This window comes from Silene latifolia, chromosome 3 (genome assembly GCF_048544455.1).
Source record: "Silene latifolia isolate original U9 population chromosome 3, ASM4854445v1, whole genome shotgun sequence".
NCBI classification, from domain to species: Eukaryota; Viridiplantae; Streptophyta; class Magnoliopsida; order Caryophyllales; family Caryophyllaceae; genus Silene; species Silene latifolia.
Window position 1 is genome coordinate 144,132,854 of NC_133528.1, and position 51,538 is coordinate 144,184,391.

The 51,538-nt window shown below is 37.2% G+C and overlaps 3 protein-coding genes, 2 non-coding genes and 1 pseudogene across 5 annotated transcripts; all 6 read right to left on the minus strand.

Moving 5' to 3' along the window:
• Positions 1 to 15,133: 15,133 nt before the first annotated feature.
• On the minus strand, positions 15,134 to 17,051 carry LOC141648261 (acetylserotonin O-methyltransferase-like). The gene is made up of 2 exons (XM_074456793.1): positions 16,152 to 17,051; positions 15,134 to 15,641 (listed from the first exon to the last, which is right to left on the minus strand). Exons 1-2 carry the CDS (start codon positions 16,947 to 16,949, stop codon positions 15,345 to 15,347), a joined length of 1,095 nt encoding a protein of 364 aa, XP_074312894.1. The 5' UTR covers positions 16,950 to 17,051; the 3' UTR covers positions 15,134 to 15,344.
• Positions 17,052 to 23,358: 6,307 nt separating this feature from the next.
• Positions 23,359 to 32,956, minus strand: LOC141649867 (uncharacterized). The gene is made up of 3 exons (XM_074458539.1): positions 32,639 to 32,956; positions 32,399 to 32,509; positions 23,359 to 23,973 (listed from the first exon to the last, which is right to left on the minus strand). Exons 1-3 carry the CDS (start codon positions 32,954 to 32,956, stop codon positions 23,359 to 23,361), a joined length of 1,044 nt encoding a protein of 347 aa, XP_074314640.1.
• Positions 32,957 to 38,272: 5,316 nt separating this feature from the next.
• LOC141649868 (uncharacterized) lies at positions 38,273 to 41,523 on the minus strand. The gene is made up of 3 exons (XM_074458540.1): positions 40,716 to 41,523; positions 39,251 to 40,324; positions 38,273 to 39,198 (listed from the first exon to the last, which is right to left on the minus strand). Exons 1-3 carry the CDS (start codon positions 41,521 to 41,523, stop codon positions 38,273 to 38,275), a joined length of 2,808 nt encoding a protein of 935 aa, XP_074314641.1.
• Positions 41,524 to 44,015: 2,492 nt separating this feature from the next.
• Positions 44,016 to 44,090, minus strand: LOC141650462 (U6 spliceosomal RNA; annotated as a pseudogene).
• A 411-nt stretch (positions 44,091 to 44,501) lies between these two features.
• Positions 44,502 to 44,606, minus strand: LOC141650460 (U6 spliceosomal RNA). The gene has a single exon (XR_012546492.1). It is a non-coding gene; the product is annotated as a U6 spliceosomal RNA (small nuclear RNA).
• Positions 44,607 to 44,856: 250 nt separating this feature from the next.
• Positions 44,857 to 44,973, minus strand: LOC141650447 (U5 spliceosomal RNA). Its single transcript, XR_012546479.1, has one exon. It is a non-coding gene; the product is annotated as a U5 spliceosomal RNA (small nuclear RNA).
• Between the last annotated feature and the right edge of the window lie 6,565 nt (positions 44,974 to 51,538).

Consider the following 51,538-nt stretch of genomic DNA (forward strand, 5'->3'; position numbering starts at 1 on the left):
GTGGGTTTGCCGAAGAGTCAACAAGGTAACAATATGATTTGGGTGATAGTGGATCGTCGACCAAGTCACTCACTTTGTTCCAATGAAAGATACATGGACTAAGGCACAACTGGCTATGGCCTATCGAAAGAACGTGCTTAAGTTACATGGAGTCCCTAAGGACATAGTGTCTGACAGAGATGCGAGGTTTATATCAAGGTTTTGGAAGGAGTTGCAGGAATCGTTGGGAACATCTTTGAAGATGAGTACTGACATTTCATCCCGCGCTGACAGGCAGATCGAGAGAACAATCAAGACTCTTGAGGATATGTTGCGAGCTTGTGTGATGGATTTTGGTGGTAGCTGGGAGCAGAGGTTGGACTTGATAGAGTTTTCTTACAACAACAGCTATCACACCAGTATTGGTATGGCACCGTTTGAGGCTTTGTATGGGAGGAGATGTAGGAGTCCGATCTGTTGGGACGATAGTGCTGAGGCAGTGGTTTTAGGACCAGAGATGGTACATGAGATGGTGGAACAGATTAAGATGATCAGGGAACGGATGAGAGCAGCCCAGGATCGACAGAAGAGTTATGCAGATCTACATCGTCGGGACATAGAGTTTCAGGTTGGGGACAAGGTTCTTCTGAAAGTGTCTCCTATGCGTGGGGTTATGAGGTTTGGGAAGAAAGGCAAGCTAAGTCAGAAGTTTATAGGGCCTTATGAGATCTTAGAGCGAGTTGGGGAAGTGGCTTATCGTTTGGCTTTACCGGCTGCATTGGAGAGAGTGCATAATGTGTTTCATGTATCGCAGCTGCGGAAGTATGTGAGTGACCCGTCACATGTGTTGGAGGCAGAGAACTTAGAGCTTGATGAGTCTTTATCATATCTTGAGGTACCTAAGCAGATCCTAGACCGAAAGGTTAGAAAGACTAGGGGTGGTGAGACAGTTTTGCTTAAGATCCTTTGGTCTAACCACGAGACTGAGGAAGCTACATGGGAGGCAGAGGATATAATGAAAGAGCGTTACCCTTTCCTTTTTGATCAGGTATGTATGGTTACGGGGACGTAACCTTGTTTCTTTTAGGGGGGTAGGAGATGATCGCGAGAGTTTTTAAGAGTTCTATATACACCTTTTTATATGTTGTGTCGGTATGATTGTCGGGATAGGTTGGGGTTAGTATCATGTTTTACGTCGTGTTTTGTTTGACCTTCGAGTCGGGAGGCTTATGGGAGTACCTTTGTTTAGTGGTGGTTTGAACTTCGGGGACGAAGTTCCTTTTAAGGAGGGAAGACTGTAATACTCCGTATTTATATGTCTTGGGGGTACTCTATCGAGTAGCCCTTACTCTGTCGAGTATGGGCAAGTTGCGGAATAAAATAGTTTCGACTGTTGGGCACTCGATCGAGTAGTGGGGCACTCGATCGAGTAAGGTACTCGATCGAGTACCTTGGGTACTCGATCGAGTGTCCCGTTTTACGGGGAGTTTTCGCGGGTTTTGTTAATTATGCGATTAGGGTATTTAAAAATAATCGTCGTTGTTTTAATTCACTTTTACCAAAACCTAAAACCTGTTTAAGAGAGAAAGCGATCGATCATCTTCCTAATCGCATCCTTAACAATTCCGGAGTTCAGACGGTCGGTTCGTATCGTAGTTCGTGTCGTTGGATTCCTTGCGTCGAGGGTAAGCTTTTAATATAATTTATATAATGTTTTGCTAGGTTTGGTCAAACCCTAATTTGGGATTTGGAGGTTTTATGAATAGTAAGTAATTGGTGGTCTTTATGTGTTATATGTTAGGAGGAGAATTCGTAGAGGAGGCGTTTTGAGACAGCTGTAGATACCGTCTGCGTGTTGTGCTTTCGGGTAGGATTTCTACTCGGTATTAGTCCCATAATGGGATATTGGTGATGTCTTTGTAGTTAGTTGTTTGATATGATGATTGTGATTGTGATTGTGATTGTGGTTGTGTTTGTTGTTGGTTCTCGAGATGCGTTCTCGGCTGAGTGGGGTCACTTGCGGGAGCGATCTCACGCCCTAGTTTCGCCCTTCGTGGAACCCGCCACGAAAGGGGATGTGCACATTAATGGACAGGGTTATCGCTCGTACGATGAGCGGGGCTTAGGTGGGAACGGCTGCGGTCCCCCATCGGGCGTGGTCGGGTCCGGTGGACGGTCAAGTATTGAGATGATGGGAGTTGGTGGTGTGTGTGTGTGTGTGTGATTCAAATTGTCTATTTGTCTTATTGTTGTTATCTATATTGATTGTGTGATTAGTCGACCCGGTGTTGTTTTGTAAAAACTGCGGTGATCCATTCGGGGATGGTGAGCAGATATTGAACAGGTATAGAGATGATCTTTGGGATAGCTGGGATGGCCACGACATGACGATAGAGTCTTCCATTTGTAGTTTAGTATTTATTTACATTTCGATTGAGAAAGATAGTTTGGAATAATGTATTGTACTTTCAGTTTGGTTTCGAGGATTGTACTTATTCATTAAATTACTTATAATAAATGTTGTTTCTGTTTTGTCTATTTGATTATCATACCTCGGGCAACCGAGATGGTGATGTCTTCATACCTGAGTGGTCCTGGTAAGGCACTCGGAGTATGGGGGTGTTACACCCAACCCCTATCCCAAACCCTTCAAAGGGAAATGTCATTATTGTCGCACTGTTTACCATGTCACCAGTGATTAACCTCACTTCAAAAGGGACTATCCTAATGTCGTCTTCCCTCCACCCCTGGCCAAGCACAATCATTCTTATGCCCATACTGTGACCGTCTGAACCGCTCCCACCTCCTCCTATTTAATTGATAGCGGTGCCTCTCACCACATTACAAGCGATCTTAGCACTTTATCCCTCCATGCCTCGTATGACGGCCCCGACAATCTTGTGATTGGTGATGGTACGTCACCCCCCATAACCTATCTTGGTTCATTCTCTCATCACTCTCTCATTTTTAATAATGTCTTAGTTGTCCCTAATATTTCTCGTAAATTGCTTTCCGTTTCAAAAATTTGTAAAGATAATTGTGCTATTACCTTATTCTCGCCCACTTCCTTTTATTTTAAGGAAATATCGACGGGGAAAATTTTTCTTCAACGGAAATTCCATTAAGGAACCTATGAATGACGACCTATTTCTCCACCTCACGCCTACATCGTCACCTCGACCTCCGGCTTGTGGCATCACCGTCTTGGCCACCCTTCCAATGCCATCCTCAAATTATTAAATAGCAATTTTCATTTACGTATTTCCAATTTCACATACTATAATACTTGTCTCATGAATAAAAGTCACAAGCTTCCTTTTTCCGTCTCAACCCTCACCTCTAATGCTCCACTCGATCTCATTTTCTCTGATGTTTGGATAGCATCCGTCGTATCTCATGGCTCGTTCAAATATTAAATCATTTTTGTGGATCATTTTACCATTATTTTTGGTTATATCTGAGTAAAAATAAATCTGACACTCTCCCCACCTTTAATCGATTTAAAGCTATCGTCGAAATTATTTTAACAAACTCATTTGACAAATTTACTCGGACAATAATGGCGAATAGAAAAAATTAAATCCTACTCTCCTTGACGATGGCATCACCCATATACACCCGAGCATAATGGGTTTGCGAAGCGGCGCCATCGACACATTGTTGAGATAACTGAGCTCGCTCTTCTCACCTAAGATAATATACCCACCACCTTCTGGCCTTACGCTTTGCCACCGCTGCCTATCTAATTAATCGTCTCCCAACACCGACTCTCCAAAATCAATCTTTCTATGAAAAACTGCTCCACCAATCCCCTAACTATAAAAAAACTTCACTCATTTGGATGTCTTTGCTTTACGTGACTTCGGCCCAATAACATGTCATAAGCTCGAAACCAAATCCAAACCTTATATTTTTGAAGGGTATTCCATAATTCAAAGTGCTTATCAATGTTATGACCCATCAATCCGTAAGCTCAATGTCTCTCGACTCTCGCCATGTACGATTCGTTAAAATTGACTTCTCTTATGCCACCCTCACCAACTCCACGCTCCCTTCCACTCCTTGGCCTGATCGATGGTGCACCTTCACCATCCCGCTCCTTGACCCTTCTCTGCCAATGACCACTCACCCACCACCATCCTCCCGCGCTAAATCCCTTCCTCACACCCTCCACGCCACCCACCGAATCCTCTGTCACCCCTGAGTCGCCTGCTTCTACCACTCCCACTTCGTCATCTCCCCATTGAACCCCGACCCCACGACCACCACCCTCTCCTCCATCACCACCAAACTGTGTTGCCACACGCCTATCCTAAAATGTAATCAAACCGACCCAAAGTACGTTAAAACTACCATATCGCTTCTTACCTATACCACACCAACCACGACTAAACAAGCTCTCATCAATGCTCGTTGGCGTGCGGCAATGATTGATGAACACCAAGCTTCTATCTGCAACTAAACCTGGACACTTGTACCTCTTAGCCAAGCCCAAAACATTATTGGATGCAAATTGGTCTACCGAATAAAATACAATCCTGACAGAAGTCTCAAACAACATAAGGCTCGTCTTATCGCAAAGGGTTTTCACCAATGAGCGGGCATCAACTACTCGGAAACGTTTAGTCTAGTTATCAAACCTATGACAATTCGTCTCATCCTTACTTTTGCGGTCACTAATGATTGGCACCTTCAATTCACCAAATTGACGTCAACAATGCCTTCCTTCAAGGTCGTCTCACTGATACCGTGTTTATGATTCAACAACCTAGCTTTATTGATATTGACAAACCCGATTATGTGTGCAGGCTCAAAAAAGTGCTTTATGGCCTCAAGCAAGCCCCAAGAGCCTGGTATAACGAACTCATATCCTATTTACTTGTGTTTGGTTTCCAAAACTCGCTCTCGGTTCTCTCTCTTTTCCTCTTAAACACGACCCATACATAACTCATTGTGTTTGTTTACGTTGACGATATCACCGTCACCGGCCAAAACCCCACACATTACTATCTTTATCTCTCAAATATCCACCAAATCCTCGCTTAAAGACCTTGGTCCTCTATCTTGCTTCCGTGGAATAAAGGTCACGCCCACAAAAACGGACTACACTTAAATCAAGCCAAATACCTTTCCGATCTTCTAAATTTCAAACTCCCCCGCCGAGAGAACCCACTCAACCAGTTGACAACGAAAATGACTATTGCGCCATCATCGGTACTCTCTAATACTTGTCTCTCACAAGACCCAACATAGCCTTTTCCGCCAACAAACTCGCTTAATACCTTACCCATCCCACGACCTCTCATTGGGCTGCCCTAAAACGTCTTCTTCGGTACCTTCGAGGCACACTTCACTTGGGTATTCAGCTCACCAAACCGTCACCTCTCTGCCTTCACGTATTTTGTGATCCTCTCTCGAACTTTGACTGAGGCCGAATTTCGAGCAATTGCTGATACGACATCGGAAGTCCTATGGTTAATGTCCATCCTCCAGGAACTTGGCATTCATGTCACTCACCCGCCCTCCATTTATTACAACAACCTAAGTGCTACACAGTATACTCTGCGAATCCCGTCTTTCATTCTCACATGAAGCATCTTGCCCTCTCCTTTCATTTTGTCAAAGACCAAGTCCGCCATGGTACGATACGCATTCAACATATTAATGAAAGCGACCAACTTGCTGATACACTCACAAAGCCTCTCCATAAGCCGTGGTTCTTTGACTTGTCTTCCAAGATTGGACTCCATCAACCACCGTCCATCTTAAGCGGGAATGTAGAAGATATGCATTTAAAGGTGGCAATCAACCCCCAAAATAAAGAAATTGATCAGCATGATTTGCTTATTATTAGCATATGTATAATCTTGTTAATTATTACTTAATTTGCTGCTATAAATGTTGATGCAAGTTCATTGTTCATATATATACAAAATCAATATTATTTATACCCTTAAAAAAAATCATATTATTTATACTATCCAAGTTTGTCTCTCTTTAAGGTTTGTTTTTCAAGAACTAAAATCAAAGCAACTGCTGAAAAATAATCGAGTAATGAAAAATAATCAGCATTTATGGTGCCAAACTGTCTTCTTATTAACTTCCCAAGTAAATATAGCAATGTATTATATAGGAAGATGGTAGAGTTACACCAGGTGTATGAGGCCCTCATACACCACCAATAATGACGCGCCACTTGTCCAATTCAAAGAATCTTTTTTAATCTAATTAATCCCTTGATTCCTTCATTAATTGCCCCCCCTAATTAATGTTCTCGGTTTTGCCACATATTTTATTAATTAAAAAAAACTTCTCTCCTAATTTATATTTAAGTCTTATTTATTACTAATACCTTTTATTATTTTTAGTATTTATGTATACAGTATATACCTTTAATATTTCGTATATTTATGTATACCTCTAATATACGTATACAGATCTCTGTATACGCTACGGTTAATTGATATGTATTGTATCAATTTCTTTATACGGTATGATTACTCCTTATATGTATGTTTATGTATTTACGTTAATTTTTTTTTTTTAATTTTTTTTTTCAATTAATATTTTTTCATATAATACCTTTTCTTTTGTCTTATATTATTTTAAATTATACCTAAATTTCGTTGTAATTTATTTTTTTGCGTAATGTTTTGTTTTATACACACTGTTTTTAATATTTAATTTCTTGAAATTAATTTTTTTTTTAAAAAATTTAAAATTAAATTTATTTTATGATTAATTTTCATTGTACTTTTTTTTTTGCTTATGTGGGTATGAGTAAGTTATGTCTTTTTTTATACACATTATTTTAAAATTTTAATTAAATTGATAAATATTTTATTTGCTAATATCCATGACCGGAAGTTAAAAAGACCTTATATATATATATATATAGGACTGGACATATGACAGTATAAGTTAGTGGGTGCAGTGGTTTCCTTACTTAGTTCATGCTTTCCTTACTAAGTGTCTCGTGTTCGAATCCTCTTGTGGGTTTTTCTTTTTGTTTTTGGCATAATTTTGCACAAGTTAACCGTATGCTATTCTAATACTCAATACTGTGAAAATGAATTAAGGAAAATAGTCATTGATTTTGATTGATCATACATTATTTGTTTAAAGAAGTCAAATGATATACAAAAAAAAATCATACTTCCTATTTACAACCTATGACTATAATTTGTATATTGAGAATATTGAGAATTTGAATATTGTGACCTAAATTGCGATTGGGAGAACGTCGGAGTATTTTGTGACGGTGTAAAACGTGGAGTATTTTGTGTACCACTAAAGCCACTCATAAAGGATGAAGCATCATCGTTTGGAACATGTCGGGTTGGGTTCGTATTTGGGGGGAGCGTAGTGGTTGTCGGATCCTCATCATTTGTCTTTCTCCTTCTCTTTGTCTCTTTGACAATACGTCTTCTGCCATTCCCTCGCTTGTCGGGGGGGTCTCTAATGTCACCTTCTTGTTGAGGTGTGTTTATGATAGTCTCCCTAGGTCGTAGTCTCCTACGACCCCACATTTTTGAGGAAACTCCACCTGCCGCAAATGAATCTATAGATCGTATCCAAAGATGAGCCTCTAACTCTTTGATTAGTTCATCGGTTCTCGCTATTATAAATGGTGAGAAGACCCTTCACTTTGCATAGCCAACCTCTTAATGTAATCATTTTTTACCGTTATCTCAAGAGACCTTTTAACACGTTCTGACTCATCCGGGTTGTAGTACCCAACCCGAATATTTTCGTATCCTCTAACCAAATCCTTGCGCCAGCGTTCGATTATGTATTTGTCTGGGATAGCTTTTACGTCCAACACATCAAGACACTTCATGATATGGCGACATAAGATCCCTCTAAATTCAAACATCTTACAACCACATTTATACTCACCAGTGATTGTGTCAATACTCACTTCAAAACTTCTCATGGAAGAGAATGACTCCCTTGAAAAAGTTATTGCTAAATTTTTTTCAAATTAATTTAGTATGTATGTATGTATGTTTGGATGTTGTACCCAAATCCACATTTTTTCCTCCTATTTGGGTATTCATCTCGGTTTGTTAGTTTTTTTATTTGTAAAATATTTAAATTATTATATAAAATGTGGACTTCTAGTATTTTCCATTTATGTACTTTATTCAATTCCATCTCTTTTACTTGTTTAGTTGAACAGTTAAAATTGATTTGACAAAACACAACACAAAAAGAATAATGAACTGAACAATTGGGAGATTTGACATAATACCAACCAAAAAAAGTAATAAAAAATGAACAATTCAAATTTGATTTGACATAACACAACTTGAAATGACTATTGTAACTTGAAATGACTATTGTTGTTGCGTGTGTAAGAAAATCCGGCGGCATGCATAAAGTCTTCAATTCTGAGAAACGATTTGACTTCCAAATCAAATCAAGTCACAACTTTTAATAAAAAAAAAAAAAAAAAAAAAAAGATTTTAAAACCCTAACTACTACCTTTTCCCATTATAAAAGGCAAAACACATTCATCTCAAAATTATCTTTCAGTACACAAACCCTAATCTTTTTTTATCCATACTCCTCCATTATCAATCAAGGTATTTGTTCTTTTATCTTCAATTATTGTTTGGGTTTTTTGTTTTTGTCAGAATTGATTTTATTGAATAAATCCCAAACCCAAATCGATTTTTTTAACTATCTATTTAGCGATTGTGCGGTTGTTGCTTCTTAATTTAATTTAATTGTTTCAGATGGATAGACAGTTTGTTGCTTTCTTATTTCAATACACAATGGATCGCAGAAACGTTCTCACTCTACTGCGAGAGATTGACGTTCGATTGGAAACCCTAATCACGGAGCGTCTCATGTACGAGACATGGCCATAACAAGAGGGATGCATGACGTACAAGCAAATATGGATAATATGATAAGCATATTAAGGGCAAATCGCGAACCAGCGCTAATAGAAATTAGCAAAATTGAAAGGGAGATTGTTCAACTTGAATCTCTTGGATTTTAATTAATTTTAGTTAATATTTCGTATTTTGTAAGGATTATTGTTAGTATGGTTTGTATTATATTTTATGAATCTATGAAGATCCTTTTTATTTACCCAGATGCAAGTGTCTTTAGTTGCAAAATTAACAATGAAATTTATACAAAAAAAAAAGAGAATTAAACGACAAAATGTAAACGAAAATAGATTATTATTAACATAAACTTTAAAAAAAAAAGTACAATATTAAGCCTAGTCCTTATTAATCAAGGACTTTAAAATGTTAATATCATCCTCTAATTCTTTCCTAAGTTTGCAACATTTTTCATGTGTACCCAACACGGATTTGACGAAATCATCCGCTTCCTTCTCCATTTCCTTCATGCCTTTTGCATAACAATCGCTGCGAATTTTAATCGCCCCGACCACCATCTTCATCACTCTGAACTCCTGTTCATGGAGCATGGCAACCTGTTCTTCTAAACCGATTCTGATTCAATAGCAATATTGTGAAGTCCTTCCATTTGAAATTTCTGAGGTTTTAGAGAGAAGATAAAGAGAGATAAAGTGAATGAGTAAGGAAAGGTTAGGTAGAAATGGATACTTCTTTTAACTCACCCGTATTTATAACAAGGATGGTGACCTTTGGTTCATGAATTAAATTAAATAAATTAAATTAGATTAAATTAAGTGGTTCATGAATAAATTCAATTAAACTATGAATAATACGCCTCAGTTGGAAACCCTAATCACCAGAGCGTCTCATGTACGAGACGGATCCTTTGGTTTGTATTATATTTTATAAAACTATGAAGATCCTTTTTTATTACCCACATGCATGTCTCTTGATTTGCAAAATTAACAATCAAATTTATACTAAAAAAACAAATAGTAGAGAATTAAACGACAAAATGTAAGAACGAAAATAGATTATTATTATTAAGATAAACTTAAAAAAGGTACAATATTAAGCCTAATCCTTATTAAGTAAGGATCGTAAAATCTTAATATCATCTTCAAATTCTTCCCTAAGTTTGCAACATTTTTCATAAGTACCCAACACGGATTTGATGAAACCATCCGTTTCCTTCTCCATTTCCTTTATGCCATTTGCATAACAATCGTTGCGAATTTTAATCGCCCCGACCACCATCTTCATCGCCCTCAACTCCTGTTCACGGAGACAGGAAACTTGTTCTTCCAAAAAACTCATAGATCCAATCATAAGATCGTTAAGGCCTGCAATTTCGATTGCCATTTCAAAAATCGAGTTTTTAGAGAGAAAATAAAGAGAGATAAAGTGAATGAGTAAGAAAAGGTTAGGGAGAAAGGTGATTCTTCTTTTAACTCCCCTCGTATTTATAACAAGGATGGTGACCTTTGGTGAACCATAACATGAATAAATTAAATTAAATTAAACTAAATAAAATTAAATTAATAAAATGTGGTGGTTCATTAATAAATGCAATGAAAATTAAAGAAACACATCGGAATACTAAAAGACAAAATTTTCTAAGATTATAATTACAATATTAAGGAAAATAAAGATTACAATATTAAGGAAAACTAAATTAATAAAAACTAAAACTAAAACTAAATTAAAGGTTACAATATTAAGGAAAAAAATAAAACTAATTTCTAAGATAAAGAAGGCAAAATAGCCTCGGCCCGATCTCCCTCTCCAAGTCCTTCCTGAAATCGTATGTCCTCTGATAGTCACGTAAGAAGGATTGTATGAGGGACTCGAGTGATTTGTCGAAATCTTTGATACCTCTTTCATGCCAACGGTTGCGGCGTTCCATAAGGGATTTCATCCTCGAAACATGCTCCAACTCCGTCACACGAAGCTCATCCACCAAAGCTTGTTTACCTCTGATTGATCTATTAACAACATCAACGGCCGCGTTTTCCATCTTCACGTATACAAATATAAGGATTAAATTAGAATTAAGAATATTAAAGGTATTATTGAGAGAAGAGAGAGAGAAGTTGAACAAATAGAGAAAGAGATGAAAATAAGTACTATTGAGAGAAGTTAGAGAGAGACTTTGATTATGTTTTAGTTGATATGATAACAAAAAAAATGCTTATAAAGGTTGTAATATTTACCAATCCGTGGCTTTATTTGTGATTGGTCACTTATAGGATCAACGGCCACGATTTAATGTGGAATATCATCAAATATTTTAATTACAACTGAACGGTCACGATTAACTATTAAGTACCATCACTTTTTAAGTTGTTTTAACACTAGATTGTCCTTTTCCCGCCAAAATATTCGTACAATCCTATTGATCATACGTTGCAACGATTAGTCGATAGCAACGTACGATCTCATCTTAAGTCTTAGAAACTTGTTAAAATTAGTCCTACACTGTTGATCGGAATAATTAACTAATTATAGCAACATACGATTGATAACAACTTAACTTAGGTCTTACGTCCCGAGACATAGGTATCTACACCCGTATTGATCGTACATTGCGATGATTAGTCAATAGCAACACACGATTGATAACAACTTAACTTAGGTCTTACGTCCCGAGACATAGGTATCTACACCCGTATTGATCGTACATTGCTATGATTAGTCAATAGCAACATACGATTGATAACAACTTAACTTAAGTCTTACGTCCCGAGACATAGGTATCTACACCCGTATTGATCGTACATTGATATAATTAGTCAATAGCAATGTACGATGTATAACATCTTAAACCACAAGACATAGGTATCTAAACTCGTATTGATTGTATATTGCTATGATTAGTCAATAGCAACGTTCGATCGATAACATCTTCAACCATAATACATAGGACCATAATACATTGGTATCTAAACTCGTATTGATCGTATATTGCTATGATTACTCAATAGCAATGCACGATCGATAACATCTTAAACCATAAGACATAGGTATCTTAATCAAGTCTTGCGTTCTAATCATATATAAACTCATATTGATCAAACGTTAAGTCTTAACCTTAGGTCTTAAATTTACGTCTTAACCTTACGTATTACACATACGATCGTACATATGGCTAAAAACCCTAAAACCACAAATAAACCCTATAAACCCAAAACTCCTAAAAAACCTAGAAACCCTAAACCCCAAATAAACCCTAAACCCCAAATAAACCCTAAACCCCAAATAAACCCTAAACCCCATATAAACCCTAAACCCCAAATAAACCCTAAAATTTTATTTTAACCAAACCATGATGGACTAAAATTTGGATGATTATCAACGCGACAAGCTATGTAGAACATTTGTATTATATTTCTATTTTAATATTTTCACTTAATAAACAAAATAAATTAAGTAACAGTAAAACCATTCATTTCTTAACTGTTGTTTTTTAAACACAACAAAAATAAAAACTTATATTTTAATATCAATTTAACTGTTGTTTTTTATTTCATAACAAATAAAAACTTATATTTTAATATCAATTTAACGATTGTTTTAATATTTTAATATTTTAAAACTTGTTTTTTATATTCATTTATTATATTAATATGTTACTTTATTAATGTAACTGTATATTTATATTATGTTTTCAATAATAAAATTTATATTTTAATATTTTAACTTAATAAAACTAAGATTTAAAAATATGTTTCGGCATTAATATGTTACTTTAGTCTACGAATTACATAAAATATTTACTTTCAATTATTTAAAAACATGTAAATAAATTAAGATATATATTATTTACTATTATTTTTAATAATATAATTGGTCATTAATAATTTTAATCTACTTGCCTTTTCGAAATCTGTAAAATAAATTAAGATGCATAGGGAAGACAAACGTTAATAATTCAATTTTATGGAGAATAGTAAGAGTTACACTATTTTTTTTTTTTTTAATTCCATTTTATCGAGTATGATAACAGTCGCCCTTTTTGGTTTATATTTTTTAATTTTAATTTATAAGGACACTTAAATTAAAAGAAAGGTAATATGAAAAGAAAATTACTTTCATTAATATTAAAAGCGACGTACAAAGGGGGAAAAAAACAACAAACAGAATTTTAAAACTAAACCTAATGACTACAACCAACACAAGAATCAAATCTAAGTTTCTTAGAATTGAGCCTTCTTGGACGAGTCCTCCCGAACCTCTTCTTGGACATCTTTGAAGGGAGGATGTCGGGGGTTTTTGTGCATGGCGAGTTCCCCATAGCTTTACCGGAGTTCTTCGGCTTAGGAGGGGTTGCTATAACATCAATCACCTCCACTACTTCGTCCTCCTCTACCTCCTCCACCCTAACAATGGAGGAATCAACTTTAGGGGTAGCTAACATCTCTATCCCATCGTCAATTTTCTTCCAATACATTTTGTCGAGTTCAAATTTACCCCAATTAAGCATATTAAATTCCTCCTCAAATAAATCGACAAGGAAAGTATTTCCATGGTAACCTGGACTAGCTCTCGTTAAAGCATTTTGGACATTTGTAGGACCAACTTGTTTGATTATTTCTCTCATGAACAATCTCGTGCACACAATGTCTCTTGCATGGGCTTTCCTCTCTTCCGACATTTTTGTTATTTCACTTTAGGATAGTTAAATTAATTTAGTAGGGAAGATGTAGTTTGGATGAATTAAAATTTGGAGGGAATGACTATATTTATAATACAATATTTCCCTCCAAAAAAAAACAATCAATGCATGGTTTACCGCCAAATGCAAGTTAGGTGGGGAAAACCCTAACGACCTTTCATCTTCTTAATCATTACAAAATAAAAATAACAACTTATAGATTATCAGCAAATAATTCGTGTAGCACAGTTGGTAAGATACATTATTTTCTAACCAGACGTCTAAGGTTCGAACCTTGTTGCGGTATGTTTTTTATTAACAAGTTTTTTTTGTGTACTTTATGTAAAAAAAAGTATTTAAATAAAAATAGTTGTACCATAAATAATTATGTCAAACAAATTTATATTATTAACATTTTTTTAAGAATTTTTTATTAAATAATTATGTCCAATAGTTTTTTTTAAAGAAAATTAAAAAATAAATTTTTAATTTTTTTTTTATTTAACTCACTAATTTCATACTTAATATTTTGAAATTAAACAAAGAAAATTTAATGTAAAAACAGTGCCTTATAAAATGCAAAAACAATTTATCAATAATAATAATAAAAAAAATAAAACCTTGAAATACAGAACGCAAATATATTCAATAATAAATTAAAACGAAAAATACATATAAAAAATAATCAGCGAAAATAATTATACAAAATATATTGTATAAATATAACGTATTAATATCGTATATGCAAAACGTACAAATATAACGTATTAATTAATGTATCCGCCTCAGTATAAATATACGGTATACAAATGCATACATAAATATTGAAATACACAAAAATATTAATAATAAATAACAGTTAAATATAAATTAGGAGAGAAGTTTTTTTTAATTAATAAAATATATGGCAAAACCGAGGACATTAATTAGGGAGGGTAATTAATGAAGGAATCAAGGGATTAATTAGATAAAATCAGATTCTTTGAGTTGGACAAGTGGCGCGTTTTCATTGGTGGTGTATGAGAGCCCTCATACACCTGGTGTAACTCTACCCTTTTCGTATTATATACAATACATTTCATCGATATTGGCTAAGCTTTTACGTCTATACACAAACACTGAAAATTCATAATAGAAATTTGGTGCTTATTTTAAGACTAAGGGCTAACTTGAAATGGTGATAATTATTACTAGAGTAATTACTAATAAAAGGCAAAAGAATAGTTTGCTTTTGTGCTACATGCATGATCGCAGGGATTGAAACTGCTATTTAAAATGAGACCTTAGTATCTTTGTTATCTCTTCTCGGTGTGGTACTATACTTCACTGATCTCCAGCTAAAATCTTACGTTGGCTAGCAAAGATATCAACACCATGTATTGAGATACTTCAAACTGAGTATTATACTTCCTCCATTCCAATGAATTCTATATATTTGCTTTTGAACACTATTCATAAGCGTGGAGAATTTTCGATACAACTTCTAATATATAGTATAAAAGATAGTCATGTGAGATTTTGTTTAAATTGTCTTACCAAGTACATTCTAAATATCAAATTTTTATAATTTTCTATTAATACGTAACTAAAGATATGAGCAAAAGAAAACGAGCATTGATATACGTGTATAAATTAAATGTATAGAATTCAAAGGAATGGAGGAAGTACATTATTACAACAACATTAATAGCTGTTTAATTTACATACGGCAAACCCATATGATACACGGAGTAATACACACAAAAACGTACGTGTATGAGACTGTTATATACATACAACAGTCTCACACAAGATTAACTATGTGATACATGAAACTAATCAAAGAAAACTTAAGGAAAAGCTTCAATGACAGATTGAACAGCATGAATACGCGTAACGTTAATACGACTAAACCCGGCCTCCATGATCACATAATTCCATTCTTTTAAAGTCCTTTCTTTGCCATTAGTAGTGTGAGCCATCATCACCATGTCTAGCATCATCCTTGCACTTTCCAACTTATCATTTGTCTCCTCTTCTAGCACTCCTTCCAATATTATCACCTTCCCTTTGTCTTTTGGTATGGCTTCTTTGCAATTCTTCAAGATTTTAATGCACTCTTCATCCCCCCAATCATGCAAAACCCACTATATGGTACATAGATTTTGATCATTAGTTAATATAAGTGAAGTAAAATTTGGCACTCAATATTACATATATAAATATTTTTGCCCCGAAACAACGAAAAATCCACCTCTTGTATCTAAAACCGGCTACAACGACTCAGTTGTAAGTGTCGGACACGATGCAGTGTCAGAGCAGAGCATCAGACAATTTAATGAAGTGTCCTAGTGTTGTGTCATGTCATGTTTGACAGGTACACAGCCAAAGTGAGTTTCAGAGTAACATAGTTTAAAACAATGCTGATTCTTGTTTCAGATGGGTATTTTGGTCTGAAATAAGAAGAGTGGGTTTTGAGACCACTTTACAGCCAAAAGTGGTTACATTTGGCTGTAAAGTGGTCTCAAAACCTCGTCTTACTGTTTCAGACCAAAATGGCTCGTCTTAAGGAGACTTGCTCCTAAAACAACGAGTCTTACTTAGGCTCTAAGCAAGATTTTGATAAGAAATTAGCTAAATGTTGAAAAAGAACTCACCTTAATAATAGCAACATCGGCTTTAGGAACAAGTTTAAACATGTCACCTGAAACATGTTCCACACCTTGACAAGCTACTAAATTAGCATCAATAACATGAGGAAGATCAAAGTTGATGCCTTTAATCCAAGAAAATCCCTTAACAAGCATAGACAAAGTAGTACCATCCCCACCACCAACATCAACCACAGAGCAAACACCCTTAAACAAATCCGGACATTCCTCAATAACTCGGGGTATTACAATCCTAGCATCACAAGCCATGGCATCATTGATGAGCCTACTATGTTCAAGATTCTCGGCCGAAAAGCTCCAAACATCCTCCCCATGGACAGCATCAAATGCCGAACCATTCTCCTGTAGGACGCGCTTGCTCAACGCTAGCCAAGGTGCCAACATTGTTGGACTAGTTTCTAGCAACAAGAGTGGAACCATACTATTCTTGCCATTACTTAATAAACGTCTAGAAAGCGGAGTTTGTGAGTAAAATAAGTTGTTTTGGCTAGTTTTTTTCTGGTTGAATATATTTTTGTGAACTAAGTACCTCATAATACGATAAAGATGAGGAGTCGAACATGAAAGAGACGAGGATAGTTCAGATAATGAGATTGAACCTCCATTTTTTTCAATTAAATCGGGTATGCCAAGGTCGATAGCACATTTTATAAGTGCCATATCGGTGAAACCAAAGACATAATCCCATATTTTTGAAGCTGCTTTTGCATCTTCCTCATCTATTACCTCTTTACTATGATCTCCATTATTTTGTGTTGGCAGATTCATCATTGTTTCTTCCATTGAAGTGTGTGTTTGTAGGAGTAAGTAGTGCAAGTATTACAAGTTTAGTGTATATGAGATGAGATTTGGTCCTAGGGCCTTATATAATTGAAATTTTGAATATTTTATTCTGTTTGATTGTTCCCTCCGTTCATTATTACGTGTCTTGTATAGTTGTATACCAATTTCGTCAATCCTATAGTATTTATCTAATATAAAGTCATTATGCAATCACCGAAGCTCTTGGTGGGATTTGAATGATCTTGTTTATAAAGTAAAACTCTAACCATTCAGCCAATTGAAGATTAATGCTACTAATAAATACCAAAATTGAATTATTTTTAAAATTTGAGGGTGTGGCACTTAACACTTGCCCTCCCTTTCCACCCCCAAATCCGGCCCTGACCAAATATTTGAATAGCTACATACAACATACCTATATAAATGGGTGTAATTCTATAATATTTGTTAATATGTTAATTAAAGTGTTTAGTGTTAAGTATTTCTAGAAAACTGTTACGAGTAACTAATAATGTAAAATTCTAATCCTATTCAGGGGCGGAGCCAGGATTCCGAGTTTGGGGTAGCAATTTTTTTTTTACATATAATCGTCCTAAAATTTGGAAACCGCGAATATTACCATAACATATACGTATCTAAATTACGTACTCACGATTAACCACCACCAATTTAACGGATGCTACATAATAACTCACTATTAATGTTGATTTTTGGTTTTAAGCTCAAACACGGTGGTTCACCAAATTATTTCTATTTTATATTTAAGCAAACATTATATTTCTGTGTAACTCAAACTGATTTACGCCTATATTTTCACATTCATTTTATAACTATAAAAGTTAACTATATAAATCTCTAATATTTAAATTTATATGATTGTTTGGCATTTAGAAAAGAATAAGGAAAGAAACCTGTTTAAAAATATAAAACTGAGTGGAACACTAAAACAAAAAAAAAAGGGGAAACTATGGAGGGAGGGGATTCGAACCCTGGTTGCAGGGTAACTTCATTACTACTCCTACCAGTTACCACTGAATCACAAACACTCATGTGTGTATTACTTGCGCTTAATACTATACTAACTATAGTAACTTTCCAGTTTTATTTGGGGTTGCAGAAATCTTCCTTCTTGGCTATTTTTTTGGGGTTTGGGGTAGCGAGTGCTACCCCATGCTATTTAATAGCTCCGCCCCTGATCCTATTTATATTATACTAGTTTAATGGCTTCTGTAAATTGACACAAAAAAAAAGAAAAAAAATGTAAGTGTATAGGACAAAGAAAACTACTCAATTAATAAGACATATTATAAGTAAGCTTGTTAATCAAAGGGTTAACTTTTTCTATAAAGTTGTCAATTGCTCCATAGTCCATACAAAAAGAGATAATAGTATTTAGTACAAATTAAATGTATAATTGTTTTTTTTTTTTTTTTAGGAATTAATATTTTTAATTTGTGGCTCCTTTTAGTTGACACCAAAAAATAAAGCAATTAAATACGTTTTGCGAAAAATTACTTAATATTATTAATACAATGTCCTCCCTCTAATCCCTTCATTTTTGTTGGCTTCTTAAAAATTGTAATAACTATTGTACAAAACTGCTTTACAATGTGGTTGGCTACTTTAACAATACGAAAATAATTACTAAAGTAAAAGTGTTATTTCCAATAATATAGTTTAGATAAATATTAAGACCGCATAAGTTGAAAAGTCATAAAAAAAATGAGAAAAAGGAACATACATTGGATGTTCTACCTCAGACCTAATTTGTTTTTGAGTTTATGCATATATTTTTATGAGCTTATTAAAGTTTATATTTTATATTTTAATTTTTTTGTCAAAACCCGAATTTAATTGAGGTTATATGTAATGTTTTTGAGTTATAATGTAGTTTTTTGAGTTTAATGTTTAAGATTTAAGTGGATATCTCAGAAATTTTATAGTAAAACTCATAATTTGAAAATAAAACTCAAAAACTTTATTATAATGCTCAAAAATTATACAATTGATAGTACATCGAAAGTATAATCGGCACTGTAAATAAAATAGGCTTATACGAGTACTACATGGAGTACATTCTAATACTCCTCATATTCACTATATTCTTCCCCTTTACTTTTTGCACAAGAAATAAGAAAGTGAATTTGGACCACACAAACACACTACCCCACATGCCATTGAATTTGGATCACACAAATCAACCTAAAAAAGGAAACAGGGAAGTAAATCCGAATAACCGAATAAGAAAATAGGGAAGAAAACCCTGAATAGAAGGGAGTATATTATTGCTAATAATTTCATACAAAAATAATTAGTGAAGATCCCGGCTTAAAAGATACTCCTCATTAGGATGCGGACTACAAGGCCGAGAATCACGGGTATTCGAGTAATGACCAAATCTGACAAGGAGTAGGAACTGCTCTGTTAAAACGTGAAACTTGTTGTTTTGACAGCCCAATCAAATTGATTAAAACTTAAAAGCATACGTAGATGACACAACATGTGCACTTCTTTACTGTGCAAGTTGCTACGCATTTAAGTACAACAATGCACCATAAATGAGAAATACATTCAAATAGTACACAATTTCTAATTATAGACGGGAGATATTCGTCTATAGTTATAGACGGATAAAATATTCACTCATTTTAAGTATAAGACAAACAACAAGTTGGATGATGGGCTCAAAAATATCACTACTTTAATCATATTTGATCCAGTTTCACTTTAAACGAATATATTCATCTATAATATGACTAATTCCAAATAATAGTCTCCAAATAGAAATAATCCAAGTTGGGTTTGGTAGCTTTTGATTTGACACTGCACATTTGTTGTATTGTTTGAAACGATATTATTGTGGGGTTATAAACAGATATCCCAATTTTATTGTCTTGAGCTTTATTTCATGTTAGTGGAGAAATGTAAAATCATGTGTTTGGCCTTTGTGTACGTAGAATATGTTTGGCCTTTATGTATATCACTCACAAATCTATAAAATATACTTAAAAGATAACCAAAATGACAAATTTAAATATGACATGACAAATTTTAATGTGACATAAATTATAAATTTATTATTACATGACATTAATTTAATTCACTCGTTAATAAATAAATATAATTAAATGAAAAGGTAAGATTGAAGGGTTCAATTCACATGAAATTTTGAAGAAGACGGGAAAAAATAGTCTAAGACACGATGATTCCATACTAACAAAAATGTAATCACAAATACTTGTGTAAGGCGATTTTACACAAAATTATCGTAAAACAGGATCCCTTAGTGACCACTATTGGCCACTAAAACATAATTAATGGATCCGTTTTACAACAATTAGTCGCATAAAACCGCCTCACACATGACTAACTCAAATGCAATAAAGAAATAAGACCCCAAAATAGCAAATCTAGTTGCAAATTTGGAGAAAAATCGAAATAGCAGATCTAATGAAATCACTGATGTGAGTCATGACATTGGGAAAAAAAGAAATCATAAACAAAATCCCAATGCACTTAGTTCAAAGTAATAAAAATTTCTTCGTGAAAGAGGATTATGTTTAAGCATAATCCACACACTCTCTTAATGTAAATGCAATAAGAAGATCAATTCTTAGAAAATGTAGCAATCAATATTTCATATTGCTCTAGAAAGCTCTCAGACCATCCCCAAGCAAAAGGTCGACTTAATCGGGTCAATCAGAATTTTACTCTTAACCACTCCTTATTAACTTGACTCATGTTCACCCTCCCAAGCAGAAGGTCACGACCTGGGTCAATTAATCCAATCATTTTCCACTCTCCAACATTTCTAATCATTTTCTACACTCTACCCCACTAAAACCTCTCTCTTACTTTTTTCAATTATTATTTACTAACTAATTATACACAAGTTTTTATTGTAATTTTAAAAAAAGAAAAGTACTCCAATATATTAAACATTAATTTAATGACGTACACTTCGGAAAAAAATTATTAAATAACAAAGTTAAAATTTAATAATCGAAAAGCTGATTTCATTGACAATAAAAAAACGCATGGCTGAAATCAATCCAACGGCTATATTTCTAATCGAATGGCTGAAATCAGTCCAACGGCTATATTTCTAATCAAATGGTTAAAAGTATTAGTTGACGGGTTTATAGAAATATAAGTTGACGGGTTTATAGAAATATAAGTTGACGGGTTTATAATGCAACGACAACTCGAAACTAATACGAAATAATTATTACTTCATTTTCTCGAAAAATAATGCAACGACCTCATTTTCTCGAAATATCCGAAACAAATAATGCAACGACCTAGACCTACTTCATTTTCTTATTCACATTGTTTGTATCGTTCACATCGCCGTCCTCATTCATCATAAATCGCCTCTTTCATTCATCATAAATCAATCTGATGATCCTAGATCATAATCATAAACCTAGATCGAATCATCAACCACATCATAATCCGATCATGATGGCACGGAGCTTCAATCTCATATCCTCATCATCTCATATCCTGATCATAATCATAAACCTAGAATCGTATATCCTCATCATAATCCGATCATAATCTTTTCTCGAATATTTTCTGGGTTGCAGGAAAGTCCGAAGGGGAGGGGAGGAGCTTCAATCTTTTCTGGGTTGCAGGTACATTCTAGTTTAATTATTGTTAAATTCTTATTTTCTGATTATTTGTCCGATCATTTTGAGGATCTGATTATTTTGTGATTATTTTGAGGATCTGGTTATTTTCTGATTATTTAGTTCATTTAGATCTGATTATATGTACTTAAATTTTAATTTAGACATATTAGATCTGAAATTAAGATTATTAAAAAAAAGTATGTCAAAATACATCAAAATTGAGTTTATTTTGTACATAATTAAAAAATATAGCCCTTTTTAAAATACTTGTATTTTTTTCTTGTTTTAATTTAGTTTATAATCATAATTTAATTTTGTTATTAATTCATTCTTTCCTTTTCTCATTTTGACGGAAATGACAGGAAGTAAGGGATGCTTTGGCAGAGGATAAAGCTGGCATTTTCTTGCAATTGTACTTTTTGGTGTGTCCAACCAACCAGAAAATGACACCTATTGGGTCACAAATGAGGTCAATTTGAGCAAACAAGGGTCACAAATTGACCTTCACTCACCATTTCAACTCTTGGGTCACCCTAATCTTTTGCTTAAATATAGATTAGGGTGACCTTTCACCAATTGAGCCCCCCAATTGACCTTGCTTGGGGGTGGTCTCAGAAAAGGAAGAAAAACCCCAAAAATAAAAGATGGGTGTTGATTTCCTTTCCTGGCTTTCTTCACCATTTAGTTTTTCTTTTCTTTCTTTAGAAATCTCTTCAGTCATTTTGTCGATTTTTATCTTCTATAAGATTTGACTATTTAACCAAAAACAAGAATATGAAAGAACAAATCTAATCAAAACCAAACAAGAAGGCAATCAATAAACTGAAAAAAAATTCATGCTAAAAATCATAAAAAGAAAAGATCTAGAAAATACAAAGTTGAACTAAATAAAGTTCGGATTTTTCAAAAACCTTTTAAGAGATGAAGGTTATCATATCAAATCTTCCAAACATTCACCTAATTTTGCTATAATCAAAATCAATACAAGATCCGGAGTAGTATTAAAACTCGAAAAATTTCTGTATAACTTCTTGAATTAAACCTTCCATTCTTAAGATTAAATGCCTAAAAAAACTTTCCGAGGCTTAAATGGAGAGTAATTAAAATCAAATCTTATGAAAGGTAAAACTCAAGAAGAAATTTCTAATGAAAAGATGACGAAAAAAGCGGGCTGGGCCGAGTCGGGCCATGAAAGGTAAAACTCAAGAAGAATTTTCTAATGAAAAGATGACGAAATTTTCTTGTGGGCTTTTGTAATGTAGACTTTCTTTGTGAGAGCTTCTCTTTGCCCTCCTTTTTCTTGGTATTATCATGATCTTTGGACTTTGGTATATAGAAACTCTTTTACTTTCTTTTACCGCTTTCATCCGTGAGGATGTTATAGGTTAATCTCGATTAACCTAATTTCTTTACCTTATCAAAAAAAAAATAATAAAAAAATTCACATGAAATTTTAAAACTCCGGAGAGACGGTCTCTCAATAGCGTTATTGAGAGACATCTCACATGATGGGGCGAGGGACCCATTGAATTTCTTTTTCCTCTATTATGTCTTCCACTAAATTAGTGGAAGACGGTCTCTCATGAGACCTACTGATTGAAAAGATAACATGGAATTATAATTAAATCTATAAATAATAATAAATCTATGCAATATATTATATATAAAAGGCTAGATAAACCATTAAAATTATTCCATAAGATATTTTCTGAATCCATTAATTTTTATTGATTATTTTTTTTTTTATTTTTTTTGAGGTAAACACCCAAAAGGGCTTAATTCAATAACGAAATATCAAAGAGAACAGCATTGTTAACGATCGGCGGCAAGTCACCATCCCAGACCGTTTTACCTACAAAACTAGAATTAAAATGAGCAAGCGCATGTGCCACACAATTATTAGTTCGACTAGTATGTGACCATCGCAACGAATTAAACAAATTACTAAGAGCTAGAATATCATCTAATACCGCCGAAAGAATACTCCTCCCATGTCGCATCCTTTGTAGATCTTCGATAACCTGCAAGCAATCACTCTCCACCACCACATCTCGATGTCCTCTCCGTGCAGCTTCTTGAACTCCGTCGAGGATTGCAACAGGTTCGGCAATGGCTGAGTCCCAAGTGTGTGCACGATTGATAGCCATCCCCCACAAGGCCGCCCCATATTCAGCTCTGCAAATTGCTCCCGTACCCACACCAAACCCGTCCTGCACTCCCGCATCCACATTAACCTTCACCACTCCCCTCGATGGAGCCATCCATCCTTCAGCCCGATCATCAACTCTCCCACGTCCTCCACTCCTGTTTTTTTTACCACCCAAGTCCATCCAACCACTCTCCTCTGCAAGAACATCATGCACCCTACGTACCACCTTAGCCGGGTCAATCTCCACCCCATCAAAAACCACCCAATTCCTATTGTAATACTACGTATTTATGAGTCTCCGGGTACTCTATCGAGTAGGCCTTACTCTGTCGAGTAAGGGCGAGTTGAAGATTAAAATAGTTTCTGACCTGTTTGGTACTCGATCGAGTAACATGGGTACTCGATCGAGTAAGGGGGCACTCGATCGAGTACCATAGCTACTCGATCGAGTAGCCGGTTTACGGAGGATGATTTCTCGGGTTTTGTTAATAATGTGATTAAGTATATAATAATTTCCGTCATTGTTCTTAAACACTTTTAAAACCTAAATTACTGTCAAGAGAGAAAACAAAGTACGGCATTCGCTTTAATCGCATTATTGGCAAATCCCGGAGCTTGGAAGGTCGGATTTCACCTTTCCTTATACCGTTGTGATCCTTGCGTCGAGGGTAAGACCTATATACCGTTTTTATAGCATTTCTTTAAAGTTGGTTAAACCCTAATTTGGGATTTGGGGGTTTTGTTGTTTGTATGATTGGTAGTGATTATGTGTTTGTATATTAGGAGGAGGTTTCGTAGAGGAAGCGTTTTGATATCAGCTGTGAGATCGTCTGATTGTTGTGCTTTCCAGGTAGGGTTTCCCTACTCAGTAGTATTTACATAATGTGTGGTGATTGTGCCGTAGTTAGTGATTGTTGACTGATTCAGACGGTTGTTGATATTGTATTGTGATTGTGATTGTTGTCTCTGGTTCTCGAGATGCGTTCCCGGCTGAGTGGAGTCACTTGCGGGAGTGGCTTCACGCCCTAGTTTCGCCCTTCGTGGAACCCGCCACGGAAGGGGATGTGCACATTAATGGGACAGGGTTATCGCTCGGTATGATGAGCGAGGATTTGGTGGGTACGGCTGCGGTCCCCCACTGGCAGGGCTGGTCTAGTGGACAGTCGGTGATGGAGATTGATTGGAGTGGGTGATTGTGTATGACTGTTTGAGCTATCTTGATTACTATATCGTTGGTTGTATATAATTGTGTGAATAGTACTGACCCTGGTTTATTGTTTTAAAACCTGCGGTGATCCATTCGGGGATGGTGAGCAGATATTGAGCAGGTATGAGTTGAGTACTGGGATAGCTGGGATGTGCCACGATTTGATGATAGAAGTCTTCCGCTGTAGCTTAGTAGTTTTCATAAACATTTCGATTAGATCGAAGAGACGTTGGTTTGAGAACATGTATACGTATTTTGGTTTGGTTTTTGGATTGTAACCTTTCACTAAAGTATTTCTATTTAAACATTGTTTCATTATTGTTTATTTGATTATCATTGCCTCGGGTAACCGAGATGGTAACATCCTTATACCTGGGTGGTCCTGGTAAGGCACTTGGAGTATGGGGGTGTTACAAAATGGTATCAGAGTGACGATCCTGAAACCTGTAACCAATGAACCTAATGAATATAGGGAGTCAATTAAAATGAACCTGGGGTAAAGGTTGTAGGAGCTAATGCAAAGGTTTGGGAGACGTCCTAAAGTCGCGAACTCGCCCTATAATTTTGAACCGGTCACATGGGGGTGTATGTCAAGTCGTATGTGTTGTTTGTTTGCTTGTGTGTGGATGTGATGAAGTGTGTTGTAATTGTTGGATGGTTGGAGAAGAAGGTTGAGAATATGAATGAAAGATTGATGAGACATATAGAACTGTTGTTGGAATAAGGAGCATGTTGGATGTTTACTATGTGGCGTTTGATAACATGATATAGTTGTTTCGTTAATCATATGAAGAATTGAGTAGCATAATATGCTTAACTATGATATAATGTTGTGTTTATAAAGTTGTTTTACATGTTGGGATATGTCATAACATGCGGGTAGCATATTCGAGTTAGCATGACTCGATCGAGTGGCTCTGACTTGATCGAGTGGGTATTTGACGATTTTGCAACCAAAATCGAGTTTTTGGGCACTCGATCGAGTACCTCGGGCACTCGATCTAGTAGGGGGTCACTCGATCGAGTAGCTTGGCTACTCGGTCGAGTATGTTAGAGATCAGAAGGTCTGTTTGGGGTCTGATGTCGAGGCACTCGATCGAGTATAGTGGGCACTCGATCGAGTAGCCTCTTACTCGATCGAGTAGATTTGGGCACTCGATCGAGTGTGTTCTGGGCAGGCCGCTTTCGTGTTTTGAGGTTTTAGTGTGTATGTTTATATCTACCCTTTCTTATATAGTTTCAAGATGCCGCCCAAGAGAAACGCTTACTATGCGAGAGTTGAGACCATGAACATAGATGATGTTGTTAAGATGTTGGAGCACCAAGATGCTCTCACTGAGGCTTTAAAGAAAGTGAATAAGGATAAGGATAAGGAGGTTGATCACTCTAAGATCAGTCTCTATATAGCGAGGTTTAACCCAAAAGAGTACACGGGAACCGGGGAACCAAACCTTCTTGACAACTGGCATCGTGAGATGGAGAATATACTAGACCTGGTTCACTGTCCTGATGAGATGAGAGTAGAACAAGCTGCGTTCTACCTGAGAGAAGCAGTTGGCAAGTGGTGGGATACGGTGAAGGTGAGTGCTAAGGAGATGTATGCGAACCAGGGCTTACCTGCTATACCTTGGGAAGAGTTTCGGAGGGCTATGAGGAAAGAGTTTGTACCGGAGCATGTGAGGAGTAAGCTGGGGGAGGAGTTTGATGGGTTTAAGATGACATCTGATATGTCAGTTGCTGAGTACTACAAACAATTTAATGAGAAGTCTAGGTATGCTGAGGATATGGGTTTGAGTGAGGAGAATCTGGCGCTGAGGTTTGAGAGGGGGTTGACCCCTAAGATTATGGATAAGCTACCTGTAGGAGTCCTTACCGATGTTAAGAAAGCTTATGAGAGGGCTGGGAGAGCTGAGAGGTTGGTGGAGATGGCTCAGGAGAGAGTGAGTGAGAAAAGAAAGGCTGAGAGTGAGGGTGGTGGCCAATCTAGTCACAAGAAAGGAAACCACAATCAAGCAAAAGGGTTTTCTTCTTGTCAGAATTCAGTGATGGGGCTTCCTTTAGGCGTGGCCGTGTGAGTGGTAGTGGTAGTTGGGGGATGACCTGCTATGGCTGTGGTGGTGTGGGCCACAAGAGACATGAGTGTACGAGTGCACCGAGAGCTTTTCAGGGATCGGCTCGGGGGAGCTATTCTCAGGGACCTGCACAGAGTTATGCGAGTAACAGACCAGGTGGGTCATGGTCTAACCGGGGAAGTCAGAGCTATCAGGGTGGAGGTAACCGCAATGGCGGTAATTCCTATCAGAAACCAGCTACGAACAACAACACCAACCAGGGGTCGGGTGCTAAGCCGACTAAATCAGCCAGTACTGTCCAGGGAGGTGGACAGAAGACCAGTGGAAAGCTGTTCATGATGGACAAGAAAGCAGTTGAGGAGGATGCACATATTATCACTGGTACTTTTCTTGTTAACGGTATTCATACCTTTGTTTTGTTTGATTCGGGGGCGTCTCAGTCGTTTGTATCTTCGAGTCATGTTAAACGGTTGGGTTTGAGGGTATATGAGTCTGTAAGTGAGAAAGTTTTTATACCTTCGGGTGAGTCTGTATCATGTGGGAGGTTGTTTAGAGATGTATCTATGATAGTTGGGCAAGTTGATCTACCTGTAGACTTGCTAGAGTTTCCTTTTGACGGTTTTGATATGATAGTCGGGATGGACTGGTTAGGAAAGTATAAGGCTAAGATAGACTGTCATCAAAAGAAAGTGTCTTTGAGAGGGCCTAAGGGTGTTAGTGTGTCTTATCGTGGGTTTCTAGTCAAACCCAAAGTTAAGTTGATTGAAGCTGTCACCTTGAAGTCTTATCTGAGGAAGGGTTGTCCTATGATCTTGTCCCATGTGAGAGATGACCGGATAGAGAGTCCGACAGTTGATCAGATACCAATGGTGGGAGAGTTTGCAGATGTTTTTCCAGAAGAGATTCCGGGGTTGCCACCGAAGAGGGAGATAAATTTCACCGTTGAGTTGAAACCGGGGACGGGGCCAATCTCTAAGGCACCGTACCGGATGGGTCCTAAAGAGATGGAGGAGCTCAGGAAACAGTTAGATGATCTGATAGAGAAGGGATACATTAGACCTAGTGTATCGCCGTGGGGAGCACCAGTTCTTTTCGTGAAGAAGAAAGATGGGAGTTTGAGGTTGTGCATAGACTACAGGGAGCTGAACCGAGTGACGGTGAAGAACAAGTATCCTTTGCCAAGGATAGATGACCTGTTTGATCAGTTGAGTGGTGCATCAGTCTTTTCCAAGATTGATTTGAGGTCGGGGTACCATCAGGTGAAGATTAGAGAGATGGACATACCAAAGACAGCCTTCACGTCGAGGTATGGTCATTATAAGTATGTGGTGATGCCGTTTGGGTTATCTAATGTACCAGCTATGTTTATGGACTTGATGAACAGAATCTTCAGACAGTTTTTAGACAAGTTTGTGGTGGTATTTATCGATGACATCTTAGTCTACTCTAAGACTAAGGAGGAGCATGAGGAGCATCCGAGGATTGTGTTGCAGACTCTGAGGGAGCATGAGTTGTATGATAAGTTGTCCAAGTGTGAGTTCTGGTTGGAGAAAGTTGCTTTTCTGGGGCATGTGATCTCTAAGGAGGGAGTAGCTGTGGATCCGGCAAAGATTGAGGCAGTGACAAAGTGGGAAGCACCAAAGAATGTTGCTGAGATCAGGAGTTTCTTGGGTTTAGCTGGATACTACAGAAGGTTCGTGAAAGATTTCTCCAAGATAGCTAGACCTATGACAGCTTTGATGAGGAAAGAGAACATATTTCGTTGGGATGAGAGTTGTGATAAGGCGTTCCAAACATTAAAGGAGCGTTTCACCACAACTCCTATCTTAGCATTGCCTGAAGGGATCGAGAACTTTGAGGTTTATACAGATGCCTCAAATAATGGGTTGGGATGTGTGTTGATGCAGAACGGTAAGATGATTGCCTATGCTTCTAGGCAATTGAAGCCGTATGAGGAGAACTACCATACACATGATCTAGAGTTGGGTGCAGTGGTGTTTGCTCTCATGATATGGAGACATTACCTTTATGGGGCGACCTTTAAGGTATTTTCAGATCACAAGAGTCTCAAGTACATCTTCACTCAAAAGGAGTTGAACATGAGACAGAGGAGGTGGATGGAGCTGATTGGCGACTATGACATGGATATTATCTACCATGAAGGGAAAGTCAATGTTGTTGCAGATGCTTTGAGTAGGAAGAGTGTACATTCTTTGTGTACAGCTTTATCTTTGATGAGGTTGAGATATGAGGTGGGGAAGTTTGGGATACATATGATGCAGAGAGGGGATCTTTGTGGGAGATTTGTGGTGCGGCTGATCTTTATGATGATATTCGAGGTAAACAGGCTTTGGATCCTAAGATGGTTGGGTGGAGAGCTGGAGTAGAGAAAGGGATAGTGTCCCGATTCTCTATTCATACAGATGGTAGTTTGAGGTTCGATGGTAGGTGGTGTGTCCCTAATGATGAGGAGCTGAAAAAGACAATCATGACAGAGGCACATTGTACACCGTATTCAGTACATCCAGGTGGTGACAAGCTATACAAGGATTTGAAGAACACATTTTGGTGGCCTGGGATGAAGAAAGAAACAGCTGAGTTTGTGGCCCGTTGTTTGACATGCCAGAGAGTTAAAGGGGAACAGCGACGACCACAAGGTAAGATTCAGTCTTTAGAGGTACCTTAGTGGAAGTGGGAATCCATTTCTATGGATTTTATCGTGGGTTTGCCAAAGAGTCAACAGGGTAATAATATGATATGGGTGATAGTGGATCGACTGACCAAGTCAGCTCACTTTGTACCAATGAAAGATACATGGACTAAAGCACAATTAGCTTTGGCTTATCGAAAGAATGTGCTTAAGTTGCATGGAGTCCCTAAGGACATAGTATCTGACAGAGATGCGAGATTTATCTCAAGGTTTTGGAAAGAGTTGCAGGAATCTTTGGGAACAACTTTAAAGATGAGTACAGCTTTTCATCCTGCAACAGACGGTCAGACTGAGAGAACGATCAAGACTCTTGAGGATATGTTGCGAGCTTGTGTGATGGACTTTGGTGGTAGTTGGGAATAGAGGTTGGATTTGATAGAGTTTTCTTACAACAACAGCTATCACACTAGTATTGGCATGACACCGTTTGAGGCTTTATATGGGAGGAGATGTAGGAGTCCGATTTGTTAGGACGACAGTGCTGAGGCAGTGGTTCTAGGACCAGAGATGGTACATAAGATGGTTGAACAGATAAAGATGATCAGGGAACGGATGAGAGCAGCTCAGGATAGGCAAAAGAGTTATGCAGATCTACATCGCCGGGATATAGAGTTTCAGGTTGGGGACAAGGTTCTTCTGAAAGTGTCTCCTATGCGTGGGGTTATGAGATTTGGGAAGAAAGGCAAGCTGAGTCAGAAGTTCATCGGTCCTTATGAGATCTTAGAGCGAGTTGGGGAAGTTGCATATCGTCTGGCTTTACCGGCTGCGTTAGAGAGAGTGCATAATGTGTTTCATGTATCGCAGCTGCGGAAGTATGTGAGTGACCCATCACATGTGTTAGAGGTAGAGAGCTTAGAGCTAGATGAGTCCTTATCATATCTTGAGGTACCTAAGCAGATTCTTGACCGGAAGGTTAGGAAGACTAGGAGTGGTGAGACAGTTTTGCTTAAGATCTTTTGGTCTAACCACAAGACTGAGGAAGCTACATGGGAGGCAGAGGATGCCATGAGAAAGCGTTACCCTTTCCTTTTTGATCAGGTACGTATGGTTACGGGGACGTAACATTGTTTCTTTTAGGGGGGTAGGAGATGATCGCAAAGAGTTTTTAAGAGTTTTTATACCTCTTTTTATGTTATGTCGGTATGGTTGTTGTCGTGAGTCGGGTTGAGTTTGGGTTCGTAACATGTTTTATGTTGAGTTTTCTTTTGGTTGTTGAGTCGGGAGTGCGTAGTGTGTGTCTTTGTTTTGTTGTGGTTTGAACTTCGGGGACGAAGTTCTTTTTAAGGAGGGAAGACTGTAATACTACGTATTTATGAGTCTCTGGGTACTCTATCGAGTAGGCCTTACTCTGTCGAGTAAGGGCGAGTTGAAGATTAAAATAGTTTCTGACCTGTTGGGTACTCGATCGAGTAACATGGGTACTCGATCGAGTAAGGGGGCACTCGATCGAGTACCTTAGCTACCCGATCGAGTAGCCGGTTTACGGGGGATGATTTCTCAGGTTTTGTTAATAATGCGATTAAGTATATAATAATTTCCATCATTGTTCTTAAACACTTTTAAAACCTAAATTACTGTCAAGAGAGAAAACAAAGCACGTCATTCGCTTTAATCGCATTATTGGCAAATCCCGGAGCTTGGAAGGTCGGATTTCACCTTTCTTTATACCGTTGTGATCCTTGCGTCGAGGGTAAGACCTATATACCGTTTTTATAGCATTTCTTTAAAGTTGGTTAAACCCTAATTTGTGATTTGGGGGTTTTGTTGTTTGTATGATTGGTAGTGATTATGTGTTTGTATATTGTAAGGAGGATTCGTAGAGGAAGCGTTTTGATATCAGCTGTGAGATCGTCTGATTGTTGTGCTTTCCAGGTAGGGTTTCCCTACTCAGTAGTATTTACATAATGTGTGGTGATTGTGCTGTAGTTAGTGATTGTTGACTGATCCAGACGGTTGTTGATATTGTATTGTGATTGTGATTGTTGTCTCTGGTTCTCGAGATGCGTTCTCGGCTGAGTGGAGTCACTTGCGGGAGTGGCTTCACGCCCTAGTTTCGCCCTTCGTGGAACCCGCCACGGAAGGGGATGTGCACATTAATGGGACAGGGTTATCGCTCGGTATGATGAGCGGGGATTTGGTGGGTACGGTTGCGGTCCCCCACTGGCAGGACTGGTCCAGTGGACAGTCGGTGATAGAGATTGATTGGAGTGGGTGATTGTGTGTGACTGTTTGAGCTATCTTGATTACTATATCGTTGGTTGTATATAATTGTGTGAATAGTACTGACTCCGGTTTATTGTTTTAAAACCTGCGGTGATCCATTCGGGGATGGTGAGCAGATATTGAGCAGGTATGAGTTGAGTACCGGGATAGCTGGGATGTGCCACGATCTGATGATAGAAGTCTTCCGCTGTAGCTTAGTAGTTTTCACAAACATTTCGATTAGATCGAGTGAGACGAGTTGGTTTGAGAACATGTATACGTATTTTGGTTTGGTTTTTGGATTGTAACCTTTCACTAAAGTATTTCTATTTAAACGTTGTTTCATTATTGTTTATTTGATTATCATTGCCTCGGGTAACCGAGATGGTAACATCCTTATACCTGGGTGGTCCTGGTAAGGCACTTGGAGTATGGGGGTGTTACACCTATGTTCCCATAAAGCCCAACATCCTACCATAAACTTCCCATAATCCGCCTCACCAATTTTCCTCCACCGATACTCCACCCACTCCCTCACACCGCTTCCCCTGACTTCCTCTTCCTCACATGGCAGCCCAATCCCATCCTATACCCAATTAGCCACCCAACAATTACAAAATAAATGAAGACTCGACTCATTATGGGAATGACAAAAAGAACAGAAAGAAGACTCCCCTGCCACTCGAGACGCGATGTTTGCCCTTGTTGCTAGTACTTCATTACACAGCTGCCAGAAGAAGAGCTTCACACGGGGCCAAACCAGGACCTTCCAGAGCTTATTCCATAACCACTTCTCCCTTTTCCAATTCGACATATCAGCCATATCCACCGTGTCCCCAGCCAACATTTTATATGCAGTACGAACCGAATAGAAACCATCCTTTTCGTGCACCCAATACCACAGATCATCACCTTCATTTGGGCTAAGTCGAATATTAGTAATTCTTTCTACCTCGAAAGGCAAAAAGAACTGGTTAATCTTCTTGGTCCACCACCCCCCACCATCTGGTTTTAGCAGTTCAACGACCTCCATCGTCTCACAACCAGCTGGGCATGGCGAGATAACACGGCCTAATTGCGTACTTGGGATCTACGCATTCCCCCAAATCAACGTGCCTCGGCCATTGCCAATTCGTTGCCTCATTCCTTGCTCGAGAACCGACCTCGCACCCATAATACCTCGCCAAGTATAGCTAGGATTGTTTCCAACCATAGCACTCATGAAATCCCCATGGGGATAATATTTAGCTTTCATCAGTCGACTAGTAGGGCTGAGCAAAACCGTATACCCGATACGGTTTCGATACGGTTTTCGGGTATACGGTTTTTTGAACACCAATTTTTTTATTCCGGATACGATACGGTTTTAACCGTGTATACGGTTTTCGGTTACCCGGTTAAACCGTATACACAAATCCGGATACCCGGATACGGTTACCTAATTTATTTATTATATTGAATGGATTGAGCAAATCTATCCAATGTTCCACCACCAACCGCCACCTCTCCCTCCACCGCAACAACCACCACTAAAACCAAAATAACTTAGCCGCATTTCGCTCCTCAAACTCCCAATTTTTCTCTTATTCCCCACAATGTCCTCGTTTATCTGCAAAACCCATCAAAAGTTCAAAACCCGCATCTTTATTCCTCATTTAGTTGCTTCCATGGTATGTTTACTCCTTATTTTCACCTCTTTCATTCAAAGTCTTCATCTTTTTACCTAAATTTTTTTTGGGTTTGCTGGAAAATGTTGAAATTTATCATCTTTCTACTTAATTTTTTGTGGATTTTCAGTAAAATGTTGAAAATTTTCATCTTTTCACTTCAATTTGCTGTGGAATTGCAGTAAAATCAAATTAATCGAAAACATGAACATGAACAACCAAAACACAAAAATTGATAGAGTGATTATTTGTGATTTTGTGCAACAGACCCGTTGTTTAAGAGGAGGAGGAAGTCGAAATTGTGGATCGAATTTAGGGATCGAAAGGTCTTTGGACTGAGGTGTGAGGTTTGTGAGGACTGAGGAGGGAAGAGGCGGAGGATTAGGGATAACAATTAGGGTTATGAGTTTTGAGGGTGAGGTATCATTTATAATATATATATATATATATATATATATATATATTTTAATATTACTCAAAACCGTGTCAAAACCGGGTATCCGGTTTTCATTTTCGCCGACCCGGATACGGAACGGTTTGTAGAAAACCGTATCGGGTATACGGAAAAAAAAAACCGTGTATACGGAAAACCGTATAATGAGAACCGTTGTAGACACCTCGTTTCTGCACCTCCCGCAAGCCACCCGGTGATGATTGGGCCGCATGTTTGATTCGCGGAACGATTTGTGACAGTTCGTAAGATTATCGTCAAGTGATTGCTCAAATATTAATGTCTACCTCTTAGTTGTCATCTACGTCCCGATACGGTCGTTTTGGCGGTAATTAGAGTACATTTGAGTCGGGTCAAAAACCGTCTCCATTTTTCGATATTTGTTAAATCCGAGTCGAGAATGTTCTGGAATGTTCGGATATTTCTATTCCATATTTCACAAATTTTATCTTTTGGCAAATAATATCCCGTAATATTCAAAAGATAATCGAATTATTTCCGTCCTACCATAACTCAAACGCGGAAATCTTTCTTCAGCAGGAGGAAACCTCCTGGGAACAGACGCAAGCAGTCTGCGCCTCTTCCAAGAGACGCGATGATCGCCTGCGCCTCTTCCCAGGCCCTTCTTTGCATGATTTACGTATCTTTTTTATATCTTTCCGAGATTCACTTCCAAAGAGTCTCCGAAACCCTATTCCTTCACGTGATTAGTATAAATAGGAGCCTTCGTTCCTCATATTTCTCACGCGAGTGTCCGCCCTTCTCTTCTCCCTTTGCATTCTAGACTTCGTTCTTACTAATTGGCGCCTACGTGCTTGGACTTCCGACCACGTAAGCTCGGATCTTTCCGGGTACCAGCCTCTCCGTTGCATGACCGACCAATTTGACCAACTACACTCAATCAATTTAATCAATCAATCGTTTTCCTCTTACGAGGGCACTCTCTCTTTGCATTCGCGTCGAGCATTCACTAATCGATATCTTAGTTCATCTCGTTCCGTCAACATGTAAGTCTGAGGGTGTATAATCCTTATTTATTTATTGTATTTTACTTTTCGTATCACCATTGTAAGATTTATGTCGAAAACACCGTTAAAACCGATTTCTAAAACCGTGCTTTAAAACCTGTTTTTGCGGATTTCCGATGAGACAGAGGCGTCGAGAAAAGACGCAAAGAATCGCCTGCGCCTCTTGAGGAGAGCGCAGTTCCTGCTGCGCCTCTTCGTGAGGCTGCCGCAGTTCCTGCTTCTTTTCTTCTTCCTCGTCCTCTGCAATTCGCTTTGTTATTTGTTTGTCCATTAATTCTTTGATATAATCGCCGTTGATAATTCACATGTATATTGTATCATATTAATCATCATCATTAACTTGTTTTAATCATCATAAGTCCGACTTAAATCCTAAATAGTCCATATTTACGGGTTTTCGTCATTAAATTCAAACCCGGATTTTAGAGATTCAATTTGTTCATATTGAGTTTCTGGAATTCGCCATTGATATAGTTTTCGTTTGTTTATTCACATGTTTGTCGTATATTCGTCATCATTCATCATGTTTAGACTAGTTAATTGATTTCAACAGAGGACTCATTCATCGCTCCTTCTCGTAATTAATCCGTTTGCATCCGTCTTATTCATGTTTTACTGTTTTTATGACTAATTCACATGTTAAATAACCTATTAATCACTTTCATCCGAGTAATTATATATAATCAATCCTTTAAATCACCAATCGACATTAACGATTTGCAGTTCCGGCTTCACAGCCAGAACTCACCCTTGGAACAGCACGCGCAATCTGCGCGCCTCTTCCAGGGCGCGATCTCTCTTTGCGCTGTTCTGTGATGAGTTCTGTCTCTGAACTCCTTTTCTGCCTTGACCTAGATTAATTAGGTTACGTACATATTAACTAATATCCGTAATATCACGCTAATTCCTGTTCGTAATTTATTTGATTCTTTTTTATTCTTTTTTCTCAAATCATCCGTTTTAGCGGTATTTTCGACATAAATCGCCTACTCCAATGTAATTATTGTAATTTTCATTATTGTATTTCTATTATTGTATTTCTTTTATGTTTTCACATGTAAATCAACATTAAATCCTACTTTGACCCAATTGTATGCTAATTACATGTCAACCGACTTAGTTAATTCTTCACATGTTAGGATTAAAACTTGGATGTTGCATTGCATGCATGTAGCCGACGATATATCAAGTACGAATAACTTCCCTAATCATTAGTAGAGGCCGCTATCGAGGCGGGCGGGATTAGGTGTTCGATCAAAAGAGCTTCCTAATACGTACCCTCACCCCTTACTCCAGATCTCCGTGAGCACCCGTGTTCATTGGCATCCACGAGAGTCATTCTAGACATAGAATGCTAAGGGTAACGATTGCTTAGTGTTCATGTCACTACTTTGTGTCTTGACATGACACGAGGTATTCGAACGGTTCCAATTTCCCATAAAAATTGGTGGCGACTCCATACAAAATGCAAACGCTTGTTCCCCGTTTCTCACCAAGCGCCCCCGTGGGCGGCCCGCTGTCCACAACCGTATACCGTATCGTATTCGTATTAAAAAACCATTTCGTAAATTTTTGCTCACCCCTAAGTCGAGACCATAACGAAGTCGGGTTTACCACAAGGCGCTACGCTTGCTTTCCCAGCAACGCGAGATTAAAGAACTGGAAATCTCGAAACCCCAATCTTCCAACACACTTTGGCCGTGTTAATTTCCTCCACGAAACCCACGACAAACCCTTCCTCCATTCCTAATGTCCCCACCAAAAATGAGACACAATCTTTCTAAGCTCATCACAAAAATTAGCCGGAATTTGAAACACACTCATCACATAGGTAGGGAGTGAATTGGCAACCGCCTTTATGAGAACCTCCTTACCAGCCCTAGACAATAATTTTCCGCGCCAACCTTGAAGTCTTTTGCTGAGCTTAAGTAACTCCCCCGAAAAACAGACAGACAGCTCAAAATAGCTCTTTTTATTAATAATAGACAGCAGCGGAAAAATAGGGCGTCACCGCCGTATTTCCCATCTGGAAAAAATACAAGGCTTAAACAAAAGTAAAGATAAATACAAAGTTAAAATTAAAAACTAATAATTCTATAACATATTCATCCTATTAGGTCATCTGAAATTTCTCACACTTGACCTTCCCCAATACCTGTACCTGAAAAAGAATGAAAGTAACGGAACAGTCAACCACAGGCTGAGTATGACTCCGGTCACCTCTACCGGCCCTACTTACCTCCATTTTAATATTTTACTTCTTCATGGCACAAATACTATAAAATAGGTCACATGAACTCAGTCGGATAATTATTAAATAGACATGCACAACCTGTCATTTTAGAATGCAATAATCCACTTTACAATTATACCGGTCTACCATTACTGAATAGAGAGACATTACGGAGTAGAAACTCCCCTAGGCTAAGCCCTCCTCCATGTACACAGGATCCCAGGTCTAAGACCCGTGTAAACCCCCTGACATTTTCACCAGTAATAATCAGAACCGTAGTTCACATGAGGCTGTGCCCCCTTCCATGTACACAGGATAAATTTATAATGTCTTCCCTCCCCCGTAATCGTATCCCGAATGATACCATTGGCCAATAGTACATTATAACGACATTACCCTTATCACAGTCATATATTCATAAGATGGTAACTAATAAAACATGTGAGCAGTATAATAGTAATATAACAATATACAGTCGATAATACTATACAATAATCACAATATTAATTATTTCTACGACGAAGGGTCCCGAAATCATACCTTATAAATTATGTATATGGAGTAGTAGCTAATCATAAGTAAAATGTTTGTATTATGGGACTCTTCATATCACTCGTATACTTTATTTTTTTGTTCATTTATAAAGAATGATGAAGGCTATTTATAGTACTTGTGAGGCGGCTCATCACCAACAAGCATGCCTGCTTCACGTCATCTCTATCTATTACTAAACTTGAGAATTAAGTAAGCTCATGCATATCCAAAATGATTACTATCCATTCAAATATTACTTAACCACTAAGTAAAATCATAGATAACTATGTACGAGTTACATTACACGTTTAAAGGGTGACTCAAACGAGATAGTTTTCAACTCGGGTTAATACATATCCAACTATACCAAAGATATGTTTAATTTAATCGGATATTAGTCTATACGGGTAATAACAGTCTTATTTTTCTCGGGATATTACAGCTTATCCCGAATAATGTCCGTTAAGGCCTTCTTCGATCTTCCAACAACCGTAGGTAAGCCTAAATATCTATCATGCTCGGCCACCTCTCTAACCCCAAGAAAATCAGCCACCCTCTCCCGTTGTGCCCTCGGTATCCCTCTACTAAACGAGACCATGGTTTTATCAAGATTTACCAGCTGACCCGAGGCTATCTCGTACCTTCGTAAGATCGACTTAACAACCTCAACTTCACCAGTCATAGCTCGCGTAAAGAATATGCTATCATCCGCGAAAAGTAGATGAGATATAACTGGAGCTCCATTCGCCACCCGAATACCATGCAGCGTCATAGCTTCAACTGCCCTCCTCATAAGATTTGACAGAGCCTCCGCACAGAGAATAAATAAATACGGGGAGAGCGGGTCACCCTGCCTTAGACCTCTAGATGGACGAAACTCCTCGGATGGTGTACCATTTATCATGACTGCGAACGTGACCGATGTAACACAATCCATCACCCTAGCCACCCAAGAACGATCGAACCTCAGAACAAGAAGAACTTTACGCAAAAAATCCCATTCAATCCTGTCATACACTTTAGCCATATCTAGTTTAATAGCCATGTGCCCCTCCTTACTTCTAGCATTCTTCATATAGTGGAAAACCTCAAAGGCCATCAAAATATTATCTGAGATTAATCTTCCTGGCGTAAAAGCGCTCTGATTTTCCGAAACAATCTCGTTCAAGAATAATTTCAGGCGGTTAGCAAGGACCTTCGACACTAGCTTATAAGCCACGTTACATAAACTAATCGGTCTAAAGTCCCTTATCTTATCCGGAGCTTTCTTTTTAGGGATTAAGACGATATTAGTTTTATTTAGAGGCTTAGCCGACTCATTCCCATTAAGAATATGAAGCACCGTACTTACCACATCCGATCCTATGATATGCCAATAAGACTGGAAAAAAAAACTCATCCATCCCGTCTGGACCTGGTGCTTTCAACGGATCCATCTGATTAAGAGCCTCCACAATCTCCTCCTCACGATAATCAGCCCGTAACAATAAATTCATACGGTCCGTTACACGCCCTTCAATCCCCTGCAGCACATCTTCGAAATCAGATGGTCTAACTGAAGTAAAAAGCTCCGTAAAATAATTGTTTGCTACCCTCGAAAATGCCTCATCGTCAGTACGTTCAACCCCACTATCATCGATCAATTTTCCAATGAATTTTTTCCGCTTTCGCTCACCCGCTCTTGTATGAAAGAACGTTGTGTTACGATCCCCATCTCGCAGCCACAACGCCCGCGATATCTGCCTCCAATATTGTTCTTCCTGCCTAGAAAGCTCAGCAATTTCCGCCACAATTTTCCTCATGTGCTTCACTTCCTCTTCAGCTCTCCCTCCTTGATTGAGCTGTGCCAAGATTTTGCGTTTATTTTCAAGAGCCCAATTAATCTTTCCAATGCTTATCTTCTTCCAGTCCCCAAGTTCCCGAGCACATTCCCTGATCGACTTCACAAGCCGCCCCTGCCCCTTCTCAAATCCCTTAATAACCGCTTCCTCACAGCCCTCCTCCCCGACCCATATTTGCTCAAAGTGAAAGCTCCTTCTTCTCCCGCCACCCAACTCCCTCGTATTAAGAACAAGCTTAATTGGCGCGTGATCAGACCACTCCTGATCGAGGTGTAATAATTTTGCATATGGGAATAGGTCCAACCAATAACTCGTGCACATCGCTCGGTCAATCATACTCTGCCTATTAGCTACCCCATTTTGCCCATTATCGAACGTGAATTTATATCCCTCCCAAGCAACATCTTGCAGACCACAATCATTGACCGCCTCATGGAAATTATTCATTTGCCATTGGGCTCGACTCCCACCCTTCATCTCATTGTAAAAAAGGATTTCATTAAAGTCCCATATACACACCCAAGGTAAGTCCGATTGTCTACTCAGAATCCGAAGAAGCTGCCATGATAAATGACGGTCCGCAACAGCAGGCCAACCATAAAAGCCCGTAACTCTCCATACCTTATTATCGTCCCTGATAGTGAAGTCTATGTAGTGAACAGACGCAGATATAAATGAGCAATCAATTTCTTTCTTCCATAAAATCGCGAGACCCCACGATCGCCCCACAATATCCACTTCTAAGCCATTTTAACCCTCCAAACTATCCTTTACTCTCCTAATTTCACGACCACACAATTTCGTCTCGCATAAAAAGAGTATGGCCGAGGCTTCGCTACGCACCAAGGCACGTAGGGCTCGAACTGTGTCGGGGTTGCCCAAGCCCCGACAGTTAATGCTTAAAAGATTCATTTTGCCGGGCGGGGTTGAGATCCCTCAACCTCCGCCTCAGTTATTAAGACGCCCCTTCTAGCTATACTTTCGGTCTCTTTCTCATCTCAGCCTGTTCCACCCCTTTTCCATCTCGCTCCCTCTTACCCAAGTCCACCAGAGCCACAGTCTTCTCCGTTGGTAGAAGTTGGGAATCCCTGACCAGCCTTGTCCAGCACCTGCTCTTCGAAATCCTCCCTCTATCTCGTCCACTTTCCGTACCACTACCTGTACTCGAAGTATCCACACCCCTCCTTACAACCCCATCAACCTCCATCCCATGCTGATTCTCACCTCCACCCTCCACCTCGCAGTCTGCCACGAATCTGCCACCACCATCTTCCTCAGCCCCAACATGTTCATCCAACCCTTCGTCATCAACAACAGCTTCCACAACAGCACACCCTACTCCCTCTCTGTCTTCGCCCTTCCACCCATTTAGAATATGATCAAGCTGTCCCTCCTCCTTCTCCTCTATTGTCGACAACCCTCTCCCCCCTTCCCTCTTCTTGGACTTAAAATTAATAGCAATATTTTGAAGTTTTTCGATCATCTTCGCAATATCAGCCTCCGCATCCTCTTTCTTCTTCATCATGTCGAACTCCGCATTCAAATCCCTCCTTGCCTTTCCCGGACCATCACTCACTGTCTTAACAATTTTCCATGGTGAAGCCCTCAACCATTCGCCAAATAAAAGATCATCATCATCATCATATGGACCATGCTCGCAGTCCTTCTCGCCATGCCCAATCGTCCCACACCCATAACAAAAAATAGGAAGGCGTTCATACTTTACATCAAAGTGTATAATTCTCCCCTCCTTCACTCTTATAGGAACTACAGCTTTCAAAGGGTGACGAACATCAATGAGAATACGGATCCTAATCGCCCTATCAATCTCAGAGTTTGGACCCATATCGACAGACACAAAATCCCCCAAGTTCGCTCCAATTATTTTCACATTTGCTATGCTAGAACTCCCCGAGATTGGGAGGTCGTAAATTCTAGCCCAAATAGGGAAGTGAAATAACGGAACATCAGTGAGTTTACCTGAATTATTCGGCTCATTAAAGTACCATACGTATTTGTCGAAGTGTCATGGTTGCCCTTCCAAAACTCTAGCCTTGTCTCATTCAGAGCCGAACTTGAAGACAAAGGTTTTCTCTTTTGCATCTACCACATTCCCTAACATAGGCTTCGAAGGAGTCCATAATTTGATCATAATATCTATCTCAGCACGAACATTTATCGCCTTTAGAGTCCATATCTTCCCGATTAGTAAAAACTGTTGCTTTCGTTCAACCACTTCAGCATCCTCCTCCCATTCAACCGCCGTATCACCCCCTTCCCCATCCACCATAACAATCTCTTTCCCTTCCCGTCTTCGACCCCATGTGTTACCATCCATCTGGCCCTGCATAAGAAAACAAACAAGCAAAGAAGAACAAAATCGAATCCCTAACTCACGATCGAAATCGTGAGAGAGTGCCTCGAGCAGAAGGAGAATCTAAGAAGAGATAGATGATGCCCTAGGAATTTTCGCAAACCCTAGACCTTATTCTTGATTATTTAATTATTGACAACATAACATAAAACATATACAATAATATAAAAAAGCTAACATTACACACATTTTTAAGTGATAAGCTAAGTGGCATAACCATGTGATTTCAAAGAAGTCATATTGCAAGTATTTTCATAATTTTTTTTTAAATGATTCCTCTAATATTTATTCTTACAATTATAATATTATAAAAAAAAATAATAAAGGTAATACATTTTTTATCTCCCTCCACTTGAATACCTTAATCAATTCACCATTAACTTTTAACTACAGTTTTCATCTTTTTTCTCCATAACTCATTTATCAAATTACTTTATAATGATTCATATTTTTAGTTCACCTTGAAAACTTTCATGAAATTATGGCTTCTTAATTCCTACTTTTTTTTATCTCGAGATGATAATGTTCATTCCATAAGCATAACAATAAACATATTTTTTTTTGTATCATTCTAAAGCTGATTTGTTTTTTTCATGTTCACTTTTAATTTCCATTATAATCATTTACTCTCATTTGATAGTGTTTTTTTTTGTATTTTTCGGGCATCTGTTTTTCGCATAATACTAATTTGTATGTACAATTGATAAATTTCAGGAAGAAGACATACTTGGATATCAATACATGAAAAATGACAACTTACAAGTATGTAGATTTTATGAGTTAGCATGTTTCTCAAATTTTTCCCTAGATTTTTTTTTTTGGGGAGATTTCCTATTTTAACCAAAAAGAATGCTATCTACCTTCTCCCTTTCACCTTCTCTTCCACCTTCTCTCTTTGCCCTCTCATAATCGATTAAGATAATATATATCGTATGCGGTCGGATGACAAGTGGATAAGGCCAAATATACTACTCCCTCAGTCCCTCCAAGTTTTTTTTTATCTTCCCCTTTTTCTGATATATATGTGAGGAGTATTTTATTGAAAGGAGAAGATAAAAAAACATGGAGGGAGTATATTTTAACCGGTTATTAGAGGAGAAAGTAGAAAAGAGAAGGTAGATAACAATTCTCTTTAACCAATACATGACAATAATTTGGGGCCATTATGACTCTGGATATCGAAGAGACAACGACTATGGAAATATTTTGGTTATTTACTAAATCTGTATCATGTATCATTTAACACTCAATTGATTGATAGCTTGATAGGTTACCTCACTAATTTAGTTGGCTTATGTTCATTGTATTCCTACTTTCATTAGTGCGTGTTTATTTAGATCTTACTAGACGAACCTATTAGCATTAATACGACGCCAATATCATCACTCAGTACTCACTAAGTGAGTAGCATAAATTAATGTAAAATGATGTACAATAGATAAAAAAAATGTCTTGAAAACATAACTTTAAATGACACTCGTGATTTGTCATGGGTCACAAAACTAGTTCTTGTTTAAAAGAGATTATCCGTCCTAAACTTAAAACGAGATAATAGCAAAGAAAAGACAAAAATAGAATGTTTAGAAGTTAGAAAAAAAAAATACTTATCATATCTATAGAAGTAAAATTTTGACTCGTTTTAATCTTAAGAATGATATGTCCATTTTGAAAAGGACTAATTGTAGTCGAGTATAGCTGAATATGTGTGTGTACTCCTTGATATATTTGGTGAGTTGGAAAATTTTAGGGACATCCAGTGTATCTTTCATCGTCAATTGTCATGCCTAACCAATAGAAAGCTAAAACCGTAGGTAAAATCAAAGTAAAAGACGAGGCTTCACAACATGATCTATTAATTAGAGGCACGACTATGTAATACACCTGTCCAATGTAGGCAAGAGTCTCGAAAATTTAGGTGAACTTGCGGCAATGTGGCGGTGCCATTATTCGGGGAAAAAGCTCACAAAAATTTGGACCATTTCTCAATTTATGCGTGTCATCCTTGCGCACGAGCCATGCTAATCTTCTCTGTTTTGATGTGCAGGGAGCATTTAAGCACATCGGCAGACTGAGTGATGATCAGTTTTTAAAACAGCTTATGAGTAATGCCACGCAATGAGACTTATGAGAGTCATTATTGTACCTAGCTATGCGTTTAATGGCGTATGAAATTAGATGAATAAATCAGACATAGTCATGATCTCCGGCACCTCCCTCCCGTGTCCATGTATGAGTTTCTAGTTCCGGTACTGGTGTCACACTAGAAATTCGGCAACGTGGTACCGTAAAGAAGAGAATGTAAATTGTACAACTAGATTCGTAGGGGAAGAATACGTTAGTAAGGGTGTAGGTTTACTTGTGTATTTCGAAAATTTAGGTGAACTTCCAGCGATGTGACGGCGACATACGTGCCGAAAGCCAGAAGGCGCCATTGTACGGGAAAAAAAGTCAAAAATTTGGATCATTTCTTGATTTATGCGGGTCATCCTTGCGCAGGGGCCATGCTAATCTTCTCTGTATCGTTCCAATTTTACATTTCATTCCATTGATTGAAGGCTATATTTTTCGGCTTAGACAGATAAAAAATTAACTAAAGTGCTAGCGTGTTCAACCGAAGGAGCTGCAATTGAACACGAGAAGTTAGCTTCATTACCGTTTTTCTTGGTGTGACTTGAGTTTTACATCAAGAACACTAATTACTCGTACCATGGATTCAGAGTTTTAGTTAAGATGTGCAAATGATTCTGGCTGAATTACAAAAGACGAATTAATTAACATTACAAATTTCAGACTTAAATTGCCGGAAGCTCTTATTAAAGAACTCCCTACAAAAATTAACGTATGCCACTTATAAGCAACGAGCACACGGTATTCTTTAGTAAAAGGCGAAAGAATAGTTCGCTTTGTGCTCAGTGCATGGCTGCGTGAGTCGAACAATAATAAAAGCTACAAATTTAAAGCAAGGTAGTAGCATGTTATAGTCACTATACCGATGTGGCACTATGATTGACCATACAAACGTCTGAATCAGGTCCCTGATGGACTGGCAAATAGAAAACGTCAGCAAACATCGTACCCTACTCAAAACCACTAATCTATTTGCACACTGAAGTCTTGTTATATATGATTTTTTTTTGCAAAACATGTATAGCTTGTACATTAGCTGATGCTCGTAGTTTGTCGGGGGTTTTTTGGATTTTTTATGTTGGCTAATTTCGGTGTTGCCTGTCACTTGTCCGCTTCTTAGCCTTGTGCCTAAACAAGCTGATCATTGGAAAAAAAAACTTTGGATTTGGAAGAATGTAGGGGGTTAAAACATCATTGAGATATAAAATAATAAAATTATTCAATTTTTCTACTCTTATAATAAATATAAATATTATGGAGTAGATCACTAAAGAATTAAAGTGACCGTTATTTTCTTTGGCCAATTAAATTTTATCATTTTTTATTTTGAAACAAACATATACATTTACTCACTTGTTTCTCACGCAATCCACGCTTTCATCCACGTGCGACAAATGAATGAATGACGGGTGAATTTAAAGCAACAAATGGATAACTAATGAAGATTTACCTAACTAAAACCCAATTCATTGTTATCCATGGCCATAGCGAAACTAATGTAGAGATGAATAACGTCAAAGTGTACTATTCTGTATATATGCAGGCAGGTTGAAAGTCGTGGGCTTAGGGTGTACAAACCAATGTACCCAATATTGGCTCTACCTACTACCCGTTCGAAAAAAAAACATCGTAAAAATAATTTAGGCGCAAAATACCAAGAAAGACAGATCGAAAAAATAGTCCATGTATGAAAGGTGGCTAGTCACCTAGCACCTGCTAAGAAGGAAGTTGTTATTAGCAGGAAGATGCAGATTGTCAAAGTTTTGATATTTATGGCTACCCAGCAATAGTAGTTGGGTGACAACGAAAGAAAGATCGATTAGTAAAAACATAGTTAACGTTTCATAATTGGTCGATATGGGAATTTGTGACTTTGAGGCCAGAGGAATGAGATTCTTTTTTATGGTACCAAATATACATTTTAAGTTTACAATGTATATATAGTTAAAACGAATTAAACAAGATCCGATATAAATATGTATCTAAAAATAGTCCACCTATGAAAGATGGCTAATCCCTTGGTACCTGCTAAGAAGGAAGTAAGATGTAAGCAGCAGGAAGATGCTAATTGTCAAGACTTCTTAATATATATGGCTACCCAACAATAGTAGTTGGGTGACAACAGAAGAAGGATCGATTATTAAAAACATATTTAACGTTACATAATTGGTCTATATGGGACCTTGTCACTTTGAGGCCAGAAGAATGAGATTCTTTTTTTATGGTACCAAATGTACACTTTAAGTTTACAATGTATGTATAGTTAAAACCAAATTTGAACACACATGATATTGACTACTCCCTCAGTCCCGGTGAACACAGAATAAAGCAAGTGTAAACTATTGACTGGGACGGAGGGAGTATATATATAGACACTCTTTAAATTTCGAGCACAAGGGCATTATATGAATAACTTACAAACGTTTCATTGATGAAAATTGGGATTCAAAGCTAAACGTCAACGAAGAAAAACAAAAGGTTGATGTACGATTATTAGGGAACGCCTCGTTTTTTAGTTAAGAGTTTTATTTCTAAGTTACCAATCGCATTTACTGTCTTGCTCCCTAAAATTTGAAAGACATCTATGAACTCGATATCGATTGTGAGTTTTAGACAAACAAGTGAAACAGCTAAACTTTTTTTTTTTTTTTTTTTTTTTATATTGATGTTAATTCGGGCCCTAGGACTGACAGGTAAAATTAATAAGCTAAGCGAGTGTGTGAGTTTTACCACATGGTGCACAATTAACCTAAGCATTTTAAGGTGTTCCTAATGTATGGAAAGGTACAGTAGCTTTCTAAAGAGGTGGCTTAAGCTTTCTAGATGAAACACAAGGTGAGTACTTCTAAAACATGTATTCCCTTATGGGTTTGAGGGAAAAGAAGGAAATCTTTATTTTCGTCAAACAAACGCTTGGTATGAATCTAATTCATTCTAAATCGATACCTCACACTCAGTTAGCCAATGAAAAATAGTGATCTCAAATTAGAAATAGTTAAAGTTGGGTCGGACACTTTTGATTGACACGACACATTTGTTGTGTTGTTAGAAACAAGATATGATAGTGGGGTTAAACTGAGATATCCAATTTTTATTGTATTCAGCTTTATTTCATCTCAGTGGAGAAATGTGAATCAAGTGTTTCATATATACTTCACTTTGTAGCACATACAATGTATTTACGTCTATTTGGTCTTGTTTAAGACCGTTTTAACTTAAGACATTTTAAAATTTTGTTTTATTTTCATTTTTATTTTAATTGGATGTGAGAGTCGTTTTAAATTAAGACGAACTTAAACAAGGACACAAATTCTCATTTGTGACGGGCCAAATATAACCCACGTGAAAAGATAAGACAAAAGCAAATTATCTACGGATTATCATTTTCTTTTGTCTTATCTACCCATGTGGATAATATTTAGCCCGTCGCAAGTCCGTCACAAAGGAGACTTGTTGAAACAAGGAATTCTAATGTATATGCTGGGCCTTTGCGTATATCAATCCTATTAGTTGAATATACCTGAATATGTGTACTTCTTAATGTATTTGGTGAAAAGTTTTAGGGACATTCCATGTATCTTTCATTGTCAAGGATAATGATAGGGCGTCATCTGGTGGTACAATCTCGATAACACCCTATTAGGGGTCGTTTGGTTTAAGAAGGTGGAATGGAATGGATTAGAATCTCATACCATAGAGGTATCGATTGAGATCTCCATACCACTCTAAACTTGTTTGGTATGTTTATTTTTTACACTATGGGGGAATGGAGTTAGAAACTTGGATGAAAACTTAGGTATGAGATTCTAGGGGGTTGGAATGGAGTTAGAATCCATCAGGTATCTAACTCCATTCCAAAACAAGCCAACAAACACTAGATTTGCCCGAATCCATTCCTATCCATTCCAAACCTCTCAACCAAACACCCCCAAATAATGAAATAATAACAAACATAAAAATCAGTTTGGATTTTGGCGAATTTTATGGAAGGACAGAAAAGTAAAATACTTTGTCTACACTGCTAATGTTTACGATGAAATTTTCAAAGTTGGAGCCTTCTTGTTTCTTCTTCATCCAAGGTTTGTACAATTATATCCAATTAACGGCAGCCATGAAAAGGAACTCACTTGAATTAGCTAATACAAGACCGACAACGTCATCGTACAAATTTATTAAGTAATTAAACATTGAAGGACCTCACTATATAATTAGCTATGTTTCATTATCATATGTTGGTTAAAAAGTCGATTCTATTTTATGTTGTTTCGCTTAATCATGGAAAAAAATTTGTGTAGTATAAGCTTCCGACGATGACAAATCAGAGATGGATACGGCGGTTGGCGCGAAACGAGAAGTTGAAGGATCCGATCACTAACTGCTTAACGATTTAGTATTCCATTTCTACCTTTACCTAAAATCCCCCCTACTACTAAGAGAAGAAAAATTCTCTTAAATTTCCCTCCAAAAAGCATCTAGCTAAATAAGGTAATAAATAAAATTTTCTTTTATTACATTATTATCTTTTCAATGAATATATTCTTATAAATAAACTCTAACTTTTTAAATAAAAATTCATAATTATGATTTTCATTAAAATAATATAAAATTGATATTTATAAGTTGCTAAATTTTTCGTTAATGCAATAATTATTACTGTAGAGAATAACTTGACACATGCTAACTATCACTACTACAAATCCAGGCAACTACAACGCCCCTTTAACAACGATTATTCACGAAAATCACAATAGACGTTGTAGAATGTATGGCACGAATTTTACTAAAATGAATTACAACGGGTATGGTTATAAAAACCGTTGTTATAAGTTTTAACAACGGGTAACACATGCACAACCGTTGTTAATAATTTGGCGCAAAATTGACGCAAAGTTAGTGAAAAGTAATCACAACGGTTACTTTTGAAACCCGTTGTTAAAACTTATTTGACAACGGGTGTTGTTTTACAACCGTTGTTAAAACTTATTTGACAAAACTTATTTGACAACGGTTGTTGTTTTACAACCGTTGTTAAAACTTATTTGACAACGGTTGTTTAATAACCGTTGTCAATACCTTCCATACTATAAACCACACAAACACAAGTCTGCTACAGCCACAAAACACAAACCTTAATACACAAACACAAGCACAGCAGACAAACGCAAACACAAACACAAAACACACACTTTCTCTCTTTCTCATCGTCTCTTTCTCTCTTTCTCATCGTCGCTTTATCTTCTCGCCGTCACTGTTGATTTCATCGTCTAATTATCAGGTAAATCTCGCCGTCACTGTTGGTTTCATCGTCTTTCATCGTCATTATTTTCTTTTTCTAATTATTTCATTTGCATGTGTATGTGTTTTTATCGACCATTATGTTATTTCTTTAAGTATTATTCGTTTAATTAGTTAGTAAAACAAATTAAATAAACTAAAACAAAGAAAAAGCAAGATGATAGAGAGGAATGCATGATAAACATAACTAATATATATATATATATATATATATATATATATAATAAATTTAAAAAAAAAAATTACATTAATAAAAATGCAATTCTTATATTTTCATAGAGGGTCTTATTCTCCTCTATGATATCCGTCCTCTCCTCCTTGGCTATTTGGAGGTTCCGTTCAGCAGTTGCTATATCGTCATATAGCTGCAACTCTTGTGGCGCTGTCAAGCCATCTTCTTTGGCGTCCTTCAGTATGGATCGAGCATCCGCAAGGTAGCTCCTGAAACTTTCCTCAATGTGGAGCAACCGGCGGATGAAACTGTTGTTGTTCTCGATCATAGTAAGAGTCTTAAGAATGATATCATTCATTTTGTTGGAGTTTGGAGTTTGTTTTGAAAGATTAAGTAGGGTTTATTTGGAGTTTGTTTTAGCAGTTAGGGTTTGGAGATGTATAGTGAGATAATGGAATGTTAGTTGAGATAATGCATGTATTTATACTAAGTAATGTGTGGTTTGAGTTGTTTTTTAATTAATATATATGTTATGAAGTTGTGCCATAATCATCATCATATCTCTCTCTGCTGCTTCAAATCTTATTACTAACCTTTCTCATTCCATATTGTCCGTTCATATGCACAGGGATCGCAGTAATAATGCATGCATCGAAATTATAACGGGTCGTAATTATGCATGCATCTAGTAATATTTAATTTTTTTTTTTATTTTTTTTTTAAGAACAAACAACAACGGTTATTTATAAAAAAAACCGTTGTCTTTAGTTATAACAACGGTTTTTTATATTACAACCCGTTGTTATAACTTTCCCCCCAAAATTGAGTCACATTTTCCACAACGGGTTTTTGTACTTAAAACCGTTGTTAATAGTTTTAACAACGGGTTCCTAAGAAAATCAACCGTTTTTAAAACATTTTACAACGAACGTTTTAACAACGTCCGCTTTTTTATATAACAACGGTTTTTAACCGTTGTTATAGCCTGTATCTGTAGTATTGTATTAGCTTCATGACAAAAAAACATTAACTAAAAAAAATTCACAACTTAAATAATTTTTTTTATTAGTTTTCCATTTCAATTTTTTTTGTTTCATATCAAAATACAATGGAGTGAACTGATAAATATTAATGATGTGCAAATTTTAAAAGTATAAATACTCCTATATACTAATAGAATACAACTTCTCTAAAATTTTCCCTCCAAAGTGCTCAAACTTATATATGGAAACAAATTAGATTTTCATTTAATAAACTAATTTTCCATTTAAAATAATCTATACATAAAAACTGTATTTCATATTATTAACTTCGTGACGAAAAGTGATTTTTTTAATAAATTTGATGTAGTTAAAATATTTTCATAAAAAACACAATTCATGGAATTATTCAATTCTTTTGATTAATTTTAATATTAGTTGTTTTTTTATAAAAATTCGCGAGATATAAATCTAAAATCTATAACTAATACACTAAAAATTAAAAGACCTTTATTTATTGCACATTTGCGCGGGATCTACACTAGTAAATGATTATTCTTATAAAAAAATACTGTATCAAAATGTCACTAAATTTACAAAACTATCCTCGGTGATACCCAATCTCGGTACCACCGGATGTCGCCATCTCATTTTACTTAGTAAAATACATTACTCAAGCATCATAAATTACATGTAAATTTCAGACTAAAATTAGATTTTCATTTAATAAACTAATTTTCCATTTAAAATAATCTATACTTAAAAACTGTATTTCCTATTATTAACTTCGTGACGAAAAATAATTTTTTTAATAAATTTGATGTAGTTAAAATTGATGGGGCATATTCTGCACCCGCTGACCGAGTCAACATATTGAGTAAGGTCAAAGATATCCACAACAAGTCAACGACTT

Coding starts and splice junctions, on each gene's coding strand:
- LOC141648261 (XM_074456793.1), bottom strand. CDS start 16,949: ATGGAAGAAACAATGATGAATCTGCCAACACAAAATAATGGAGATCAT. Junction 15,642..16,151: donor CCGATGTTGCTATTATTAAG/GTGAGTTCTTTT, acceptor TGTACCATATAG/TGGGTTTTGCATGATTGGGG.
- LOC141649867 (XM_074458539.1), bottom strand. CDS start 32,956: ATGGAGGTCGTTGAACTGCTAAAACCAGATGGTGGGGGGTGGTGGACC. Junction 32,510..32,638: donor TCTGGCAGCTGTGTAATGAA/GTACTAGCAACA, acceptor AATTGGGTATAG/GATGGGATTGGGCTGCCATG. Junction 23,974..32,398: donor CGGATTATGGGAAGTTTATG/GTAGGATGTTGG, acceptor GATGGGGTGGAG/ATTGACCCGGCTAAGGTGGT.
- LOC141649868 (XM_074458540.1), bottom strand. CDS start 41,523: ATGGGTCCAAACTCTGAGATTGATAGGGCGATTAGGATCCGTATTCTC. Junction 40,325..40,715: donor TGTGGCTCTGGTGGACTTGG/GTAAGAGGGAGC, acceptor TTCACTACATAG/ACTTCACTATCAGGGACGAT. Junction 39,199..39,250: donor GGATCCGTTGAAAGCACCAG/GTCCAGACGGGA, acceptor GGCATATCATAG/GATCGGATGTGGTAAGTACG.